A 72089-nucleotide genomic window follows, 5' to 3' on the forward strand; every position below is an offset into this window, starting at 1 on the left:
CGTGTTCCGGTTCAACATCTTATAATTGTGTTAAACGTATAGCGTGATTGTATTTATTTTTGTGAACGTATAGTGTGACATAGTTCCCAATGACCCGTGCCTAAATATAAGGTCTGACCCTGGAATCCCAACAACACTGGAGTAGGCGATGTCTAATCTCGAATTTATTAACAATTAGGCCACTTAACTTTACCATGAGATATACGAGGATTCTTCTTTAATCTTTACATAATCACACAAATAACACAAATATTTGATATTATTAGCTATTTGCGATAGATTGTTTGTTTGTGTGTGTGTGTGTGTGTGTGTGTGTGTGTGTGTGTGTGTGTGTGTGTGTGTGTGTGTGTGTGTGTGTGTGTGTGTGTGTGTGTGTGTGTTAAGTTAATTAATTTATTTATGCCATTTAAAGTTGAGTTGTTCAAAATTATTGGCTAACTATGTCAATTTTTCAGCAAATTATCTGCTGCTCAAATTAAACATGCATGCCTTGTTAACAAACTTACCACTAATTGTGGATAAACAAAACTGACTCAAATGGGCCTAAACATTGTGAAATTCACTTTTCTGGAAGTAAAATTGTTAATAAATACTTTACTGTAGTCCTGAAAACTCAAAAATCCATCTAATTCAATTTCTGGTAGCTAAATATTTTGTGAAAAATTATCTGTCAGATTTGTAAGAAATAAAATATATTTTTAAAATGTGTAAATTTATGTTAACAGGTACTGGGCGGTCACGAACGTGAATTACATACACAACCGCAACCGGAGCCGTATCGTGATTATGATCGTCATGATCTGGACGCTGGCGATCGTGGTATCCTTAGCACCGCAGTTCGGATGGAAGGACCCCGATCACCTGGAGCGGATCAATTTGCAGCAGCGCTGCCTCGTCTCCCAGGATCTCGGTTACCAGATCTTCGCCACATGCTCCACATTCTATGTACCACTCCTCGTCATTCTGGTCCTTTACTGGAAGATCTTCCAGACGGCCAGGAAACGGATAAGACGCCGAAGGACGCCAAAACAGCCGATTTCAGAGAAGGCGGGCAAGGCGGGTGGAAAATTTAACTTCTTTTCGAAAAAGAGGTAAAACCATATAAAAACACTATTTTTTAAAACATTTATAATTTTGAAATATTTCACTATATAAACAAAACCTCAATACTAAAAATGAACAAAATATAAAACTATTTATTTTACGTTCCCGGACTACGTCTCTACAACTCCTGCTGAACGAGCAGAGGGTCTCCAAACCTTCCCTCAGCCGTCAGAAGACCTCAAATAAAACCTTGACTCGTCCGAAAAGAAAATTTTAGTCCGATCTTACTCAAACCAATTGATGTGATTTCTTGTGAAACTTAACCGAGATATTCTGTGGTTTATCAGAAGGTCTGGACCAGGTGGCAGGCCTTCTCGCACGTAATCCTGCTTCTGAAAGTCTTAGCCTTACAGTGCGTAAACTGACATTAGCATTTCTAACTTCTTGAAATCGTTCCTTGTCCTTAACAGCGGTAGATGGTCGATTACGAACGACATTCGAAACTAAATTCGAAAATAAAGCGATCGTCTCTCTTTGAGATGTGAGATGATGGCAATCTGATCTATGCCTTCTTGAGTAACCTCCGGTATCATGGTAGCGATGATACGAAGATTCCCTTCGGACAGTCTGGGAATCTTAAGCACTCTGGCCGAATATGAAACATTTAAACCATCACTTAACCAAATTTGAAACTTAAAAATGGTAACTTAAAACAATTAACTACCGGAACATTAGCAAAAGCTTTACAGAAAAGAAGAGATTGACTATTCAAAGATTTATTTACAAACTCCAATTGTAAACACTAGTGGGAAATTTTATCTGTGTTTTATGTACCTCTATTACTTTTAAACGGATCAACTATTGTTGTAAAATAATCAATGGAGGATTTTGTAAGAGATAATTAATAATATTAAGGGCGGCCATTTTTTTGCCTTTCAGAGTATACAATGCAAAAGTAGTTTTATGCTATTTAGAATAATGTCATTATGAGTTGTCATTAACATATAAATATTATAAAATTTTCACAAAATAAGTTATTGTCTGCCTTTATTGTCATTCCTATGGCATTCTGACAAAACGTGAGAAGTTCAGTCGTGAAATGTGAGTCGATTTCATCCCCTTTCTTAATAATCCCTCTGAAAGATATCCTGTCAAAATATCACGGACGAGAGAAAGCGGGTTTCAATCCTAAACCATAAAGATAAACAAAAGTTTGGTGATAGGGCGTGTTTGCCAGAGTTGGATACGACACCATTGTCGACTTACGGAAGTATTTATCGGATTCGGCGGTATTTCAGGGAAAAACGTGACATAATTTCTTATTCCGTCGGCTCTTGTGTTAAAAGAAAAGTTACTCGGATTAAGACTGTGTTCATCTCGGAAAGAGGATTCCAAAAACAACCTGACCCGACCAGGTGGCCCGGCTCTTTTTACAAAACTTCCCAAATTCCATTTATTCTTTGCGTATGGATTATGTTTTATTTGTTTTTCCTCAAGTGAAATTTTTATTGTTGATATTGTTATTTTTATTCCTATGATAATAATAAAAATCGATTGGTTGAAAAATTATAAAATTTTTCAAAAAATCTATGAGAGTGATTCTTACAAGGGGCGCTACAGAGTGGGACCACCGATTTCAATTAAACTTCTTCTGGTGAAACTAATTAGAAAAATAGTAGGCACGTGTCTGACAGTTTTTCTCGATGACCATCAGGAATCGTAAGAAAATATTTTAACAATTTTTTTAATTATGTGTTTCGAAGTTATTCTATACCAGATTAGTTTTTTACCTAGGTTAATAAAATAATGTGCTGAATCGTATTAGGAAATATTTTAACCTATTTTATTACGTCGCTCGGTTACAAAATAATTATATATAATAGCTCACCCGCGGTTTGCATTTATCCAAACTAGGTTAAACTTTTTTTGCAAGAAACAAAGATAATATTCGCTTTCTGCCCTCCAAAAACACTTGAATAAAAATTTTTGCAAATAATTATTAAATTGTTCACCTTCGGTTCATTCGAAAATCACCCAACTGGTAATAAATTTGAAACAATTCCACCGAATCTACACGGAAATTAAGGGGTTGAGAGCCCTATAAACTACGCGTAAGTGCCTAAACCAGGCATCCGTAAATAAATTAAACTTAGAGATATAAAATAAAACATCTGATTGCTTTTTGTTAATTTCATTCTTATTTTTTTCATTACAATGGCATAAAATCAAAACCTTATTGGCAAAGTCCGAAAGAAGATAGATTAGCTTTTTAACGGCTGTAATATCGTCGAATTTGGATAAAATTCAGAAATGTCATGACTTTTTGAGTTCAGCACCGTTCATCAATTAGAATAAAATTACCACCGCAAATCCAACAAAAAATGCCTTACTTTTCGTTTTCGATGAAATTTCGCATTTACGGGTTTCAAAACAAATCTGAACGGTTTTTTCGGGAAAAATGTTTTTTGGCCTACTATACTGAAAGCGTCTTGTACATTTTTATACATCTTATTTGTCTTAATAATTAATACGAGCTTACATTTTATTTTAATATCTTATATTAAAAAAATCCAGTGATATATAAAAACCTTGAAATGCACAACAAAGACAGAAAACCACATTTCAAAATATTTATTTTTCGAGGTAAATGATAAAATGATTATTACCCCATGTTATCATTCAATTATAATGCCCCACTCTCCAGAATGGAAGAAGAATGTAACAAATTTAAGAACAAGGTTATGAATAAATAAATAAAAAATAATCTTTTACTAGTAAATCTAATGTATCTCGTTAAAATAAATAAACAAATCGTCTACTTTTTTCAGACAATTTAAAAAGTTTACTTATTTATATTGCAATAATGAGAAAAACAAAATCAGAATATCTGGAGATTTTGAATTGGTTTATTATCAATATCGGTTTTTTTTCTAATTGTGATATTTTTAAATTGATTAATATTTATAGCGTTTGAAAAATTTGTACAACGGTATTTTATAAAAACGTAATTTTATTTTTATATATTAATCGCCTAATTAGCTAGTTAGCTCGTATCTGTCATATACGTGTCTGTCTGTCTGAGAAAATGAGAAGTTACTTCAGATTTAGAACATTTGAATATGTAATTGGAAGTTCATTTCCGCCGATGTTCTAGGTTGATGGGAGAATGGGAGAGCAAGAAAGGTGAGGTGGCACTAGTGGAGGGTTCGGTCTGCGAGACTGACACAGAAAAAGGTGGAAGTGGCGAAGGAGCTACGACAGCTTTCACGATAACGACCAACCACGGCTCCGGTGCAGTGAGTCCTGATAGGTAAAATATCAAAATATTTAAGCATAATAAGCTACACTTAAAAAAACAGTGAAGTTTTTGAAGTTAAGACAACAAAGACATCTCGTTATCTAATTGAAAAACACACCTCGCTTATTCAAGTTTGTTGTCGAGTATCTTGTTATAATTGCACCCTTATGCAAATTGGTAAAGCACTGGTGCTGGTATGCTTTTATCTTTTAAGGATGTATATTTGTTCTTTACTGTCAATGCTGAGAGAACAATGTACTAGAATTTAAAGTAAAATACGTTTCTAACGACAGAGTGTGAACTGTTTACAAATTTCAAACAAGCTACGGTAATGAAAAATATTAAAATAGAAATTCATCAAATTGTACTAATCTAAATAGATCAATAAATGATCAAATAACGCTTAACCAAACAAAGCAAAGTAGATAATATGACAAAAATAAGTACTATTGTTGTACATTGGACTGTTGGTTTGTAGATGCAACTTCCGACATGAACAGGTGGAATTCCATCAGAAAAATTAAGAAAAGAGTTAATAGAAGATTTGGAGAACTACGAAGATATTTAGGGCGGAAATCTCTTATGAGTTATGCCAAGCCAAGCCAACCAGCATTCAATCAAACGCCCTAAAAGAAATTATCACAGCTTCATTACTACGTTACTGTCCAGATTGACCTGAACCTTCAGAACGAATTGATCCTTTCTCCCCTCCAGAAATTCAAAAATAATCATCCAATCGATCCAGCCTATTGACCAAGTCAAGGATTGTAGCTTAAGGTGGCCGCACCCGTCGGTAAATAACCATCTCGAAAATTGGCTATTTTAAGTCTGTTACGCCATTTTATTCAGAAATTGATCAACATTGTTTGAGGAACACCACGCCAACCACCCCCTACAGTGTGCCATTATAGGGGCCTGTTACGTCTGTGTAAAATTGTAATAATTCAGACTCACTTCCGACATAGAGCGATTACATACACATTTGTTTCTAAGTTGTTACACTTTTTCTGTGACACTGCATAGTCTTTCATTTTGTTTTAGTGTTTTATAGTAATGGTATGATTAGCAAGTCAGGAAATAAAATAAAAATGTAAAAATAAAAAATTTAAAAAATTCCAACCTATCCGCTCTGAACCTCAAAGGTATAATGTGCCTGGGCTATGCGGGCGATATTGTCCTGACTTCATCAAATGAATTGACTGAATCAAAAGACAATTCGATGAAACTCCATGTGACATAGTAATGTAGAGCTAAAAATCACAGGTTAATGGTGGAAAACCGCTCGATCAAGGGTTATCCCTAACAAAACAACCATAGCCGCTTTTATTCAGAAAAGAAACGGCAAATAAAACTTAATATAATGTGATAAAAATAAAGAAAGAAGCCTAAAGTTAAGGCGTCGCACTTGACAAAGCACTGGCTTTTAAGGAACATAGAGGTACCACTGTCAAGAAAGCGTCATGATCTTTAATGATGTGCACAAAAATAGCAAGAAAAACTGAGGATGCAAATCAGCACCCCTGCTCTGAATGTGTCATGATGGGGAAACACTTCTCACATACGGCGCATTACCTGTGTCGATAAAGTACAACAGATAACAAACGAGAGAAAACTCACTAAAATACAGAGTATCGTATGAGTTTGTTATTACAACAGACTGTGATATGCTCATTTTATCAACAGACTAAAATGAACGACTCGAATACCACAGAAAAAGTAGTAAAAACTTCACAAGTCATTTCCGACAATACTACTTTTTTGAGATGTTACAGTATTCCATGATAGTTACGATATTCGCGATATTGACGGCGTCAGTTCTCTTATTTACGAGTTGGCTGGTTTCCTCTGGGTGTAGTACTGGTGACACCGTCAAAGACCAGATGAAATTTATTTCATAAATTTAAAAACGATAATAATAATAAAAATGATAATTCACTTAGTTTTAACTTTACCAAAACTAAATTAATTTACTGGTCCAATTAATCATGCGGTTGTTTTTTTAAATTAGGATAGAAATCATTTCTAACAGTATCCGAATGTTTTCAGGTCCACTGCCGAAATGCCGGCCAACAACTCCAAGCCTGCTCCCGCCCTGCCGCAGAAGACGAAACGGGAGACGAAGAAGGAGACGATGGAGGCGAAAAGGGAGCGTAAAGCTGCCAAAACGCTTGCCATTATCACGGGGGCGTTCGTCGTATGCTGGTTGCCGTTTTTCATTATGGCCCTGCTCATGCCACTGTGCGAAACGTGTTACATCAACGATTACTTGGCCTCGCTTTTCCTGTGGCTAGGATACTTCAATTCCACCCTCAACCCCGTTATTTACACGATATTCAGCCCAGAGTTCAGGCAGGCGTTTAAGAGGATCCTCTGTGGAGTTAGTCACTCGAGACCGAGGAGATAGACTGAATTCTTCTTCTTGGGTATGCAGAATCAAGTATAGTTTCAACAATATCACTTGTTAAATTTATACAGAATTAAAATAGAGCACAAAATTGACAGAAGCTTAGTAAGAGGGCGAGAAAAATAGAGAAAAATTGAATTTTTTTACCGTTCATGCAAACAGAGTTCAGTCACGTTATTTGACGCCATCCGCGTCAATCTATTTTCTTTTCGTTTTAAAACAATCATTATACAAACTTTTACATAACAACGTATTTATAAAGTAGGTGATCAAAAGTAAAATCGTGATAATGCCACACATGTTGGGAAAGTAATAGATTTACAACCTAAGGAACTTGATGTTTAACTGTTTAGCGGACCCTCTTTTTCCCCATTTAAAAAAATAAATAAAAATGGAAAAGAAAATTGGAAAATTAGCGAAAGAAAGAGATTTCGGAATGAACGAAAATAATAGACAAGTACTGGAAAACATAATGCATATATTATAAATCAGAAGGTCAATTTTAAGTTAGCGATTCAATTTTCCATACTTGTATATAATGCATTTTGTAACTAAAATGCTTTAAACGAAATAACATTTCTCTTAACTTTTAAATCAAAGAAACATGATAACACAGTTGGATTTTTAAGAACCCATCATAACCCAATTTATATATTATGTTGCAGAAGCCGTTTGAAAACGAACTTACTAAAAAATATTGTTATAAATAATATAACATGTATAAAAAAGTACTCATTAATTTTGTAAATAACTATGAATTAATTCAAACGGTTTTGTCAAGTTTAAGATATTTGTTAAGATATAAATTTAAAATAATATATTTTGTGAATGCAATAAAGCATGTTCTAAATTTTTCTACCGAATATTCTTTAAAATGCTTTTTTAGCATGTGATCTATCTGTAGGTTTATTTATTTTGGTGTTGCTATATGTTTTTTTTTATTCGTATTGCTATATAAAATGACGATGATATACCAAAAACAACGTTTTTAATCCAAACTTTGAAGAAAAGAATATAGCCAGTAAGAAATCTGTACGTAGGAAGTTTGACAGTAACAGCAAAGCTCTAGTAGTCGGTATTCTAATGAAATATGTGTTAAATAGATTCTATTATTCAGCGTATCAGATGCTTTTTCAGAGGCCATTTCCATTCCGGCCAAGTTTTGCCAAGTTCCAACCAGAGGCCGAGTTTGGTTCTTTTCACCACAAACTTGGCACTAGGAGGAGGACTTAAGCCACTTGTGCTAAATGAAGGTGTAATTATTTTCTCTAATTAAAATATCTAGGCGTAATCTTTGACATTATTATCTTTTGACTTTCTTGAAATCAACAAATAACTGTCTTCACTTAAAGAGCGAAAATTGCCATTGGTAGAAGTAAACGCCGCTGTTGGGAAAAGTTGGAGACTAAATTCAAAGAGGAATTATCCAAATATAGTAACAAAAAAGCTCCTCAGATAATCTGCACAATCTACAAGATGAGTGCGTATTAAGAGTGAATGTATTTATTGGTGTGAATGTGTAGGGTAAGAGGGCCGATAGCGGAATATCGAGTACCCGTCGACCCTCGATTAGGTTAGCTATACAATCGATGAAAAGAGTGATGGAGGAATATTGAGAACTCCATCCCCCTTAATTGAATGAATGGTATGTAAATAGGAAAAAATGTTTTTAAGTGTGAGTGTGAATGAATTTAGGAATTGATTGCGTCGGGGGCTCAAATTACGTAACTGTTGATAGCCCGTGGCGGTCAAGACCGAGGTCTGAACCCGGAGTGCCAGTATCCGGGGTGGATGATTCTCGAGACTTGCCTGTAATTTATTGCAAATTACAAAAACTGGATTACCTGTGGACTGCAAGAAGTGAAAGGCTCAACTATGTACACGCGAATATGTATATATGCGTACGCAGACTTAAGCTTATATAAATCAGTGCTTTTTAAGTAAAGAATTTGCATGAAGTATGTTGCATTAAGTACAAAATGAATAAAACTTCCTCACATCTTTAAATTTAAAGATATCCCTACATACATGGTTGTTGGCACCCTTGATAACCTACGGATCGGTGATTAGGTCGACAAAGACATTATAAATGAGGGCGGTCCTCATTACTGCCTTACGTGCCTGAGCATTACTGAGGCAAAGAAAACGACTACCTTGGAATTCCTCCTGAATCGACCATCACTACATACCTTCAATCAGGGAGAGGCATTTTATGTTTAAACATATTAATTCGTAACATATAATTCTCTCATTTAGTAAAAAAACCCTCAGATGTTGCAATAACTATTTTTCCTCCCAGTAACCTGCCTTTAGTTTTTATTAACGTCATCAAAAATCCATTATAAAACAGTAAAGCAGATTTACTAGATTTAAATTGCTAAGGATAATCTAAGATTTATAATAGAAGAAAGAATTGTATGATACTCCGAACAGCCCTTAAGTGGCTGAGTCAATGTGGTGTAATTTGTGGTTCATTAATTATTTATCGTGTCGATACTAATTAAGATGTATTAAAAAATGCTTACTACATGATAAATACATTAAAGTTCCATTAACGTCAATTGTTTCAATAATAGCACTTCAGCATGTCTCTCAACACCATAATTCACTGAGCAAGAAATGATGTTTTTCAGTGGACGAAGGACAGGAGAATGGATGGGGGATGACAGTCAGAAAAGCCGAGAACAATAAGCCATCATCATTTTCCTTGCGCAACTTTCATCACTCAGGATGCCGTCAGTCCCCGGTGAGTCCCAAGGGGAGTGACGGGATCTGCCGATTACTCATTTTCCCCAATTGCCACATGAACATCATCATTAGAGATTTTTTTTCATTCTGTTTGCAAAGAATACATATCAATTTCCCGTTCAATTTCCATACCAGCATAATTCCAGAAAGTGCAAAAGAAGAAGAAAGCGAAAAGAGAAACGAGCGCTGAAGGTTTTCTATGTGATAAGTTGAATTTCGTACAATACTGCCATTACTAAATATCTTTAATTTTACTTTTTTTTTAGTAAGCGGAATTGTGATTGTTACGCTATTATGAAGTATTATTATATAGCATTATAATGAATTGTTATAACAGTATATCTTATACGTTTAGATGTTATTTTTCAACTCATTAAAAATCTATTTGTAGAGTTTAATAATATAGCTAAGCTACAAACACCACAATGTATAAATGTTTTTGTATTGATAATCTATGTTCTTATAGACGCTATAGATAAATATTGCATGTAAATATCGTATTGCCAGTACCCTCACCGTAATAAATTATTTTTTATACTTTAGGAGAAAGGTTCCGTATGAGTCATGTGCATTCGTGATCCCCTGAATTATCTTAATTTGTACTCTAATGTAAATAATAAAAAGAAAAGAGAGAAACACCTTGTACAGAGCATGTATATAGTACTAAAAAAGTCAGAAAAACATTTATTAACTCAGAAACATATATGAATGGTTATAATTTATATAATAAAATATATAATTAAATATGCATATATTTGTAATTTATCAAATGTATTAAACGCTATACAATTAGTTGTTATATTTATTAAAATTGTTCATATATATTTTTCAGATATATATGTCAATGATAACCCCAAGTTCGGAAGGAATATGGGTATATTTGTGAAATATGCTATGTATTATAAATTGTACTAATATTTACAATGTCATCAGCCAAGCCTAATGTAAAATCTCCCTCAAAATTTTGTACAAATATATCGTGTTGCAAGTTTAAAGGTAGAATAACGAAAAGTGTTATTGATAGAGCTATGTGTATAAACATTATAAAAAGTGCGTATTTAAAAACAGAAACATGAATATAAAAAAACCCATGCCCAACACGTATGGACAATAATAAATATGTTAAAATAGTTGATGTTATGTAAAAAAACACTAGTGTTTATCTTGTTCAGATGTATGTAATTAAATAGTAAAGAAAATTTTATCTAATTATATTATTGGGTTGTCCGGAAAATAATGCAGGATTTTGGTATTAAACAAAAAAAAAAGAAACTAGTTACTTTAAAGCAATGTTCTTTAATCAAAATAATTTCCCATACTCTCAATACATTTCTCCCAACGTGTTGGTAACTTATTAATTCCGTCTGAGTAGAATTCAGAATTTTTAGAATTGATAAAGTCAATAAATGCATTTTCCAGTTCCGTTTGATTTTTGAATATTATGTGTTGTAAGTAGTGGTCCAGGTGTCTAAAAAAATGGTAGTCAGTAGGCGAGAGGTCCGGAGAGTAGGGTGGGTGAGGCAAAGTTTCATAGCCAAGCTCCAATAATTTTTGTGACGTTACACGTGACACATGTGGTCGAGCGTTGTCATGCAACAAAATGGGCCCTTTCCGATTGACCAAAGAGGGCTTCATTACTGCCAATTTCTGATGCATGGTATTAATTTGGTTACAGTATGATTCAGCATTGATGGTTTCGCCAGGATTTAAGAAGCTGTAGTGTATTAAACCAAATGAAGCCCACCATACCGTAACCATTACCTTTTTTTGATGAGTTGGGGGCTTTGGAGCTTCTCCTTTGTCGAGCCACTGTCCAGAACGTCTAGTGTTATCGTAGAGAATCCACTTTTCGTCACATGTAACAATTCTGGCCAGAAATGGGTCATTTTTGTTTCGACAAAGAAGTGATGCACAAACATCAAAGCGCTGATTTTTTTGGCGATCGTTTAATGAGTGTGGAACCCAATTTTCGAGTTTTTTCACTTTTCCAATCGCCTTGAGGTGGTCAGCGACGGTCGTTTTACTGACTTTGAGTTGCTCTGCAAGTTCTCGAACAGTTGTTTTGGGGTTTTCTTCCACCACTGATCGCAGAACATCATCATTAAGAGAGGAAGGCCTTCCACGACCTTCTTCATCTTCAAGGCTGAAATCTCCCTCCCGAAATTTTTTAAACCACCTTTGCACAGTGCACTCATTAACACAACCCTCGCCCCAGACTTGGTTAATGTTTCTAGCCGTTTGGGCTCCGCTTCGGCCGAGTTTAAACTCGTAAAAGAAAATCGTACGAAATTCTCGCTTTGACATTATAAGGATGACTGAATTATTTCCAAGTAGCGGAATGCTACAGAGGTAAACAAACAATATCATTTGGAAGAGGATTAATAAGTGTTGACATTCATACAAATGAGTAATCCTGTAAACGTAAACAGAATATTTTATATAGATTTTTTTTAATGAAAACTTAAAATCCTGCATTATTTTCCGGACAACCCAATATTATAACTCGGCTATGTGTAAAATAAAATATAATATATAAAAATGTGTTTTGCTTTTTTGATAAGCTTTAAATTGGACTAAACATTTTAATTCTTCCCTTGTCTCCAATGGTTGTTATTAATTTCCGACGTTTGAAAGCGAGCCCATCTCTTTGGCATCAGTTTTTTATTATAAACTAATCATCGCTATTCGCTTAAATTTTTCAAAAAGCAAGAAGAAAAGATAAATATTAATAACTCGTTTGAAAAGAATAATTAAATTTATATCGATCCAACTCAAAATACGGTTTAATTAAAATGTTGAATAAATGAACTTCAAGTCTCGAGCCAAAACTGTACGCGGCTGGGGTGTTTTTTACATATTCCTCAGGCTTTTTTATAAAGTGTAATATGATTATTACATATTATATAATGTAAAATATGATAAATTAAAACTGTTTTTATCTCAGTCTTATTATTTGATTATATATTCACACCTTAAGGAGACATTTTTCGTAGTAAACCAAAGATCAGAGACCTCAGCGATGAGAGAAGTGCTTGCATGTGTGCCACAAGGGTCAATACTCGCTCCGCTGTTGTACACAAGTTTTAGTTCTGACGTACCCAACAATGTTCGAATCAACATCAGTTCGGAGAGTAAGGCAGCTATAAAAGCATTAGTTGTCTGTACTTTTATCTCCAAGCTACTCTAGGAGTGCCTAAATTGCCTAATGGCCCTAGCAGAACAAAACAAGGTTACCGTGATCTGAGTTGAAGGACATAAAGTGAGAAACTAAAACGCTGACCAACTAGCCAACGGAGGGACAGCTCGCTCACCCTTGAGACCGGTACCATAATTTAGCAAACAGTAAAACTTTCTACAGATGAAGCAGGAAAAATGGCTTGAAAAAAACTTAAATACAGAACAACACAAAGGTATGAGGCTTTATGAAGCTAAAATTAATTAATATTTCAAAAACGAAGACGAAAATGTTCCTCCCTCTCAGCAGGCAAGATATGGGGGAAATTATAGGCCTTTTTACCGACCGTTGCCTTTTTAACTACCACCTCAAGACAGGCAAAGCCTAGGCTGAAAGACTGAAACATACCCACCCTATGAAGAGAAACCAGAGACATAGGGGATATCTTTTGGAAATGTGAGGCATTAGTCCGTGTACGGTATAGCTACTTCGGTAAGGCAATTCTAGCACCAATAGAAGTGCGGGAAGAGGTACTGAGGAAATTGCTTAGCTTTGTGAGACAAGGGCACTTTTCAAGGTGTGGTCTTAATGATAGGTGTTCCAAATAGACCTTTATAGGTCTGGGTGAAGAAAAGTTTGAAATCCTTGCTTATACTCCTACCCCCAAAAACATTCAACTGTTGCATTAACATCACAGTAATATGGTATGTTATTTCGCAATAACATACCTCAAAGACAAAAACCGGACACTTAGCGCAGTTGACTTAAAACGTAACCACCACATTAATAATTTACAATTAGACTCTTTATATTAAAAATAAAGAAAATTAGTTTAATTTTATCCTTTCCAGAGCCAACTTGTTGAGAAAGTTAAATTATTTTTCAAATGGTTTTATTTGACAAAACAATAAATTTGAGAAAAAAAATTTCTCTTAAAAACCATGATTTTAAGTCAAAAAGATCTAGCCCGGACAGATGCTTTGGTCAACGACGTAGCGTCCGTTACATTTCCAAGTCCTGGATGTGCCGCGCTACCACCTAGAGCAACTGGAAGTCTCGATCGAAGAGAATGAGGAGACGATGCGATGTACGACGGCTAGAGTCGATCGTTTTATTGCTCTTACATTTAACGACTTCCTTGATAAGAAGGCAACTCCAAACGAGGTAAGATAAAAGTGACCTCTAAAACAGTCATCAGAAGGCATTGTGAGGATAGCTCCCTGCATGAGGCTCTCTACTGCTGAAGAAGCATCTTGTAGAAAGACGACTGTTGAAAAATCAGCATCACGCTTGGAAACTAGAAGAATGAGGGCCAATTCAAAGATGATTGCCAGTTTGCTTTATGGCAATCAGATGACCCGGATCGTTTGTGAAGGAGTACGCTTTGATTGTTGGGTCTATCACAGCGTTTCCAAAGACAGTAATTTATGGTATGGGGTGGGTTCAACCTCCGTACCCATGCCGAAATGATTATCACACAGGGTGGATCTTTAACTGCTGTACAGTGAGGAAGTTCTTCTGGAAGCTGTGGTCCTATTCGCTCCATTTATTGGGGACAATTTTGTGTTAATGCATGACAATGCTCGACCGCATGTAACTCAAGTTATTAATCTTGGAGGATAGGGATTGCACAATGAATTGGCCAGCTTGTTCTCCTGACATAAATATAGACACTTATGGGACATGTTGAAGAGACAGGTTAGAACATATGAATTGGCCATTGGAAGATTGGGGATGAGTTCTCTTTGCAGATGTGATGTAAGTAGTGCCATTTGCCCCGACATCGAAGTTAAATAAACGTTCGGAGAAGACTATTAAAAAAAGAAGAAACTTTATTGTCAAAACTCTACAATGTTTAAGTTTAAACCGACAGAGTGACGGGCAGAAGGCCCGTACCTTGTACGAGTAAGACAAGGATATGTGGGGATTAGAGTTTTTATTCTATGTATTTTAAAGAAATGCTGATTAAGATGATGGGCGGGCGTCTGAACCCGCCAGACTTTGCTGACGTGTTGGTCTGAGGAGCGTTTTGTTACTCCATAACTTTGATGGGAGATTTTTGCTAATAAAGGATAATGCCAGGCCCCATAGATCACGTATTGTTGATGACTACCTGAATGAGGTTGGAACTGAGTTCTTGGAGTGGTCAACACCCAATCAAACGAATTTGGGACCAATTAAGTGACGGGTACGACGGCGAACTCAGGTCCCTAACACCTTAGAAGAGTTGGATGTTCTGTTCTTGATGAAGGGGAAAGAATCCTCAGGTTTTTACTAGAAATCTTTTCCAAGGAATGCAAAGGCGATTAACGAACATGATTTATGCCAGGGATGGAAATACTCAGTACTAAAGGAGGCAACAATTTTGTTTTCATTTTTATTTGATTCTGAATTTTTTAATTTTTATTTATTATTTATTTATTTGTTCTTTACTCAATCAACAATTGTTTTTTAGAATTAGGTAAAAAAAAAAACATTTTCTTTTCAACTGTCTTATTTTTACAACCAAACCTATTTTTGGTACGCAAAATATGAATAAACAAACCTAAATTCATTAAAATTTAAGGGTGGTGCATTAATTTTGGGTACTTAAAAACGTGTTTTTAATGTTTCATCTTAATTTTTCTTTAGATTCTTGTTTATAATATTGTTCATCTCGTTTATTAATTTTGTTTGCACTTTTGTTCACCGTTCAATTATTATTTGTATTTAACTTATGTTTAGTGTTATCTATGAGTTTATATTCGAAACCTGATTAGTTTTGTTTTATTTCATTTATGTAAAAGGCTTAAGCCGTTACTTATTGTAAATAAAAATATATATCAACATTCGAGTCTCTTTTCTAGCCATGGCTTGTAAATCAGAGAGAGTAATTCGCCGCGGAATAAGAAACCACCTTAATTCAGACAGTTTCAGGTTTTCTTGTACACTGGTTTGTGATGAACTTTATAATCTGTCCTAATTGTCTTTTACAATGAAAACCGATCAGAAGTTGTTATTCGCTGCAACGTGAACTCTTAATTTTCATGATAAACCGTACATATTTTCGTTGGAAGCAGTGATAATTGAGCACCCCATAAAGTCATATGTTCTAAAATACTTAAGAAATTAAAAGAATGTTTTTAGAACAGTGATAATCACTCTTTGAACCAAAATGTTTCTTTTCTAGTACTCGAAGAATACCTCTATCTGTATTTCATAAACCAAAGCTGGTTTTCCATTCATAAACTGCTCAAACATGAAGGGGATATTGTGAAATTTGTAAAGTTTATTTTCCCTAGAATTTTTCTTTTTTTAATTATAAATTGCTTTAAAAGTTTTTGGAAATTATTATATTTTTACTGAAGAAAATTTAATTAAGGGGTTTTGAAAAAACAACAAAATAAAAGGTTTGAATTCCTTAATTTTGTAATTTTTTTTAAAACACCGTACACCTGTTAGGCATATTGTTAATAGGATTGTCACTTTCAGTACGAATTTCACTCCGTAAATGTTGCACCGCTGCACTTAGTTATGCAGGTCAACTGGCTGCGGATGGTGATCGAAAAGCCTTCTCCGCAAAGCATCTCACCTGTGCTCAATGGGATTGAGGTCTGGAGACAATGGGGGAAGAGGCAGATGGGAAATTCCCACGTTTTCTAACCATTGATGAACAACTTTTGCCTCATGAGGTCTGGCATTGCAATCCAGCAGTCGAAAATCCCTGCCAATGAAATCCCTGGTTTGAGAATGCATTCCTCGATAATTTATTGGATATAACGGACTGCGGTGAGGTTGCCTTTAACAATATGGAGTCGAGTTTGTCCTCCAGTGTAAATCACAGGCCAGACACCGCCTCCTCCAAACCGCACTGAAGGGAGCTCCAACTAGGGAATTGTGTGCATCCTCTGTTCTCGGTATACTCTTCGGCGCCTTCTACAGGCCTACATCTATTACAGATACAGACTATATATATTTTTTCATCAGTATTGAAATTGGTTTTCTCTTCTAGGCGCTCACTACACCATATTCTCCTGAGTTGCTGGTGGCGAGCTGTTGCTGCAAAGGGGTATACGACGTGAGGCCAACTGATATTTAAAGGTCTTGCCAAAACTTCTTGTGCTTCATTTAGGATCTGGTGGTCTCTATAGCTTTCCTTTGGTACTATCTTGCAGTAATGACAATATTTTTGTTCTCCCTAGCGTCAATGTGCAGAGATCCACTACCAGGCTCCTATTGCACTTCCAGTCTCTCGGAATCGGGCTAAAGTTTTTAAAACTGGCTAAAGTAAAACCCCCAACTGCCTCTACGATGTCCACTTGCCGGTGAACTCGATGACTCTTTCTCACAAAAATATTGCAAACTTCTCTCTCGTTCAAGATGATGTCTTTCCATGGTTAAAGTTAATACCACTGGATGAAAATGAAGAAAAGAGGAGAAAAAGTGTTTGTTTACAAAATGAGTAATCTTTATGTTTACTATTCTTAAGTAAATCTGTTATTAAAAATGGGGATTAACCTTTGTTTGTTTTTGGTTTATATTTTCTATTTTTTTAATCCAACTAACAATCTATCGATTAATTTAATTAAAATTAATAGAATAAGAATAAATTACAAATATCCTTTTTCATTTTTGAGCAGTTTAGTTCGTACAGATTCCCATGTTAAGTTCGAATGAAGCGCTCTTTTGACGTCATATCAAGCACAAATTTTCTGTACTTGGTATTATAATACTCATTACCATTGAGTCTAAATTCATCATTTCCTTAAGGAATACTTTTATTAATTTGGGTTTACAACTGTAAAATTGTCGAGAGCTCGTTACTCGAATTTCATCTTAAAGAAATTTATCGACTTTTACCTGCAGCGCTATCCGTGGCCCGTGTGCTACTTAGCTGTTGATGCTACAGGTTATCAGTTATCAGTTGAGTTATCGGCGTCATATTCTGCGTTGGAAATAAAGGAAAATGAAAGAGGTAGAATTGCACACGAGCTTTGAAGATGCTCAGGAGAAGGCTTTCAACGATGCCACCCTCCAACTAAACTTGGACTCGAAGAACGACAACGACTGTACACTGCAGCCAAACGGAAATGTCATCAACAGTTCGTCCTGCTACGATTTTTCAAAAGGTTATTTTTGTTGATTCTGTCATATTTGAGTTAACGTACATCAAAATGGGGTAAGAAAAATGAAAAATTCCTTGTGAAGTTTCCTAGTCACTGGTTCTATAAAGACCAAACCTCACTTGGAACAAATTGCAATATTATATTAATGTATTTAGTAGTCATAATTGACCGTATTAATTATTTAAATTCATTATACTTGGTATCCTTCCACTATTTTTGAAAGTTCTTATCCAAGGAGAAGCCAGAGCAGCGGCTTACAGGGTCATAAATGGTTAACCATCTGCAAGAACCATGTCAACAAACAAAAGAAAATGAGGATGGCGCAATTCTTCAAAAGGGCAAAAATATTAATAAAACTTTCAACGAAAGGAAGCACTAAGACAGACATGTACAATCTTGCAATTTTAGGTCAAAACTGGGTTTTGAATAAAGATTTGAGTACGACCTCCGATTTTGAGTAGGAATTGGGACAAATTTAAAAAAATCGGTGGGATGGATTTTATATTTGTTTTTATTGCGCTAGTTAGAAACAATTAGTTGGTGAAGGGGTAGTTGGCCAAAAGAATACCTCTGAAGGCCAATTCCTACTGGTATAGTAATGACTAAAAATGGATAGAGGAATGGGAATTGGATGCTTTGGGATGAATCTGAAGTCAGACATTAAACTTAGACAGATTAGACACAGTTTTGACAGTAAGAAACATTAGACAGTTTTCCAGTCTGAAATTATAGCAATTGAACACTAGCCAGAGAAATGAAAAAAGCTAGGAGTACTATTCCAGGAAGATAGCCATTTTTTCAAGACTTAAGGCGGCACTTATGGCTTTAGCCTGTAAAGGCAAAAAACAAATGGAGTTGTATGATATCCCTAGTAGAAGTTAGCGACATCAAGGGCCTGATCCTGGCATGGGTCCCTGGGCATTTGGGACATAGAGGCAATGTGAGGGCAGATATGTTGGCCAAAAAAAGGAGCCAATATGAATTCTCTAGACCCGAACTCTATGTTGCCTAGCACCTTGCTACAGAAAATAGCTCCTTAATGAGTCCAAAACATGATGGAACAATACCCGAGGCATGGGGCACATGAAGAGATTCATAGAAGGTCCATCCACAAGACTTAGAATGCAACAGAACCAGGATACTGGTTTTACTCCTGGCAACGCACTGCTGCTTGAGAAGGCACATGTACAAGAAAGGAGTGCAGATCTAAGAAAAACTGTGCAGATACTGCCAGAAAAAAGAGTATGTAACTAGTTAATGAGGAAAAGTCACAAGCAAGATCCTTCACTGAAGATTGATTAACAAACAACCTGAAGCTAGCTGGTGATTTATCAAATTAGAGGATTACAGTACATAAACTGAGGTTTAGGTGCAGAAGGCTTGTGGCAACTTCTTTTGTCCCGAACCCTATCCCTACGCATTCGTGTGGTTAAATTGCGTTCTCATGGATTGAGTTGAATGAAATTGCAAAAGGATAAGAGTAACCCATAAAGATGGGTTCCAGCCCTATGTACACGACGTTCTGAGTAGCCACAAGTTTTCTCAAATATATATATTTTAAAAAAATTCACAAAATGAGAGGCAAAATCAGTCTCTATTTTTTTATTCTACAAGATAACTATTCAACGTAAATCCCAGCCCTAATGCACCTTGCTGGACTTAAAGGTACAAAAAAATAAAATTTCTTCAAAGCATCAGCTATGTTATATTACAAGAATGGGATCAATTGGACCTGAAATAGCCCACAACAATCCTCGATGCAGCAAGACTTCAGGGCATAATAGATGTAAATAGTATGATAACAAAATATTAAAATGTAAATAATTTGTTTTTAATCTTCAACAACTACAATAAATAATAAAGATTATTAAAAATCAAATTAATTTGTGAGAAAAATAAGAATCGCTGTATTTTTCAGGTCAGGTGGCCCAAGTTCCATGGCCAGGAGACAAAGCTGAGGACTTTTTCTCATTCCGGGAAGGTTTGTTAATCAGGGCCATTGAAGAGACCAAAAAGGAGCTCATCTCTGACAGCGAAGATGGTGAATTCATTGGCTCATGGCTTCTCACTGAGTGAGCATACAACACTTCTTTCAAGAACAAGGATGGCATAAATTAATAATAATTTTAGGGTCAGCTCATGGGATAACGAAATGGAAAGAATCGTCATTCTTACGACGAAATGTATGATTTCTGTCAAATATGATTTCATCGCATTGAAAGTTTTAAAGCACAGAAAAATTCCTTTAGACATTATCGACACATTGGTCATAGGAGATCTTGACTATCCTCCGGTTTCTTTGATACCGTGAGTTTGACTTGATTTATTCTAGCTTGAAATCTCATAATTTAGTTTGATTTTTAGGCATATTGATGGTATAGCTACTGGTGTGTCCAATCTGATGAAAGGCTGCTTGGTAAAAGTACTAGAAAAAAAATGGCCTGTTGAGAAAGGTGCTTTACCCACTGATTCTGGCTTCTCACCAAGGTTCATAATACCTTAAAATAAATGTGATGGCTTTCTATCATTTAATTTTTTTAATTTTCAGGACCCGTAAAATTGCTGGTGTCAGAACAATGTGGAATGGCGGTCGACCTCTTCCTTTCGTCAAGAAATGGAACCCTTTTGAAAAAGACATTCCATTCAATACATTCACTTCACACCCTCTTTTATGGCATGCAGGTACTTGTTTTACACTATAATTTAATATAAAAGGTAACCTGTATTGAACTAAAGTTTATTTTTAAGATTCATCAAACAGTGGACGGGATATGTACAATGTAGAAGTGTTCACAGACCATCTGACGAAAGTCCTCGATGAGAAGATAAAAAAATCTCAATGCTTCGTTGAAAGCAATCCGATAATTCTAGAGAACTACATTGGCCTAGGGGCACTCATACACAACCGAAACTCGCTCGGCTTTTTCAAACTGAGGGGGAAAATAAGTTTCTAAAATTAGTAAAATATTATCCAAAATAACTGTCGTAAATCTTTCACTTATTACAAACTCATGCCTAATGTGAATAATAATTATATTTTTTCAAAATTGGGAACATTTACATGTAGATTAGTTCAAGTTGTTGTGTGCAGGAAACGCAAAATCTTTTATCTTCTTAATATTAAAACATAGTATTCTTGTCAAATTCAAATCTAAGATAAGAAAACTGTTTTTATAATATTTCATGGATGCTGTTTGCTTGTGCTTGTAAGTTTAAATATGAAATATGAATCTGAACTCAAATGTAAATTGTTTAATTTGTTGCATTTTTGTTCTGATTTATTTTGCTAAATTAATTTTAAAATAATGTTTTATTATTATTTATTAATTTAATAATATTGTAAAAACATTTTAACTAAAATTCAAATGAAGATAAATACGATTCAAAGAATTCAGTTGTGAATCTCATAAAAGAAATAATTGAAGAAAAATGTGCACTTCTTTTATGTATGTGAATGTACATTTTACAAAATTTAGATATATTCCTATTTATTTATTTTAAAAGATTAAATTAATTTTTAATCTTGAGATGGGAAGAGTGTGTTTACAAACATTTTAAAAATGTAAATGGGTGTAAATCCTGTAATTTGTACTGTTTTTGCATTCCATGCTGATTTTACAGCATTCATTTTTAATATTTCAATTAACAAAACACTCACATTTCATTACAAAACAATGAACTAAACGATACAAAATCTTCTGACCAAAAATACCAAAGAGACTGATTAGTATCAAACACCTTTCACTTTTTTTTTTTTGTAAACACACTGTGCTATTTTATGCCTGCAAATTGTAGCTAGTGTTTTTTTCCTGTGATAAAGTTGTATCTAATCTCTTTAAATGTTGTCAGAGCTATTTATTTTTAGAATTTTTAGATATTGTATGCAATCAAACAGAGACTGAATCTTTAAGCAACAATTAATAATGCATAATTAAAGTAATAAAAGATCCACTAACAAGTTGATAACTGATAATTCACTAGCATTTCATTGAGGCTTCTAATTGTCATTGAATTGTAACTAAATTGTAAATCCGACCTGGAATTTTTCTCAGTCTCTGCCAGTAGCTTTAGCACTTTTCCTATTTAAAGCTATGTAGTATTTGATCGGTGTTATTCTTATGTTGCAAAATTGTTATTCTTATATAAAAGTTTATGCATTGTTGTTTTTTAATACTTAAAGAATTTTTAAAGACTTCTTGTATCATGCATTTAAAATACCTAGTATTTATATGTCTAGAAATAATGTATTTTGTGATCTAAATGTGTAACACAGTATGATAATAAACGTATTGCAAATTATTTTTGAGCTTATCAATTTAATTCTTGTACTGTACTTTACTAAGGGGGTCACTATTTACATGGTTGCAAATTTTTTGAATTTTCTGTTCTCTTCCAAATATTGATTTTAGCTTCCTCATTTGATTAATAGAAGCAGAATTTAATTACAATTGAGAGAAAATGACAATAATAGTAGCTAAATGTTACATTAATTTGCTCGATCTTGGTAAAACTTTTCTTTTACTATTCTCACTTAAGTTCTCACTTAAAATAGCTCAAGGACTTTTGTTTGATTTAGCGTATTCAAAGAGAATTGATTCACGCTATATGCATAGTAATTCAGATATCGTGAGATGCGGTCGACCTCACCTCTTCACATTATATGCATAATCGGTTTCCCTCTTAAAACCATTGCTTAAAAATTGCCTTAGATTACACATACTTCATTGCAGCTAGATAGAGTGCTGATATAAATGTTGCATTAATGTTTTATATGTATAAAAAGCAGAACTGACTTCGGGTCAGTTTTTATGTCTTGACAATCGAGATGCACTTAGAAAGCATTGAATTATTTAGAAACAAGTGCTTGAGGCATTCTCTTGGTTTTCTTTCAGACACGTCAATCAATGTCATCAATTTTGAGTCCTGCGGAGCCTCCTTTGGAATTATGATTGAGAGTATGGCGAAGAATTTCCTGACAAAATTCTATCCAGCTTCTAACAAAAACTTCAAAAAATGGCATCTATATTAAAATTTAACAAAAAATTATTGGGGCAAGGAAAAAAGCCCTCCTCTCATTGACGCATATTTGTAGATAAACGGCTCCCATAAAAGCATCCGTAAAGCGGCATAATAGACTATGGATACTCTATAGATTATGGAATTGACAGCATATTAAAAAAATCTACTACTTAAAGGATTATCCTGAGATACCAGTTTGTGGAGTAAATGAAACCTTTTGGAGTGATATCAAGTCTTTATGCAATTCTCCGTATGTAATATTTATGGATGGATCAAAAAGTACTGACGGAATAGGATGTACATGGTATGATGTGCAAACAAAAGAAAATAAAAAATACAAATTAAAGAACAATCTTTCTATTTATTCAGCAGAACTAATCCAACCATTTTGGAAGGGAATATAGAAAAGAAAATTTTTTATTTTGACTGATTCTAAGAGCTTCCAAAAAAGCATCAAAAATTTTGTCAGAAGTCCAACTGTACATATCTAGTATTCAGGATTATGGAAATCGCACTAAATTGGCTGAAAAATTTTTTTAGTGTAGTTTCTACTAGGTACATGGCCACGGGGGCATAAAACGGAACAAATTAGTCGATAAAATGGCAAAAAAAAATCGGAAAGAGAAGGCAAAATTTGGAACATTAGGACACCCATCGAGGAAGTCAAAAATAAAGCAAAAAAAAGATATTATGAAAACAGGACCAAAAAATTAGTTTTTATTCAACAGGATTCTTTTATCTAGATATAAACACAACCATTAACACAAGACGGTTGTTTCATCAGTTCCAGCTAACCAAAGGAGAGTGTACTAAACTGCTAAAATGAATAGGGATATTTGTAATTTATTCTCATTCTATTAATTTTAATTAAATTAATCAATACATTCTTGTTAGGTGGATAAAACAAAATAGAAACTATTAACCAAAAACAAATAAATGTTAACCCTCATTTTTAATAACGGATTTACTTAAGAATAGTAAAATGAAGATGACTCATTTTGTAAATAAACACCTTTTCTCCATTTTAATCCAGCTTTATTACCATTAACCATGTTAAGACATCACCTTGAACCAGAAGTTCGCAACATTATTGTGAGATTCACTAGTTTTCGTGGTCCTCTTGACCATTTAATATCTTTCAATTAATTAAGGTTTTTAGTTGAGATAAAAAAGTTGGAGTCATGAGCGGGATTCGAACCCACGACCTTCGGCTTGATACGCCGCTGCTTTATCACTTGGGCTATCGTGATCTCAACAATCCAGTCGGACATCAACTTCCCATTTCAACCTACCATTCGAATTTTCCCTCCTTTTTTCAAATGTCGTGTAATCTATTTGATTCTCAGCGACAAATGAAATGGCCATGGAGAGCTTTAGGGAAGGTATACTTCATTTTAAATTTATTAAATTCACTAGTTTCGTGGTCCGCTTGACCAATTAATATGTTACAATTAATTAATGTTTTCAGTTGAAATAAAAAAGTCAATGGCACGAGCAGGATTTGAGCCCACGATCTTTGGCTTGATACGCCGCTGCTCTACCACTTGAGCTATCGTGACCTCAGTCCAGTCAGACACTAACTTCACGAGGTCATGATATCTCAGGTGGTAGAGCAGGGGCATATCTAGCCGAAGATCGTGGGTTCGAATCTTGCTCGTGACACTGCCTTTTTTATCTCAACTAAAAATCTTAATTAATTGAAAATTATTGTGAGAATGAGTCATCATGAGCAGAGCAGTTGGTGTTTCACAGAGCGTGGTCTCGCAGGCTTTAGCCCAATTCCGAGAGATTGGAAGTGCCAATAGGAGGCCTGGTAGAGAATCTCAGCTCATTACGACACTAAGGAGGACAAAAATCATTCCTGCAAGACAGAACTCTTTCCGTAGTGCCCACCAGATCTAAGTGAAGTACAAAATGTTTTGGCAAGGCTTTTCATCAAAACATATGATTCTTAATCATTACTGATGAGTCGCATTTCTGTCTGTGTAGTGATTGCAGACGCCAAAGAGTCCACCGAGAATAGGGGATGCATACAATGCCCCAATTCACAATACCTTCAGTGCAGTTTGGAGGAGGCGGTGTAATGGTCTGGGCTGGGAATTACACTGGAGGCAAAACTGGACTCCATACTTTTAATAGTATGGAATCCAGTATTTCATTCTACCTCATGTTATGCCCAAGAAATTATTGAGGAATACAAACCATGACACACAATCCTCAAACCAGAGATCTTGCAGGGATTTTCGATTTCTGGATGTCAATGCCTCATAGAGGCATAGTTGTTCATCATTGTTTAGAAAACCTGGGAATTACCCATCTCCCCCTTCCCACATTGTCACCAGACCTCAACCCCATTGAGCATATGTTGCAGAGAAGATCTTTTCGATCACCATTCGCAGCAGTTGATGTGCAACAACTAAGTGCAGTGTGTAACATGGAGTGAAATTCCTTATGAAATTAGTGACAACCTTAGTAACAGTATGCCTAACAGGTGCACAGAGGTTTTAGCTAACAGTGGTCATTATACAACTGTTCCAAAATATTACTTTGTTCAATAAACAAATTTACAGAATTAAAACATTAAAAAAAAATTTAATATATTTTTAATTTTAGTTTTAATTTTTATTGAAATGTGCGAATAAAATGGCTTATGTCACTTTCAACTTTTGTTAATCAACTAAAGATGAATAACAAAAGTTAACTTGTGCGAATGCTCCCGAGATCAGGAAAAAGTTAGCTGGGATACCAATTACATCACTTGGTTAGTACATAACATTTTATAAAGCACAAGTTGATAATTATGATGATTTATATTATATACAATTTTAATCATTGTATAATTTGAGTTATAATTAGAAAATAAATGTCAACATTTTTACCATACAAAGTCTTTTATAGTTAATGGATATTTTTCCTTGATTTCAGGAGTCATGTATTCCTGTTCTGATTTGACCCTTAGAGTTTTAATATTTTTTATCATTTCAACAATTGAATTATCTATAAATTGTTCACTGGTATCATTTTCATTTTCTTGTTCATTTTCTTTAGAAGCAAAATTTATCATTTTCATGTTGATATCTGTGTCATTTGTTTTGAAAGGGAATGGTGAATCCATTATGTGAACATCCGATTGATGAATTGGAAGAGAACTGTCTGAAAGTGACATTTCTTTTGTAAGAGTTTCTGTCAATTCTTCACATTCCATCGACAGTTTCAAAGTGATTGCCATCACTGAGCTAAAGCTTGTTCCAGCCAACTCGTCAGAATTTGAAAACCGTTTTAATAACTTTTCTTCTTTAAATATAACTTTATGACCTTCATTTCTATGAAAAGTAAGCATAATACTAAAGAGTTCTGTACATATATTAATGTTATGCAAATACATTAACCCATGTAGATTCCTGTTTTCATTGTATGAAGAATTTACAAAATCACCGTCTTTGTTATATACCTACAAAAGTGATTTAATTGTATACAACACATAAATGTTGTTCATGAAATGATTACCTTGTATTGAAGAAAACTAAATTCGTTTTCAACAGTTGATTTGGTATTTTTTATAAATTCAAATTTATCTTCATTTTGTTGATGAATTTTAAGAAAAGGTTGGTTTTGTATTATTGCTTCATTTAAAAAGACATTTTCTCTATCGCCATTATTATAACTGGAATTATTTTCCGGTAATTTATCTGAGTCCATTTCTAATGATTCAGTGCCATTTTGAACTTCATTTCTTTTTAAAACAATAGAATTTTCAATTTGCGAAAGTTCAGTGAAATTATCTTTCTGGGCATCTGTGTTTAAATTCAAAAACTGCTCATGTCCCCAGTTTTTTTCTGAATGCGTGATTATATCACTATGTATTTTTCTTCCAAAACCTGGTATCGGTATTATAACATTATGTTTACTTAAGTTACCTGGTAACATTTCTTTCAATGGATTAACCTGAGTTCTTTCACGTATTGTAATATTTCCTATGAATGAGTCTGAGTATGATGTCTGATTGTTAAAAAGGTTCGGTTTGCCAGTATGAAAAAATGTATCAGAGAATGATTTTATTGTCATGCCTTCTGAATATTTTATACGCTTTGGCACAAATTCACTATCCGGTTCTTCTAACAAACGTTTGTCTGTATGTTTTGAAGCTGGCGGAAAAAAAAAAATAAATAAATAAAATAATAACAATTATCCACTTGGCACAATTAAATTCCTATCAATCTTTTGCATATCAGACATTAGTATATTACTAGGAATATTTTCTTTTTAAATTGTCTAAAACAGAATATAAATGCATCAACTGTCCTAGAGCTATTTATATATAAAAAATGTTGAGGGGCGGGGCTAATCAGAAAGAAAACAGCCCTTTCATGGAATTTTTGAAGTGTACATCAGCAAAACATCAAATCAATCAAACAAATCATCAGGATTTTGAAACTTTATTTAAAAATTTGCGAGGTTAGCAAATATTAATAATATTTATGAACATATAAACAGTATAGCCAAGTGGTTTATTTTTCCCCCTTTGCCTTCTCCGCCTAGCAACGATAAGTATATCAAAATGATCAGTAATGACCAAATTACAGATTTTAAAAAAACGTATAAAATTTGTACATTTTTGCAGTTCACAAATATTATGTCTTGTTATTAAAAATACTGAAGAGAAACATCGGGACCACAATAGCTTAGTGATAAGCATGATAGACTCTCGGCTCATAGACTCTACGGTCATAGGTTTGATTCTCACCATCGCCCCTAGACCTTTTTCCATGATACCCTTTCTTCCCCCCAAATAAAAGAATACACATTGCATATGTATAAATGTATAATATGTATACATGTGTAATATGTATGTATATGTAAAAAAAGCCTTTTTCACATACAAAACTAAACTCCAATGACATTATCTAAGTTTTCAATTGGAAATGCTACAAGTACAGTCAAGTACCTTGGAATGGAATGGAGCCTAGAACAAAACTGGTGTGGGACAAATATATTGGGCAAACTGTACATCAATTACAGAACTGAATTTGACAGTGGCTCCATCTCTTGAATTCAAAGTATTTTATAAGTTAAAGATAATTTTAACCATATCAGTTATTTTAACTTATCAGAAATATTGGTACGGCCACTATTTGTTTGCTTTCTGTTCGTTGGGAATTCATCGAACGCCGCCATTATTTTAACAGTACAGGTTAGAAATGTTTCATTTTGCAAAATATCTATTATCCAATATTAAACATTGATTTCTTCTAATATTAACATAATGTACATGATTCAAAAGACAATTAACTTTTCTTATTATATGTACAAACATAATTATTCATGGTAATGGAGTGATGTGAGAAGAGGCCACTGGTTAGTACCAGATGGTGCTTATTTTCTAAAATTTAATTTAAAAAGATATTATTTAGTGGAACATACCTTCATTATTGCATTCTCCATACGCGTCCTGTGTCTGCTGGGATGGTATATCCTCGTTTTTCGGCAAATCCCACTTTATTAAAGGAAATGAATTTAAACTCATGGTGAGAAGGAATAAGTAAAAAAGCACTGCCTTTATAACATAGGTTCGGACAAAATTGAGACAAGCAACTGCTGCCATTTCATTCCAAAGAACATCATGAACATGTGTATTGCATTACAAAATGCAAATAACATGCAACTATTAAATTATCATATACAACATATTTAAAAGAATTAAATTCCTGAGATTAAAACTGCATTTGAACAAACTAACATGTAATTAAGTAAGTTGGCAATACTGTTACCTCCGGTCAGGCAACTAGAACCCAACTTGTGGCCTAGCGTATCCTGCATTATTGACCAAGATAATTCATTATCCTGTAAGACGTATAATTTACTTGTTTTATTTAGTTTATTGTGTTATTAATTATTTACTAATTATCTTTTACTTTCGTCTAACGGCCACACTACTACATTAAAATCTGGTATTCCCTAGCATCTCTTCTTCTAGCATCTCTCCCATCCTTTGGGCCTAACGACACTCATCAATTGGCTAATCATCCCCCAGCCTAACAAAATGTCTTATAACGTGTCTACTTCTATTTAAAAATCAATTTTCTATACTTTTATTTCCCTTGCAAGCAGGTTCTGGGTTCGAACCACAGCGTAGCCTTTGGAATTTTATTTGGGCATGATGTTAAAATGTAATGTAAAGTAGTCTGACCTCTCATCCACAACACCCAACAGGTTACTGGATGGGACATTAAGGGATGGGCTAGGGAAATTGTTTGCCTTACAATTTTATTTATATAATAATTATAATTTATTAAATGGTACAATTACAATTGATATAAAACATTAACATTCGTTAGCCAGAGAAGGCCAAAACTAATTAATAAGACAAACCAAAAATTATGCATTACAAAAAAATAAAAAGTAGAAAAAACTAACAATCATACTGTCAAATATAAAATTAGCTAACAACAAAAAATACAATGTTTATAACAAACAGTTGAAATAAATTTTCATCAGAAGAATAGTGCAGTATTGCAGTTATTTTACATTTTTTTTAAATATGAGCAAGAATATATTATATATATCTCCCTAAATTTTTTTATAGATTTAAAAAATTTATAGATCAATCAAATGTATTTATAAAATTTTTTCTATTTATCTATTAGCCTTTGCTAATTATTCAGAAAAAAATATAACCATATAAAATTGTGTGTTTATTCAAACAAATCTCCTGTTCAAAGGAAATTAAAAGCCAAATTTCATGGACAAATTAAAAACAAATAAAAGAAAAAAACATTTCTCCAATAGACCAGAGTCTAGAGTGAAGATGCTTTTTTTTTAAACAAACCACAACAGTTTTAGGAATTTTCCCTTTGGCACATTCAATGAGTTCGTCATGGTCTTCAGTTGCCAGCGGTATGAAACCGCCGTCTGGCAGTACTATTGAGAGACGCCAGGGTCTTGATTCAGAATTGACCCGTCCCCTGACGTAATTGTATGCGGTCCAACTATGTGGAGGACATTCATCTGAAAAGATTTTTTTTATTGAATAACGCGTAACTGATTGGGATTGAAATACTGGAGGTGATTAAACTCAACAATACCTGATTCGGAGAAATACAAGGAGCCATGTTAATAAACTTGCTAGGACTTAAAGATGGTGGCTCTGGAAGGTACAAGACCGGCTCATACTGAGATAAATCTTCAGTTTGGAAGTTTTCTAATGTTTCATTTTGTCCATTTAAAGTGTAATCTAAATGATCACTCATTAAAGGGGGGATATTCATTTGATTGTATGGGAGCATCGAACTTATGTCGTTGTTATTATCCTTTTTAGGAACAGATATTTGTGGTGCATTTTCTAATAACGACTCATTGAATGATAAAAACTCCTGGTTTGGAGTGTAATAAGGGTCCTGGCTAAATGTGTTCACCGGCTGAGGGCAGATCCAAGACGATTGTTGATGCAGTTCTTCATAATTGTTCTGCCATGAAATATGCTGCCCATTGCTTCCCGCTTTCATATCAATTGTCAAAACCTTGAGGTTGCTGTCTGGAGCCTGAGTAACAAGCTTGCTCGCATTCTCTACTGCGGCATTGATTATACTTCTTTTAAGTGACATGAACTGGGGAGCTTTCCTAATCCTGACTCCAGCCTTTGATACATAATTTATCCTCTTAGGAACCTTCGATACAGGCTCTGGTGCTTTTGGGGTACTAGTCATGCAATTGAACACTTTGAAATCTGGCTCAAAAATACCGTCCTCGAGGTTATTCCTTTCAAACTTCATAAACCGCCTGTCAAAAAACCGAGGTACACTCTTGCTCGGTTTGATTCTTTTGCTTCTTCTGATATTGCCATCTTCCCAGTCTGACACGCTCTCTTCAGATAGCTTTTCATCATTGGATGAACTTTCAACATCTTCTAATGAAAACTTTCGCTTAAGAATGCGCTTCCCTGAAGTGAAAACACAGTACATTATCAATCTTTATGAAATAAGGGGAAAAATTACAAGACTTACCCAAAACAGGTTCCCCTTGGTTCTCCAAATCATGAAATATCCCACTCATACTGTTCTGTGGGGTATTTTCTGGAGATGCCTCTTTGTTAATCCAATAGTTTATTGAATTTTCAATAAAAGTTGATGACCTAATACATAAATTAAATCATATAAAAACTTTACTGGCTTTATGTTATGGTTTCTAACCTTTTAACTGATTTCTGCCATTGGCTGAACATAGCTTTCAAACCTTTTATTGCAAATTTATTGCTTTGATCTTGAGCAAGAAGAGTATGAATGGCACTGTGCAATTTTTTCTTCTTGCTCATTACTTTCAGGAAGGATTCAAGACTTTCCCTGTCAGTTGCGACCAAATAAAACTTTTGCCTTTTTGAACAAACATTCTTCTGTGCAGCTTGTAAAGCTGAAAATTGTTAAACAAATAACGTTATAAATAATTTGAATTTATTATTCTTTTTACCTAAGGTTTTGGTTGAGATGAAAAAGCTAGTTTTACAAGCAGGATTCAATCCCATGACCTTTGGCACAATACGCTGCTGCCCTAACCACTTGAGCTATCATGACTCTGATCCACTCTGGCACCAACTCCTCATCTCAACCTACAACCGTGAGAATTTTTCCCTCTTTTTGCCAAATTTTCAAATATTGTGTAATCAGGATTCAATTCTCAGCGACTTACGAAATGGCCATGGGGAGCTGTTAGGGAATAAGTACGTCTGTAATTATTATATTAATCCATATATGTATTTAGTAGTCATAATTGACCATATTAATTATTCAAATTATACTTTTTATCTAAGGTCTTGGTTTGAAGTCACGATTGCTCAAGTGGTTAAAGCAGTGGCATATTGAGCCGAAGGTCATGTGTTCAAATTCCGCTTGTGAAGCTAGCTTTTTCATCTCAACCAAGACCTTAGATAAAAAGTGTAATTAATTTAAATAATTAATACAGCCAATTATGACAACTAAACACATATACGGGTTATAAATAATTATGAAAACATAACATTAATGTTTTATGTTGTAACAAATGGGTTTCTAAATATTGCAATATCATCAGTTATTATTGGATTTGGATTTATATAGGCTCAAATCTGCACATGCACATACATACACACATACAAATATGTGTCAAGTTGTGCCTATTGTCCTGCTTTTGCTATTTACAGTAAATTGTCAGCAGTCTCAAGAATCACCCACCCAGGGTGTTGGCAGTCCGAGGGCAGACTTCAGTCTTATCTGTCCAGCCACTGAGGTTGGGTTCTGGGGGCAAGGTACTGTCAACAGCTAGGTCAATTCAGCATGCAGCATAAGCAGTTATGAACCCATTTGTACTCACGTTCATTCTTAAATACATTCACTCCTATGTGCATACCATTCATTAATTAGGGTGTAATACTCGATATTCCGCTATCGACCCTCTCACATAACACACTCACGCTAATAAGGAGATTCATGCTAAAAAATAAATTCACTATCAACTCAAGGTAGGTATACCCAACTATTATGATTATATACAATAGAACAACCCTGTTCCTCCAACTATCAGAACAGGGTACCTAAATATTCGCTGCCATGTTCAAGCACAATTATCAAATGGTATGGCATTCCTGCGTGCTCTCTATATGGAGTGAAGGAATTGCACCTTCAGTTAGGTGAGATATATCAAGAAACGTGTCAACCTTGCATGGCTTACTGGGTGAGGATGACCCTTCTATGAGTTAGATCCTCCAAGGGCCACCCATCGACAGTACTCTAGATACATGAGAGCTTCTTTGTCAACCCAGCCCATTCTTAGCGTCAGAGGGATAGATCAAGGTGGTTAAGTCTGGAGGTTGGGACATTCCAGCCTTATCTGCCTTGCCCTCCTTTTCATTCCCCCCAGTACCCAAATAGCAACCACCATTTAACAAACATTAAGTGGACTCACTCACTCAATTCACGCCACACCTTTTTTTCAGTCTTAGACCTGTCTGCAAAGATGAATCGAAAACTTACCACCTACCTAAGTGTAACAAGCCATAAGCTCCGAAAACTTAGCTCGGTAAAGATACGGCGAAATAGATGAGATATTATTCGTTTTATTATTATTATTTTATTTATTATTATTGGTTTTGACTAAAATGCAAGTAGTTAAGTCTGAAAGTCAATATGAATTTCATAAATTGTTTTTATTTTTATTTTACTAGTATGTTGACTCCATATGTTGAGTAAGAAACTTGTAAAGCATAAAACCTAATGTGGTTTAAACTGCAATTTGGTGATTATTAGTCTCTACATGCTGAGATTTTTAAGGATAACCTAATAACTACGAATAATCACCTGAAGAATCAGTTAGATCTTCATTCACTGGGAAATTAGGTAAAACTGTTTCAATCATGTGTTCCTGAAAATAATATATACATACATTTATTTAAAATATTTTCCATTGATATTAAAATTTTGATAACTTACAATGCCAATTTGAGTTTTAGAAACACGGTAAATACGAATTTCAGGGCTGAATAGGCTGATGTATTCAAATTTAGAGTCTTCAAAAATTGTAATACCTCTTAGTGATGATTCTTCCACTGAATTAAAATAATCTTCTATTTTTTTATTAGAATGCTGCAAAAGAGTGAATTTTTAAAAAATAGTCAATCAAATATCTGGGCCCAATAGATACAAAACTTACAAACATTGTTGTACAAAGTGCCTTGAGAATGCAAGCCTTTTTAGTGAAACTCAGTGCATGGAATTCAGTATCTGTTAGGGGGTTTTGCTCTCCCACAATTTCCCAAAAATAGGGCTCAATACCATATTTAAGAAAAAGCTGATAACAAATTTATATCAATATTTTCGTTAGATAATATCTTCTTATCCTTACCTGTAACTTATTGTTTATTTTAGCATAAGCATTGTACCACCCTTCTAGCTTTCTATTCAGCAAGCTCTGCCATACGTCATAAATCATTATTGGCTTGAAATATAGACTACCACGCATAGCTGTAGGACTATAATAAAACCATATCCAATTATTTCTGAAATATGTTTCTTAAAAAGAAAATAACTACCATAGGAAACAAGTCATTATTGATGCTAGGGTGGTAGATTCCCTTGGCATCAACAGCATCCTTTCTATCTCATACTGTGTGATATCCTTTAGACACAGAATGTCCTGAGATAACCTCAAAAAATGTCCAATTTCTGCAAGCTGTGGGGAAAAGGGTTTTTATAACTAGTACCATAAAAATTGATACCATTTGAACATAAATTTACTTACCTCTGACATGAGAGAGATCTGCTTTGATTTCTGTTTGCTCATCAAGACCTCAGCCTCCCATTTCTGAAGATCAGGATCAGACACAAGGTCCTCTTTAGTTTCCTTTTGCTTTTTCTCAAGATTTTCAAGAATTTTTGAATGGTATTCTACCCAGTAGCATTAACAGAAAAACATTTAAAGTTTAAATTAAAATTTTATATTTTGATTTGTTTAAACAATTCACCTTCAGTAAGAACGGAGTCACTGTCAATATCAACCTTATTTACAATGGTACTTGTCTCGGGCTCACCGAGTGAGCAAAGTGTTCTTAATGGTCTATTATTAAGAATATATCAAAAAATAATCTTAAGTTAAAACAAACTAAAATCAATTGAAAATCATTACTTACTCTGGGAACTCGCTTATGTGTTTCTCAAGCATTTTTTCAACTCGATACGCCTGCTTGATAAATTTGTGTTTGTAGCCCCAAAATTTATAACAATTTTCCAGAACGAGTCTTATATCATCAATCACTGTTTTTAAGTCCTTGTACTCTTTGCAAGCGTATTTGCGAGAAACTAAAACAAAACTTATTTTGCAATATATACTTTAATATACAATAATTTGTTGAATTTGTGAGGAGCGGTCAAGAACGAGGTAATTTAGAAAAACACCTTTTTCATTTTTTTGCCAATATTTCGACCTTTATTTGGGTCATCTTCAGGACATAAAATGTGGTGCTATTCTTGTGGTGTCATGCTAGTTTTGTCTGAGTGTTGTTTTTCACACTTATTATACAATACAAAATTTGAAAAGATACTCACTTTCGTTGAACCATATTGGCTTTTCAATAATGCTGTAGTAGTCATGGAGGCCAAAACAGCTTTCATCTGGTTTGTCAAGCAGGGGCTTGATTTTAGGTATGTTGAGTATATCTTTCAAAATTCTAAATAGAAAAAGGTCAATATTATTAAAAATCAGAACTGTGAAAATCCAGAATAGTATAATAACCCATACAAGTTTTAAAAATATAAAATTAAAAGTTTATTAGTATTAAAATACTAATGAGGAAGCATAACATGAAAAATAAAGTAAATGCCAATGGCAGATGAATGAAAAATAAAAGAAGTATTATTGCTACAAATCTTAGAATGAAAGAAGTAGGACCTTTGAAACATTGCTAGATATTAAACAAATAACAAAATAAATATAAGGCCCAATGACAAATTGATAAACATTATAATGCTCATTAATAAAAATCCAGTTATTTAAATATAACTGGAGTTTTTTTAATTGGCTGATCAGATTGAAATAAAGTTTTTGAACCAAACTTGCAAAACGAGACCTCGATGTGAAATGGGAACCAATTCTTGAGTAATAAAATATATTTCTGCATATTGCGTATGAGGTACAGGCAAAAGAAAATCCTATGGTGTGGTGATTAGTGACCGTTAGTCGATGATTATTCACACACACAGAAATTGTGAGATGCAGTCTGGTGTGATGTAGGTTTCAGAAAAACATTTTCTTTATCATGCCAACATTTCGATCTTTATTGAGATCATCTTCATGGCCTGGGATTTACAAACATTGTTTAAATTTAACAAATACATGTAGGATGTGGAAAAAAGTGAATTTATATGATGTTAAATTTAAACAATGTTTGTAAATCCCAGGCCCTGAAGATGATCTCAATAAACATCGAAACATTGGCACGATAAAGAAAATTTTTTCTGAAACCTACATCACACCAGACTGCATCTCACGATTTCTGAATAATCATGAAAATCCTACTGTTTAATTATTTCAATAACTTATAATTACTGTGGTGTGGAATATAATTTTTATCATAAATTAATTGTAATTCCAGTATCAGGGTTGATTTCTAATGCGTTATGCGTTCATACTTTGTTGTCAGAGATTTGTAGTTCTGTAATTACCAAAAGTCAACTTATCAAATTGCTTAAATGTGATTTTTGAAATTTAATATGATAATGGTCGACAGGCCTGGCACTACTGACAAGAATTGGTAATGTAATTGAATTTCTAAAGAATTTTTATTTCTGTATTTATTAATGACTAGTGATGTATATATAAGCGCAAATCTGCAATGCATGTATACACATGTACAGAGCTGAGCCTTAGTTCTCACAATTCACCGTTAATTACAGCTTTTGTAATTTACAATAAATTTCTGGCAGGCCTTGAGAATGACCCACCTAGGGGGTGTTGGCAATTCAGGATTAAACCTCCGTCTTATCTGTCCTAGGTCATTTTAGCCCCCAATACAATCAGTTCTTTCAAACCAAAACCATTGAACTCTCACTCATCTTAGATATATTCTTTCCTATTTACATAAAATTCACTCAATTAGGGTGGTGGAGTATTCAATACTCCTCCATTGTATTATATAGTTAACCTAATCAAGGTAGATGTGGCACTCAATATTCCGCCATCGGCACTGTTGCACTACACACTCACACCAATAAATACATACACTCTCAACATTTGCTAGGTACCCAAAACTATCATTACTGTATACAATAAAACAATCTTTCCTCCAAGAATAGTCAGAAGGGACCAGTTACTCGCTGCCAAGCTCAACCACAAGTAGCCAAGCAATTACACCTTTCAATTAGGTAGGGACATCGAGAACCTTTCTCTGCATGTCAAAGATAATTTCTGTATTTATCTATATTACGAGCTTTTATATTTGATTTGATTTAAAAAAAAAATCAACAAAACCAACATTTCAGTTTGACTATTCAATGACCTCTAGCAATGTAAATAATAAAGTAACATTATTATTATTATATTATAAATTAATTGAAATGGTAAGATGTTTCAAATACATACTTGTATCCCAACTGGAGTTCTTTGCTTTCTTTCTCTGTCAAATGTGACGTTGGAAACTCCAAAACTGTGTTGAGAGTACTTGGAGTCTTGGGTGGACGTCCTCGCTTTCTTTTTGGAATTTCATCCCTTAAATAATTGGTTAATTTATTTTGGCAGTTCAAAGTAAGCTATACAAAAGTCCTTAAGCTTTTTTAAATTTAAAAAATTAACTGGGTAAATAATGGGGAAGGATGAAAGACTATTAAAAAAAGTATAGAAGTTCACATCGTCATTTCAGTCATTATTAGTTTAGATCATTAATTAGTTTCATTAAACACAAAATGGATCTACCCTAGTAAACATGATTTATTTTTCAATTTAAGTAATTAAGATCGGAAGAACAGTAATTTAAAACTAGACAGCAGAAATTATCTTGATTTGGGATAACCAACCAATAAGACCTATCTACTACTCTAATTGGATTTATTTAACTTTTTGAAAGGGAAGAAAAAATGTTAAATTGGATGGACACAATACTACGGATATTATAAATAAAGTCAGTAAGGGTGAGGAAATAAATACAAAAAAGAAATAGAAGCTACAGAAGGAAATTATCATTAAATAAATGCTAAGATAAATTATCTTACAACTTCAAACTCGAATAATCAGCCATTTCGGAAGAGTTCAGACTGAAAATTGCAGGCTCAAAGGGGACAAGGTCTATCACCGGTCGCTAGCAAGGTTGTAAGTCCCATCGATGAAATGTCTCAGTTGTTACAACAAATGGACAGGCGGATGAACATGCCAAAATGAGCTTTCGGTCAAAACAATTAAACTGAACATAGCATGTTGGAAATGTAAAGATCGAAAGCAGAACTCCTCCAGATTTAAGCCCATATTTTATTCCTTCGGGCAGGATTTTATTTCGGAAATACGGTGGCATTTTTAAAAAAATATTATAATACAAATTCTTTAAATATTTGGCAATTAAAACATGTGTTTAAAAGGGAAGATCAAGTCCGATCAGCTGTCAAGATTTTAAAGTTCTTTTAGGGTTAACGGCTAAACGTGATTTTTTTTATCTCTTTAAGTCGATGAACAGTGCAGTACTCAAAAGTTTTCAATTTTTTTCTACGGGGCAGACATGTATTTTAAAAGCACCTGAGCAAGCAACAAAACTAAGTCCGTTTGTCCATCAATACCAATTCACTCCTTTATTCAAGCTTCAAAATTCAGTGTTTTCAAGTGTTTTTATTTCTTGTTTAAATACAAATAGTGTCATCTACATGGTTAAAAATGTGAATAAATGTTCAAGTGCAGCTCATCTTGTTCGTGATTTTTTTCTCAGTTTGGAATAAATCGGTAAATCAAAATTTTAGTTATTAAAACTTATATTCTGTATATTTTCTAGGTTATTTCTACTGATATTTTACTGACAAGATAAAACTACATCTCTTTTATTGTGTAGAGATGACAAAATTTATTTTAGGTTTATTTGATTTTGATCGGAATTACATAAACAATAAAGTAACGTACTGTCCAAGTGTCTTAATGTTAGTGGTTCTGAGTTCAAACCCCAGCCCCTTGAAATTTTATTTGAGAATGATTTTAAAAAGTAATATAAAATACTCTATCCCCTCGTCCGCTAACACTCAACGGGTAGTTAAACGTTAAGCGACGGAGTTGGAGTAAGCTAGTATCGGATCGTCTTAACGTCTTCTTCTGTGAAAAATTTTGCAAAGAATTGACATTTTGCTGTTATGATAATACGTCTGATCCTTGGGTGACTCTTATGAGTAAGGTTTTGCTTGCTCATTGCTGAAATTTTTACGGTAAATACTTTCTAGCATTTTCTTTGTTCTCCATACAATCTCGCATTTTTTCAAATTAGGTAGATTATATGTGAAAACTTTGATACCCAGGTCCAATTGTTAAGCGACGGAATTGGATATACTAGTGTCGGAACGCCGAAGTCTTCTTCGGTGAGATATTGTCGCTATTTTGCGAAGTTGTCATTTAGGAGGCTGATATGGTAATACGGTTACAAGGATCTTGGGTATAAAGTCGGATAAAACTTAAACATAAGGTTTTGTTGGCCCATTGCTGAAATTTTTAGATTTAATGCTGTCTAGCATTTTCTTTGTTCTTCCTACAATCTTAATTTTTTCAAATTAGGTAGATTATTTGTGAAAAAATTGATTCCCCAGGTTCAGTCGTTGTTTATTTATTAGTTTTGTAGGGTGCCATTAACGGTGACATTAAGATTAGATTTATTTATTGTAATCTTTACAATAATGTACAACAAATAAAAGAAATAGTGTATAAAGACGGATAAAATCCGCCTACCGGAGGTCGTTATAAAAGAAAAGAAAAAATTAGAGAAAAGGATAGATATACTTCAACTTATTTAGTTATAGTTGAAGTATACCTATCCTTTTCTCCCATTTTTTCTTTTGACACATGAACATTGAATCTTAATGTGTGGTGATTACAGAACAGACACATCACACAAAACATATAACATATAAAATATTCATCAAATTCCACACATCAAACATTTTTACATAGTCTAATTTTTGAACAATTTAGCTTTCCTTTTCCTATTTATCCCCGTCTATGTAATCCTGAAAGGATAATCTGGCCGAACCATTACCATCGTCGGCTCTTTTTACCTCAAAGAAGCCGACTCCTTATACAAAAATGTCTTTCTATACCGACTTCCTTCCCCACCCCTTCAAAATCCAATGTATATAAACATAAAACAGCAATATTTCACTGGCACTCTCAACACGACACGCAAGAATGGCACAATTACGCAGAAAACAAACACTTTGAGTGAGTAGAAATACTTTGATTAAATATTTAAAAAAATCTATTTTAATTAAGGTTTTAGGTTCAGTGTCACGAGCCGGCTTAATTAATTGAATGATATTAATTGGTCAAGCGGTCCACGAAAAATAGTGAATGTAAAAACAAATATTTATTTGCATTATATAAATTCACTTTTTTCCATATCCTACATGTTTTTGTTAAATTTAAACAATGTAAATTTAAAATGTAATTTTAAATCCCAGGCCCTGAAGATGATCTCAATAAAGATCGAAACGTTGGAATGATAAAGAAACTGTTTTTCTGAAACCTACATCTCACCAGACCGCATCTCACGATTTCTGAATAATCATTGAATCTTAAAATATAAAAAAAAAAGAAAATTAACATAATACCCTTAAACATCACAAGAAAAAAAATGTCACGGCAGATACCTTGGAGAGATGTAAGCGTACGAGATTTGAAAACAAATGAAAAGTTCAATTCACTAATTTCGTGATCCGCTTCACCTTAGGTTCGAATCCCGCTCGTACCATTGACTTTTTTATCTCAACTAAAAACCTTAATTAATTGTAACAAATGAAAAGTGTAACGTCAAATAGTAAATAAAAAGAGGTTCACGTGAAATCTCTATATAAATCAAGTAATTAAGTGTGGCTGCTGGTTACATTGAAAGACTCTCCAAACAGAAAAGCATTGAACCTTTTTGATTATCAAATTGTTGACATCCCTAAACGTGACAGCAAGATAATACAAGATAATGCGACGAGCTGGGTACTCTAAACAATGAATAGTACCTTGTGATGTAAGCGGTTACCAGGGTTTATAAATAGACAGATTTTCAGAGGAGGCTTTCAATGCCAAATGTGGACCGAACGAAACCTGTGGTGACGGTTACACCCTCCTAAATATTTGTAATTATTTACCACCTCGATCTCTTTGCTTTAAATGTCCAATGCTCAGTTGATCCCCAAATAACTCGGTACCCAATTAAACAGGCAGATTAAAAAAATGTACGACGTACATTATCGTTGTCTTTGGTCAAGTACCATCAAAATTTTAGCAATGGGTAAACAAAACCGTAAGTTTAAGAGTAACTAAAGATCCCTGTAACTGTATTACCATATCAGCCTTCCAAATGTCAAATCTTAGCAAAATGACGACAATATTTCACCGAAGAAGGCGTTAAGACGTTCCGTCGCTTTTTTATCCAATTCCGTCCCTTAACAATTGAACCTGGGAATCAGTTTTTTCACGAATAAATTACCTAATTTGTAGAAATGATAGATTCTAGTAGAAGCAAAGAAAATGCTAGAAAATGTTTACTGTAAAAATTTCAGCAATGGGCAAAAAAACCTTATGCTTAAAAGTAACCCAAAGATCAGACGTATTATCACATAAGCCGCCCAAATGTCAATTGTTTGCAAAATGACCACAAAATTTTATCGAAGAAGACGTTATGATGTTCCGACATTAGTTTATCCAATTCAATTGAACACGTTTCCTATCTCTGTCACATCGAAAGTTAATCATTTTCGTGGATTTTGGACTCAGTTGACATTAGAAATTAGACCCCTGTGTTGGAGTAATTATCTAAAAGTTAATTCTTTTTCCGATAAAGAAACAAAATTTCACTCCAAAACGATAAAAAAATAAAATATCAACGCGCACACATAAATGGACCACATTCACATAAATAGGGAAATAATAAATTGACAAATCTATTTACCAAATTATAAGGAATTAATACAGCACTGCAGACACAATTGAAAAACTACTAAGACAAAACATTGACAAAAATGGCATATTCGCCATAATATGCGAATGTGAAGACAAATATATAGGACAGACAAGACGAAATATGAAAGACAGATACAAAGAACAATAAGCTCGTTTAGGGACAATGACGAAAAAGCATGAACTTTCAGTTCTACAGACAAGCATGAAACTACAACTCTACACGACGTAGGTAAAAGGACGAAAATGAACTTACCCGAAAACTTCAAAATATACACCATACATTAATTACTAAAAACCTAATAAACAGACAAATTAACAACAGTTTCCATCTTTTAATTTTACCCAATCCAAAACACTGTAATAACTAAAAAGAAAAAGGAGCGACGATCACAAAGACCGACCGGAAGAATAATTAAAAAAAGACTTAAATCACTAATGGCACCGATAAACAAAGAAACGCCGACACTCGCACCCCGCCCCAACGACTCCAAAAAGAGACTGTCGGAACCCGTCTTACAGATCTAGGTTGCGAGGATAGGCAGACAAAGATCGGTAAGGATCAATTTACCGATTCGTCACCTCGCAAACTCCAGAAGTAACTTCACATTGACTGCTTTGTTTATTAAATCAATCAGTACCAAGCATAGATTCATACAGTAAGCACGCACGAATTATGGGTTGTGAAGCCAAGAGAAAGAAAATATTTTATAATTTACAGTGAACTGTTCGAGACACTTTTTCTTTATGGACTAACACATTAACTACTTGGTATTGCGTGATGTAAACAACTAATTCTCCTATTTAAATAGAAATGCTAATTAACAGTATTAAACAATAACAAAAAAAACCCGCACTAACTTCTCTGGTTACCTTGTACTATCAAAATAATGTATCACAGTAGCATGTGCTAAAGTCGCTCGTGTTTGTATTTGCGATACTGGAGGTCATATCTTTTGAAATTAAATTTAAAAAATATAATAAATAATAATTAAATAAAAAATACTTTTTTACGTAATTAATTTAATTATTTATGTACACACTGGGACTAATTGAGCCGGAAAAGTTTTATCTTTATTTTGGCAAACTTGCATCTTGTTGTAATTAGATGCAGACATGTTGTGATGGGGGAAAGGAAGGTTGTTTATATATTCAACTAGGATTACCTACAAAACTGATAAAAATGTATAAATGTTTACATTAATAAAATTTATGAAACGAAAAAAGACTTTCAGTGTTTTACTATGTTATATTATTTAATCTGTAGGTAGTCTTATATGACAAGATTAATTAATATACGTTACATGTAGACATAATTTTTTCACTGGAAAAGTTGTGAAGAATAAAATGTGAAATTACTAAACTTGTTGACATTTATGACAAGTGACATTGATCAATTGTTGTACTGTATTATTGGGCTGGTGCAAAAATAATGCAGGTTTTGAAAATAGAGTCAAAACTATTTTTAATTTTTATAAAATAAATAAGTTTATTCGAAATATGCCCCATCACAATCTGTACATCTTTGCCAACATGTAATAGGAGCTTTTATTCCGCTGACATAAAAATCTTTATTTGGACTCATAATAAAGTATTGGAAGGCGTTTTCGGCTTCACCTTGTTCTCTTAAAAATGTATCCTTCAAGAAATGATCAAAATGACTAAAAAATTAAAGTCTTTAGGTGAGAGGTAGGAAGGAGGAGAGGAAGGTAGGGAACATGGAGAGTGCAGTAAGGTTTCACCTCATAAGTCCATAAGTTTCTGCTGGGTTGGCATTGCGACAAGTGGCCTGCCGTTATCGTAAGAAGAGTAGTTACGGTTTATCAATGCATTCAAAAAAGTTACAGTTTCCCGTGCATCTTGTCAATTTCTTGGAAATGTTCCTCTGCTATGATAGTTTTACGAAGTTACAGTGAACGACTCCAGCCGTCACCATAACCTTTTTTGGGTACAGATTTGGTTTCGGGAAGTTCCAACTACTGACCTGAATAACCCTCCTGTTATCGTTCAGAATCCGTTTTTCATTGCACGTGATGACTCGATCATTTTGGTGACTCAGCGGAAGAGATGTACAAATTCCGAGCGTCCATTTCCCTGGGCTTCGGCGATACCCAACTAGTCGAGTTTCTTTACTCTACCAATTTGCTCCAGATGGCGAACATGATTTAGTGGTCAACTGAAATTCCTTCAATCAACGTTTTAAAATTGATTGTCGTCCACAACGGAAGACCTACCGCGACCCTACCAGTCTTCGAGATCGAAATTTCCAGGACGAAATCTCTGAAATCATCGCTGCACCGTATATTCGCTAATGCTTCCCTCCCTTAAGCCGTATGTTACGCGCTGTTTGGACACTTCGCTCAAGCTTAAATTCGTACAAATAAATTTGACGAAAATCTTGTTTGGACATATTTAATTTCGCAAGCCTCACTCTTATAAAATTCAATATAAACTAAAATGTTTGGTATAATAGATAAACAGTTGATTTAGCTTTACATAACAAGCACCTGCAAAAATAAAATACATTTTCAAAACTGTATTAATTTTGCACTAACCCAATACTATAGACTGTGCTTAATATTAGCAATTATTTACTTTTTTACCCAGATTCAACACTTCTTCATAAGAAAGTTTTTTGCCTTACCTACCCCAACACCTAATTACATGTTATATATAGAGACCGAACTAGCCAGTTGTATTTGTTTACATTGCAGCTCCATTTCAAATACATATTAAAAATAATTAAACTTCCGTATTATCGCTTGCCAAAAATAGTTGCCCGTGAAATAATCGTGGTGTACTCTGGTTTAGGGGGTGGAACGACCTCTCTAATGAGCTATCATGTGAACTCTTCTCGCCACATAATGTAAACAGTTGGCCCGCTAGGAAATACTAGTTAATTTAAAATTAAAATTTATTTCTGCTCTCCAGGAAAAAGTCTCGTCTACTTCACATTTCTTATTTTACAGACAGTTAGATAGCAGCTCGGTATGTTTAGGTTAATTACAGATAATTCGCGAGGCTTGACTTTGGATGAACTTCACTGGATTTTCAAGATCAGAGGTGATCTTTTATATATGAATGGTGCCCCCTTTTCGGACTCTACGAAATGACGTGCTTATGTATCATGTTTTATGTAATTCAGGTGTTAGGGAAGACATTGTCCATTTTTTGGCTGAATCCACCATTTTGTCAGAGATCCGCCGTTTACACTTGAATTATTCTGTAATTGCAAAAGTCCAGTTTAATGTTCTAGTAGAACTTCATTGATTACGATATTGCCACTGCGCAAGGTTAAAAAGGTTTTTGGGGGTGTCGGTGGCCGCAACGGTTTAGGCGTTGACACGGCGCTCGTCACTGTAAGGCAAAGGTCCTGGGTTCGGATCCAGCGGCCCTGCATTCGAACCCGACATACTTATAAATGGGCTTTTTTCAAAAACGCCGGCACCCCGAGGGTTGATATAACCTCTGCTGTTGCGAACCCTCGTTAAAAAAAAAGTTCTAAATAAAATAAAGTAAGTATTAAGTAAGTAATTAAGTAAGTTAAGTTAAAGTAAAGTTCTTAATGTTCTATTTAAGTATAAGTTTAGGAATTTAATTAAATGTGCTCGACAGGCCTGGCACTACCGTCATGATTTAGTGGTGGAATTCAATTTCTAATTAATCATTTTTTAAAAAAAATTTTTTTCCTATAAAGTAGTTCTTACTTTTTCCTTTGCTTGTGAAAAAAGGCACTATCGCTCCTTTATATTATCCAGCGACCTCCGACAGACGGATTTTCTTTTTCCACTCTGTATAATACTTTTTTTTTCTTATTTAATTGTTATTACTATACAAATAATAAAGTATAGTATTATTATTTACTTTTTCATCCACCTTATTAAAATGAAAAAAATTGGCAAATATCATTTTTCAGACAGTAATGAATAAACTATGATTATATCTTAATTTAATGTTTTTCTTAAACCTATTAACGTAATTATTATTTGGAGGTCGTGAGGTGCAGTCTGGTGTGACGTAGGTTTTAGAAAAACATTTTATCATGCGAACGTTTCGATCTTTATTGAAATCATCTTCAGGGCTCAAAGTGTTTGTTTTCCGAGTAGATGTGTCATTCTTGTGGGTCGTGTTGAGGAAAAAACACACGGAAAACAAACACTTAGAGCCCTGAAGATGATCTCAATAAAGATCGAAACGTTGGCACGATAAAGAAATGCTTTTCTAAAACCTACGTCACACCAGACCGCTAACGGTCACTAAACACCATACATTTCTATTACCGTACTTCATGTAGAAGTTTTTATCATCTAGTTATAACTTTTGATTAATCTACCCAACGTATCGTACATAAAAAAATGTAGTTAAGCTGTAAATTTTGTTTCAGAAATGACGTCAAGGTGAGATGAAAAACAACTTACCTCTACCTGTATTCCACATGGATTTATTTAATATCACACATGTTACTCTCAACACCACATATTCAATCAAACCAAGTAAACAAATCAAGATTTTTCACTTCCCATTTATAACACGGCTAGCACCGTACCACTGTTATACATGAGTTAATGAAATGAATCTGGCTGAGTCGATAAATGGGGAACGCAAATAAAAACCTTTCAAAACGAACAATATCCAAGGACTCGTTTGCAGACATCAGCGGACGAGTAAGTCCAAATTTGAGCCACTGTTGATATCCTAGGCACCAAAAAATCATATTTTCGTTTTAAGACATTCCCCGGCGGGATGGGCGAACACAAAAGAGGTGCGGTCGACAGCAGGAACAGCTTCGCAGATGACGAGAACGGCTCGTCCGAGTGTCGCTTCAGCGAAGACCAGAACAAGTGCCTGCGCTGCAGTGCGCCACTCGCCACAAAGGCCAGATACTGCAGGAACTGCTACAATGTACGTATGCGTGTTGTATGCTTTGGATGACCTCTGACACCGTTTGTTTCCAGGCCAGAAGGACTTGGATGCCACGCAGGCCGAACAGAAGGCGACCTGCTCTGCGGAGGCCCCCGTCCGCCTCGCATACCGCGAGCACAGACAACGACGTACTTTTTGTCCCTGAGAGAAACTATCACAACATGAAAGGAGATGTGAGAGTCCCTAACCCGATGTACTCTAACTTGCCGAACCGACTGGGCAGCAGCAGCATGGACAGCACTTCCGATTCAGATTACGATCATGAAGAAGGTAAATCAATTTTTGTATCCTGAGCGTTTATTATATACAAACTATTAAAATAATTGAGAATTGATAGAAAATGTTTAAAAGTTTGAAAAAATATTGTTAGCTATTGTTTAAAACACATTATTTTTAAAAAGGAGGGGATAATTATAGACAATCTTTGTCTTTGTCAACATTTATGATCGAACAACTTTTTCTGACATACTATTATAACATAAATTATATATTTTTTAGTTTTGCAATAATTTTTGTTTGTATGTCATAATGTACTTCTATGTAGGTGTTATCCTACAGATGCAGAAAATTAGTCAAAACTGCAGATCTATATGCCCAATGAACATCAAACGATATGTAGCACTTTCTGGATCAAAGTTCTGTCTGGTATGTCTAAATAATACATTACTCTCCCTTTACATTTGGCCAATGTTTCGTTTGACCTTTACCATTCCATGGCAGATATTTAACTATTATTTTCTTGAATTATAAAATGTCTTTGTGTCCGCTTTTGATGGGTCTTTATATTTTGTTTTTTCTTTGTATGTTGTCTTGTAATTATTGGTGCTAGATAATAACAAACTGGTAATTTGAAAGTGAAATGCTTGAAATCGTGTTTGGTCATATGTAATACCTACACAGTTGATTGATTCTCTTCCCATGGAGAAACGCGTTTAATAAACAGTTGTTGACTACGCATTCTAATTATCTCTTTGATTACTGTTGATTCTATCTAGAATGTATTTTATGCTAGATCATTTTTTATTGTCTCTCTATGTTCATTATAGTAGAGATGCTTTTCGACTAAATATTTTTGGATCTTTAATTAATTGGCGGGACGTCTTAATCTGGTCTCATAGGCCAAGTATTGAAAGTTTGTCCTGTTGGCTCCTGGGGCTTAAAGTACACCACTTTCTGCTTGTCGTAAAAGGCGATTAGATCTCTGCCTTGTGGAAAGGTTGGAAACTTTAAAAGCAGATAGTTCGGCCTGAACAGTCCAAGCCTTGAGGAATTCCTTTACATCTTTGGCGGCGTCTTCAGGCCGCGGTGGGAAAGAGAGGCCCAAAAATCCCAAACAAAATCACTTCTTTTTCCTCCTTTTGGCGAACTAGGTCAACTAGTCAGCAAAGGACTAGGCCTTGAGGATTTCCTTCAGGATAATCCTCTCCTTTTGCGGGCGCAGGTTCGTTAGAGGAATTCCCCAAGGATATCCCGGTGGCTTTTCCTCGAGGATTTCCTGTACGTATATGGCGTATCTGATTAAGGGAGTCAATCCTGATGTAAAATACAATATATTCATTTTTCTGCTGAATAGTAGAGTGAGAATTTTGAACCCAAAGTGGTGGTCAGGAATAAGGCTATAGGAATGAAGGATGGGGAAGGTCGAAACCAGGAGCTTTCTTTAGGAGTGAGCTTGTGGATACTTAATTGGGTATGAATAGTTTCAGCGGAGGGGAGAGAGAGGTAGATGATATGTTAGGTCTTGATCAATGGTTGTATTGAAGTCGAGAACATTTATTTTGCAGTGTATGTTTCGATATGTTGCCAAGAAGTCTTTTGAGATTAGTTCTGTTCGTTTGAGTCGAGTGTGGGGGTTCCCAGTAAGTGTAGCGATGTAAAGTCCCAAATAGCGGAAGACACTGGATGCATGGTAAGGAACAGAGTTATGGTAGAAAGGACGAGAAGAGTGAAGATTATTTGCAGTTTTGTTGAGTCTGATTCTCCATTTATTGAACTATTTTTCCAAAAAGAAGAGATGGTCCTAGAGTTTTTTAAGCCACTACTGTGTCTGGGTTTGCTGAAAGAAAGACGGTATCATCTACATATCGTACACCCACAAGAAAAATGACATAACAAAAGAAAATTTTACATGATAGACAAATGGAAATTTACTTTTTTGACGGATGTATTAAGTACGAGCCATTACGATCGTGGACAATAATAACAGTCATGATCCATCAATATTGTGTTTCGTTTCTCCAAAACGTAAGCGAAAACACAAAACTTTAAAAATTCAGCTGTACTACCCCTTTCTGAGTTGTAACAGTTTTCTTGCATCTATTGGCTCACAGTAATTTAAGTTAGTTTGTTTGCTCGAACGATAATAGTGGTCAATGAATGACTGTAAGGGTTTAATTTGATGATAGTAACAGACAACATAAAACGGAATTGCAGGGAGCTTTCAAGGATGGGGTTTACCTTTTTTTTAAAGGATTTTACCGCTAATGGCAGTTAACGTATGGGGTGATGTGAAGGGATGTAGTAGGTCCGTAGCACCGGGTGCCAATTCAGTGTACCATGTTGTCCTTATACCTGCAATAACGATGCCATCCCAATGTTTCCATTACGTAAATTTAGAAGCCGCCACTCTAAAATTTTTTTTACTATTTTGCTAAGAACAATAAAAACAGTTGTCTTTTTATAAGTTATATAAACTTCAAAGCAGCCCTGTTTCCTCTTCACCATCCACAATCTTCATAATAATTCATGTGCGCCTATGAATAATAATTTAATTTAATAGCAAAAACTTTTAAATAAGAAATTGTTGCAGTTTTGTGAAATTTGAGGTATATTATTCTGTAAATTTTTACTATTTATTTTATAGTCGCACGAGTTCATTATCGAACAAAATACGTGCATAATTTATTGGGTTGTCCGGAAAATAATGCAGGATTTTGGTATTAAACAAAAAAAAAGAAACTAGTTACTTTAAAGCAATGTTCTTTAATCAAAATAATTTCCCATACTCTCAATACATTTCTCCCAACGTGTTGGTAACTTATTAATTCCGTCTGAGTAGAATTCAGAATTTTTAGAATTGATAAAGTCAATAAATGCATTTTCCAGTTCCGTTTGATTTTTGAATATTATGTGTTGTAAGTAGTGGTCCAGGTGTCTAAAAAAATGGTAGTCAGTAGGCGAGAGGTCCGGAGAGTAGGGTGGGTGAGGCAAAGTTTCATAGCCAAGCTCCAATAATTTTTGTGACGTTACACGTGACACATGTGGTCGAGCGTTGTCATGCAACAAAATGGGCCCTTTCCGATTGACCAAAGAGGGCTTCATTACTGCCAATTTCTGATGCATGGTATTAATTTGGTTACAGTATGATTCAGCATTGATGGTTTCGCCAGGATTTAAGAAGCTGTAGTGTATTAAACCAAATGAAGCCCACCATACCGTAACCATTACCTTTTTTTGATGAGTTGGGGGCTTTGGAAAATGTATTGGAGCTTCTCCTTTGTCGAGCCACTGTCCAGAACGTCTAGTGTTATCGTAGAGAATCCACTTTTCGTCACATGTAACAATTCTGGCCAGAAATGGGTCATTTTTGTTTCGACAAAGAAGTGATGCACAAACATCAAAGCGCTGATTTTTTTGGCGATCGTTTAATGAGTGTGGAACCCAATTTTCGAGTTTTTTCACTTTTCCAATCGCCTTGAGGTGGTCAGCGACGGTCGTTTTACTGACTTTGAGTTGCTCTGCAAGTTCTCGAACAGTTGTTTTGGGGTTTTCTTCCACCACTGATCGCAGAACATCATCATTAAGAGAGGAAGGCCTTCCACGACCTTCTTCATCTTCAAGGCTGAAATCTCCCTCCCGAAATTTTTTAAACCACCTTTGCACAGTGCACTCATTAACACAACCCTCGCCCCAGACTTGGTTAATGTTTCTAGCCGTTTGGGCTCCGCTTCGGCCGAGTTTAAACTCGTAAAAGAAAATCGTACGAAATTCTCGCTTTGACATTATAAGGATGACTGAATTATTTCCAAGTAGCGGAATGCTACAGAGGTAAACAAACAATATCATTTGGAAGAGGATTAATAAGTGTTGACATTCATACAAATGAGTAATCCTGTAAACGTAAACAGAATATTTTATATAGATTTTTTTTAATGAAAACTTAAAATCCTGCATTATTTTCCGGACAACCCAATACATATCCGCAGCCTCCAATTTGACTTTCAACTTTTATTTAAAATGTATGGTTGCATTATTTTATTTAGTTTTGTTTGTAAAAACATGATTTATTAGCTGCAATCTCTTAAATTAGTCAGCAAAAATAAGTACGTTGTAATATTTTTTATCAACTATTCTTGATATTTAGTATTTTGTGCATAAATTATATACAGTTTGTGATAGAGTTGATGAAGTTGTTCTGTCTATTATAATATTTAAAGCAATTATTAGAAGAGATAATATTCCTTTCAATTCCGCTGGAAGCCGCTTCCCCGGACCTATTAGTCTCGTTATTAAAAGGATTGTTGCCTGTAGGCTTTTACACAAATCATTAAAATATTAATAATTCCTCCAGTTATCATTTAGCAACACTGAGCTTTACGGCCTATGAATTTCGAAAATACTTGCTTGATTTTATATTTTATATTTGCTATGCATTCGGACTGGATGATTGAATTCGTATATGTGTTCATATGTGTTAGTCTGTATTATTACAAGCATTTTTTGCTGGCATATTTGCATTCAAATTCCACAATTTTTTGTTGTTATAAACTTACTTTACATTTAAAGGTTACATGTTACATTTAAAGGTAAACTTCCTAATGTGTTCTAAAAACTAAACGGAGGTTAAGCCCTGGTTCAATTTTCAAGTTTTTTTGCTTCAAGTTATGTTAGTGTTATGTAAAAACTAGGCGAAGGTTAGGTCACGGGTTCAAGATTTGTAGTAGTATCCGTACGACGGACAAAGGATGGGATGTTACGTTTTGGTTTTAAATTAAAATTAAATAAACTAGGCGGAGGTTATGCCTTGGTTACATTTAAAGATTAAATGGCTTCAATATTTGTAAAAGCTATGCGAAGGTTATGTCCGAGGAAGAAGTTTATATACAGCAATATACTTATATACACAGTTTTTAGTTGTTGCATGTAGGCTTTTACACAAATCATTAAAATATTAATAATTCCTCCAGTTATCATTTAGCAACACTGAGCTTTACGGCCTATGAATCTCGAAAATACTTGCTTGATTTTATATTTTATAGTACGCTATGCATTCGGACTGGATGATCGAATTCGAATGTATGAAGTCTTATTGTACATTATTATAAGCATTTTTGCCGGCATATTTCCATTCGAATTCCACAATTTTTAGCATCTATAGAGGCAGCTCAACTCTTGTTTTTTTGCCGGGCCTACTTAATATCCGAAAGGTGATGTAATCCGTTAATCAGTCTTCATACATAGAGCGTCCCATTTCATATGGACAACCCAGGTTGTTACCCCCTTTATTTTTTGTAAGGCATCACGTGTATTCGATGAACGTCTTCCACTTCGGTATGGGGGCCTCCAAGAAAAGTTGGCTCACGAAAAATGTGAATTTTCGAGAGGCCACGTCATCTAAAGTTTAAATGTTATGGATATGAAAGTAATACTGTCGTGAAGATCCATTCGGCGACTATTTAAAAGTAACTTATTCCCTCTCATTTCATCTTTGCATGAGCTAGCATTCACGATTGTCGCCGTGCTGCGGGGACTCCATTTACTCTTATGCGAGATAGCGAACTAGTCGATCGATTTGAACAAAATTAACTTAATTTAACAGGTTAGAGTATTAGTTAACATTTGATAGTAGAAACTGCATTTGAATTTTAATTATTTTTTTTACGACGCAAGAAAACCGAAAAAACTAAAGATCGGAAAAACTAAATTAAATTCAATTTGTGACCAATAAAAGGCACCAAGATCACGTCTCTATCGATTAAAAAAGAAAGAAGTAAAAGAAATATAACCATCTCGAACCATTAACTAAATTGATCAGGTCCAAATCACAAAATTTCACGGTGCCCTATACATCAGCGAGACTGAAGATAACATCACAAATGTGACTTCATGGATATAAACGACCCAGAATAGTCAAAAATATACATATTTCATATGCTAACACCAATTGTGTGGACAATACGGGCCCGTCATTGTCGTCAAGTTCGTGGCTCATCAACAACGCGAGATAAATGGCTCGAAAAAAACCTTCCTCGATAATGAATTTTGGTATTGCTTGTGATGTCTCCTGCAGGATTTTCTTTCAACGAGAGCCTTCATTTGGTAAAGAATTTTTCCCGGAATAAAATTATTTAAAAAAAATAGTATTTTGTCTTTTATCGTCCCCCATCCACAAGGATTGGGACTAGCTATGAGGAAGTTAAAAAAAAAGATACTGAGAAAAAATTAACAATATGTTGATACGAACATTTTGGATCAAGGTATGGTCTTGAAGAAGAAAGCAAATTCAGTTGTTACTGCCAAGCATTCGAACTATTTTAATGTCATCATCAGGGCAAAACAATCTTAAATATGTCTGTAAAATGACATATGTAAGTTTTATACAGTATGTACAAATATGTACTTTGGTCTGCATATGGGTTCCTGAGTGAAAAAGTGGTCGATATTTATATTACTGAAAATATAGATACAAACAAAATCTGAAAAAAATTGTCTAGTCGTGATTCTCGAACGTGACATGCGGTGTTTTCTCGCGCCGATGTACGGACTTATAATATTGTCGGTATCCCATTATTTGTGAACTTAGATTTATCCGTCCTTAAATAAGACAACATAACGTCAATAAAAGTGTGAGACGTCGTTCTTCTGGACGTTAGGCTAATTTTTTGGGAGCGTGTCTTGACCCTATTTCACGATTAGGTTTTTGTTGGGATATCATACTTTTTTGTTCAGCATCGTGGACGTCGTCTTGGTTTTTTCTAGGCACAGGAGCGATTATGCATGTCGTAGATTTTCTCTTACAAGATCGTTTCGACCACTGTTGAGGAGCTTAGAGATGGCCCCTTGGGCGTTATCAACATACGTCGATATTTTTTTAGTAATACTGGACATAAAGTCTGGCCTATACAATGATCCTAGACGGTTATAAACAACAATCGCACTATCCTTGGCCTTCCTGAGAGAGATCAAAGTTAACCAGGGAAACTCCCTGGAGGCTTATCAACCTGGACAGACCCAGGTACGCTTGGCGGTACGAGAATATTGAGTTACCAATGTCAATAAAGAATTTGACAAATTTAATCCGTTTATAAAGTTTTATAAATCATAATGGCGTAAACCAAGCAAATGGGAAATTGATACCGGTGCAACTTAAGATCGGCTGATGACTTCAAACTAGGTCGAAATCCGTTCTATGTCATCACTAAGCCATGCGAGAACTTTATCTTCAGTTTATGTATAACGGAGCGCTCGTCAATGACCCATATGACTTGTTCAATAGTGCCAATGGATACCTTGACCAATCTAAACTTGACGTCATATTTCTCCGCAACATCACACGAGCCCCGACCTTAAAGCTTAGTTAACTAGGGTCAAAGTTGCGCGTCTGTTTGTGGGCTGCCCTGCAACAATAAGTCATGTCCACACTACAGAGGCAGTTCCCTAGAAAATGTCTCAGGAGTTAGGCCTCGCGGGTGTTTCTCATTGTTATTATTAATTAAAAATAGAAATAAAAGAAATCAAAGAAGATGGTGGGTCCGAAAATTCTTTAGTAAGAACCGCAATATTTTGTACACATCAAGGCTAGAAGATGGAATGAGATTTATCAACTTTTTAAAAATGAATCTAAGATTTTGAAAATCTTTTAGGAATGGTTGCGCCGAAGTTGTTTAAAGAAAACAAAAAATTTAAAAATTCAATTTCCCCTACTGTTAATCTCGCAACCACGCTGCCCCAGGAACACGCGTCCACACTTGCTATGTTGCAACGTTGTATCACTGATTCCCGTTTCGATGGGACTCAAAATCCTGAATCATGTAGACCCGCAATACAGTCCAGACACAAGAGTCATGTTGCGGGGCTGAATCTCAACACTCCTAGCTCAAACGAATTCAGCCCTGCAACAATAACGCGCAACTTTGGAGTGCAAGTGTGCACTAGCCTTAAGGACCAGCTTAGGGCGATGACACACGGAGCGGTTTTGACCGAAGCGTTTATCGCGAGAAAAATCGAGGCGGTGAGTCGTTCATTGCTGTTGCATTAACCTGACAGACGTAGCGGTCGTAACCGCCTGTCGGTTTTCAAACCGAGTCGGTCGGTGGCGGAGACGACCCAACGCGTCGGTTTTGAAAACGCCAGGCGGTGAGTGGTACCCAAGTATTGCATTAGCCCTGACACACGTGGCGTTTATTTGAGCTGTTCGTACCCCACTTTCTTGAAGGGTTGTTTGTTTGTCAGTCTTCTAATTTACTTTTAAGATGCAAAAAATAGACGTGGAGAAAAAAAATTGTAATGCGGCATTTTATTTTACTATGTAACTCGTCAAAACTGCCCATTTACATCCTGGTAAAGTTAAAACATTCTTCAGGGTGTTTCCTCATCTCTGAAAACAAATTCTTAAAATGCCCTCTTTCGCTTCTCTTCTCGACAATTGGATGAACCCACATTCTCCTGTGTTTTTTCTCCATTCTCTTCTTCCAACGATAGTACAACAGAGACACCAGAAGTATCTCTTCATCCATGGGAACTCCATGGGGAATGGGCCAATGCCAGTTCAATAAGATTAATAAATAATAGAATTTTAGCTAATTCTCAACTTCCTGACGCCTAAGCTTTACATATTGATACTTAACCACCACTAAAAATGGGGGGGAAAATCTAAGTATTTACAGATTGTACGGTGCTGTACAGTAACACAACCGTTTTTAAAACGAACTCACCTTCCTCCAGGGCCTCTTTTAACTTTACAACTACTTGAAAGTACATCACCTTATAATTAAATGATTTCTACAGCTTTACGGGTACAAAGTATGCGTATGACTGTCGGTGATACATGGTAGTAACTAGTTTAATAAAGATTTTGTTTTGAATATTATCTGGAGGAGGAAGGGGACCTCGTTCAAATCCCAGCTCTGTGCCTTTTAAATTATAGTATGAAAAATTAAAAGTAGTTTAGCAAAACCGAAGCGGTAAACGCTTCGGTCAAAACCGCTCCGTGTGTCACAACGTAGCAAAACCGCTCCGTCTGTCAGCGCCCTTACAGTCCAGACCGGTCATCATATTTGATAAAGACTCGGTTTTGTAAATAACGAAGACAGTCGAACTCATCCTTAGCGAGAATGTTCAGCTCGGGCTGGGGAATTGTTTTTAGCATTTCTTTATTAAGTTTCTCTCTGTTTTATGGAGATTAAGCATACACTATAAAAACCTATATAAATAGCAAATTGACGTGAAAATGTTGATTTTATTTACAGAAAGAAGGCTTGCGAGGCTTGAAAGAAGGGAGTACCTTCGGGCGTACATGGAATCGGCGAGGACGGACTCGAGCGATGAATCGACGGACACGTCCGACGAGGAAGACCGTGTGTGCGGTGAGTGCGGCGAAGGGCGGCCAAACGCGTTCTTGGTGCACGACAGGACCGCCCATTGCTCCCTCTGCTACAAGTGCGCCCGAGATCTGTTCCGGAAGAATGGCCCTTGCCCAGAATGCGGCAAAACTATAGATCACATTATTAGGAGGAATTTGTGCTAATAAACCTTCCCGTTCTTGCCTGTAAATTGATTATTTTGACAAAATACGATAAAAAGCTGTCATGTGATGCATTTTATTAAAAAACAACTCGACAAATAAACGCAACATTTTTTCGATGTGTTTCATCAATATTTACATATATTTTTTGGCAAATTACTTGAAATCGTCTATATCTTCGACTAAAGAACAGCATCCAACTCTTAAATATTAACCTTAATCACCAATGCGTTTTTCGCGGCTACCACTCGACTGTTCGGCAAGCCCACCGTGTTGTCGCACCATCGAAACCTCATTCTAGCTTTAACAATACTGCCTTGGTATTTTCCTTGACATATCTTCTTGGCACGAGGGCTTGTGGTGGAACCTAAAGGGCATCCTTTCATTTAAATACTTTCTAATCTTCCAAACCTTCCTAAGAAACCGATACTTCCTAGTAACCCAAGGTGCCACCTCTTCCTCTTTTATCGGATTGACCGGAAAATAATGCAGGCTTTCATGTTTCCTTTCCATAACCCCTCTATATAATAAACTATTTACGTTTGATAGATTATTCTTTTGTACGAATATCAACACTTTTTAATTATTTTCCAATCTTGGGTTGTCCTTGCGGGTTCCGGGTAGGGCACTTCTCTCGACAGCGTCGTCCCTTTTCTTCAGTGTCTGTCCGAAAAACTTGCAAAGGAATTACTGGAAGGCAACCACAACCGAACCAGGATTCTGGTTGGACTCCGGTCAGGGCACGGCCACTCAAGTAGGTACATGCACTGGATAGGAGTACAGACAGAAGAAACTGTGCAGATACTGCCAGGAAGAGGAGAAGACCGCAGAACATTCTATGTTTCTGCGAAGGTCTTTGTAGGTGCAGGTTCTTGCAGCTAGGACAAGAAAAACCACAACCATGAACCTACACTAAGGAGCCGCTGGCAAAGCTGTGAAGGCTGATTAATAATCTGAAGCTGGCCAGTGAGTTATAAATAACAGGGGAGCACAATAGGTCTATTCAGGTCGAGGTGCAGTAGGCCTTGTGGCCGCCTCTTTTATCCCTATCCTATTTCCATGTTCTTTTGCATACATCAGCATGTATGGGAAGCTGGCGGTTCTTTCCGAGAATCCACTACAGGTCATAAAAACCTGGAGAGCATTCGTCACTTTCCAAATCTCACATCCATATAATAGGACGGACTTGACATTTGTGTTCAAGAGTCTAAGTCTGGTTCAATTGGAGTTGGCTCAATATCTCCAAGTCGGATATAATTGTATAAATACGCAATTAGCTTTCTAATTCTACTCTTCACATCGTCCTCAGTACCTCTAAATTTTGAAACGCTTCCTAGGTAGGTAAGGGCTATGACACACGTAGCGGTTTTGACCGAACCGTTTACCGAGAGGAAAACCAAGTCAGTGGGTTGTTTCCTTCTTGAGAGTGAGACGTGACAGACGGTTTGGTGCGTATCGCCTGGCGGTTTTGAAACCGAGTAGGTGAGTCGAGTCGGTTTTGGCCATATTTCATGGCCAACTTTTTGCGTTCTTTCTTTTCCAATGGTAATATAGCAGGGACAGCAGAAGTACTTGTTTTTCATCCATTGCACTAATAAACAATGTAAAAACAACTATAATAATTGTCAATATAGGAAAACGACATGAACGAGACGTTGACTTCTTTGAAATAACCGTCACGATACTGCTAATGAAACCGCAGCGAGTGTCAGGTACGAAAAAACCTGCCTTGTGTCATAGTCCTAATTGAATGAACTACTTCAACGTTTTCGTCTTCCAACTTCGGCGGGTTATAATATGTTTCATTTATGTTTTGTGTATCGTTTTACATAGGATGCTATTCATATTATAATGGCGAATTCTTAAGTTTTATAGTAGGAAATTAACTTTTCACGTTTTTGCAAACAACATAAAATAACCAATAGTTGAGACGGTTCGAATAAATTTATTATGTACAAAATGGGCAAATAATTTTCACTCCTTTGACCGGGTTCAATTGAAATAAACTAATTGAACTATTTACCTAATAGCTCTTCTTAATTAAAAATTAACCAAAATTGACTAAGCTTGTTCGCATGTTTTTGAATTATTTCTGGTTCCAAAACAGATTCATATTATTTTCGATTGTTCTGCCTCATCTATATTTTATTTGGCAATGATTCAAACTTAAATGTTTATTTGCGGTTAGGCCGACCAAATACTAATTATACAGCCCGTATAATTAGTAAAACCCGAAAAAACAAATAACTTTTTATTGTTGTTAGTAAAGATAATTGATGAAAAAGGGAATATGTGACCTCTGCTGATAAAATTATATGTAATTCATTTTTGATCCCATCACATAAAAATAAGGCTTATTTAAATAAATAATTTTTTTTTCTTTTTCGTTTGGTGCCTCTATTCTCTATTTCATTATGGATTTCTTGTTTAATTTTAACCCTTGCCATTCTTTACACATCTGGTAATAGATTAAAGCTGATACTTTCTGTTACGACGTTTGGCATCCTGTGCGATAGGACGTATGACGTACAGGGTGTTCGGCTACTCGTGTTAAAAACTTTGCCCGTACATTCTACATTCAAAATGGAACCAAAAAGTCCTCATTAACTATGGTCCGAATTAAGTTTCGGAGTTATTCCACTTTTTCTGATTTTGTACGATTTCACCACCTTGCTTCAAATAAATCAATGATAACTCCAAAATTAAAAGGTGTTGGACAAATCCGTTGAGACCATTGAAAAGTACGTTAAATTTTCAATATGATGTGATCAATATTAAACTTGTAAACGTTCGTGAAATAAGCGTTTTATTAGCGAGAACTTTGGAAAATATTTTCTTTTTCAGCTTGAAAAGCCTGCTATGGTCTTTCTAAACTACTATTTCCAAACTTAGAGATCAGCAAATTTCGTAAAACGTACTCCAATTAATATCCATTTTAGGGGTGTAAATCCTTTTTGAATTATTTTTTCAAAGTTGAAAAGTAATTCAAAAAAAGGAAAGGAAAAAAGTGTTGGTAAGGTGAAAAATTAGAAAAAACTTAAGGAAATTTTGAATGAATTTATTAAATGTTTTTTTATTTTGGGTTCGAAACCGAAATAGTGCAATTGTTCCTCTATTTACCAACACGACTGCAACTTTGATTAAAGGATTATTGTATTATTATTCCCTAGAATGAACGTTTTAAGATTCTAAACATTTTTTGTTATCTATGTTATATGTTGTTAACACTGGGTACTTTTTATAATGAAGAATTGGCCGATATACATCTTATGTATCAGTTTTTGTATGTATACCCTGTATGTATCAGGGTTTGAGCATCGGTAGCGCATCGAAAATTCATTGCGGAGAGTGGAGAGCATTTAGAATCGAAATTGAAAAACGTTTAATAAATTCATTCAAAATTTTAAACAAAATTTAAATTTTATTATTTATTATTATTAATCTTTCCACCTTACCAATCCTTCAACCGCGGTTGTTTCTTTTCCTTCATCAATTTCTTCATCTTTGAAAAAAGTAATTAACAAAGCAATTGCACCACTAAAAAGGATATTAAATGGAGTTCGTTTCCAAAATTTGCTGGTCTCTAGGTTTGGAAATAGTAGTTTAGAATCATCATAGCAGACTTTTAAATTTAAAAAAAAATTCAAAGTTCTCGTAACTAAAACGCTTATTTCACAGACGTTTACAAGGTTAGTATTAATCTTAATGGAAATTTAACGTAGTTTTCAATGGTATCAACAGATTTGTCAAAAACCTTTTAATTTTGGAGTTATCATTGTTTATTTGAAGCAAGGTCGTGAAATCTTAAAAAATAAGAAAAAGTGAAATAACTCCCAAACTGAAGACATTCGGGCCATAGTTAATTAGGACTTTTTTGTTCCATTTTGAATGTAAAATCTACTGTGAAAGTTTGTAACACGAGTAGCCGATCACCCTGTGTATTGAAGCTTCGGACGAAGTCCAATCTCTTTGCTACCTTGTTTGAGTAAAATAGTTGTGACGGTCCTTCTTACAAGAATTCAGTTACATTTAATGAAAAAAAAAAAATAAAATAACCAAAAACCAATTCCGATCATGTATTACATTACTTCTCAACTGGTCAAGTTAACTATCGTAAAAACGTACAACTTTAACTTAAACATACATATTAGATTTTGAAAAAACCTTCGACTGTGTGTACCACTACTTTCTCCTCAATTTCTTCAACTTATTGATACAATTTATCCATTTAAATAAATTTTATTTATATTTTTATGCTACTAATAGTGAGCTCTGAAGAGGGACCAGGGACGTGGCCAGAAATGCATTAACAATTAATAATATACGGCATAAAAATAAATGGTGTGTTTAGTTAAAAAAACACTTTTTAGATTATTTTTATAATTTTATTAGGTCATTAGGAAGACCCAGCCTTCCTAACTTTCTGTTGGCCGTGATATGGGGGAAGGGGTTCCGGTTCGGTGTCCTCGCCTCTTTGGGGTCCTTCCGAGGATTTGCCTGAAAAAATAAGGGGCATCTTCCTCTATTAAGCACCTCAAATAAAAGGCAAAATCACGCGAGAGCCTCTTCGTCCTTCCTTGGCCTGGATAAGCCGGCGCAGCCCCCAACGAAGGGGCGATATAGTAGATATACCATTATTATACTACTGACATTCTCACACGTCCCCACACCATCATTACTACCAATGCAGACGACCAATTCTGTCTTCTAACCCAAATCCTATCCAATCAACCCCCAACCCCCAAGAATACCTTGAGTTTATCACAGAATGATACAAACCAGGAGGATAAGAACGAATGAGTAAAAATATTCCCGGTGTACATTTACATTAAAAAAAACAGTCATGCCCTCCACTGTACATCAACAAACAGGAGTTATCGACTTCCAATCAAGTCAAATACTTAAGCTATACCTAGACAGCAGACTGGCGTGCAATCTCCACAAAAGAGTGTCAACAATATAACATAAGAATTTTAGTGCACAAATCTGTTTTGATCAGCAAAACTCAACTAACTTAATACAATACATTTTTGCGATCACTTCGGAGTGAAACCGTAGTGTTCCGCCAAGCCATACGATATCCAATGCATCCAATCCTAATCAAAAATTATCGGATGTAATGTTAAAGCTCTTTTGTAGGTCATAAACTTCACTTTCCGCAACGACTTCAACAATCCTTTTGTCAACAAACTGTTCTATCCTGCTTACAACAACAATAGCCTCAAGACCTCGTCGCCCCTTAATCGCATATATTGAGTGCTCTTAACCTCTCTCCTGTCGTAGTTCTAGCCATAATTTACTGAGAGGAAAAAGTATACGACCTTAATTGTAATATGTATTTTGATGTAATACAACGTACAAATAAATTATTTAATTTTTTCACAAAATGAGGGATGATAAATTTTATTTTGCAAATTTTCCATTTTGAAAGGTAATTTTATTATTCCATTCTAGCAATTAGCTGTTTTTAATTGGGATTTAACGGAAATATTTTACTAATAGAAAACAGTTTATTGTGTCATAGCCAAAAGTGGTTACTGTTTTGTCAGGAGAAACTCACCCTCCAATGTGGTTACCGTGAATTTCCCCCCTTAATCGCAGCTCAATTGTTACACTCTGACACTAATGGGGTTTATGAACCAATATACGTTCTCTTAAGGAGTGTGGAAATGAACACATCCAAGTTTCTGTATATGACAAAGTGCACTTATGTCTGTTGAGCGAGAATCTCCATTCCACTTCCCCCCACAGTCATTGTCTTCGTGAGAAAGATTTCTACTCGACTCTCAGCCACACCCATTGTACTAACAGCATCCTATAAAATGTCACAAATATTTTTGTCTTGTAAAGATGGTTCAAATATTTGGTGCATTTTATTTCAAACCTAGAAAAGCATGATTTATTCTCTATTCTGCATTTTTTACTTGCTTCAGTAACCGTGAAGTAAGGGAGTTAATTAGTTCCATAATTTATATATAATGGATAGTTCCATATATTACATTATTGAATAGATTAACTTTGTTTATAAAATCAAGAAATTTTATATATATATATTTTTTTAAAATTTTATTAGTTAATACCCTATACATATTGGTACATATTACATTAATTAATCTTTATGTAAGGTATTGGTTGAGATAAAAAAGTCAGCGTCACGAGCGGGATTCGAACCCACGACCTTCGGCTAAATACGCCGCTGCTCTACCACTTGGGCTATCGTGACTTCGTTCCACTCAGACACCAACTTCCCACTCAACCCACCTTTTGAATTTTCCCTCCTTTTTGCCATTTTTCAAATGTGGCGTAATCTATTCGATTCTCGGCGACAAATGAAAATATACTTCATTTTGCTCATTAAATCCATTAGATTTCGTGGTCCGACTGGCCAAATAACCTCTTTCAAAACCAAATTAACCTCAACGCACCTTTTTGGAAGGGAAAATTCAAAAGGTGGATTGAGGTGGGAAGTTGGTGTCCGAGTGGATCGAAGTCTCAAGTGGTAGAGCAGCGGCGTATTAGCCGAAGGCCGTGGGTTCGAACCCCGCTCGTGACACTGACTTTTTTATCTCATCCAATACATTACATTAAGATTAATTAATTGGAAGATGTTATTTGGTCAATCGGACCACGATCTAATGATTATAGACAGTATTGCTTGTTACAGCTTCCTTACTGCGGCTGCACGTCGTTGGCGGTAGCTCAGTGGAGAAGGGGGGGAACGTGTTGAAGGGAGAGACAAGTGATGGTCGGTGGTTATTTATAGGTGTTATGTTGAGCGCCACGGTATTTTTGGGGAAGGATAAATACCGAAACCAGGGAATAAAAAGGAAAAGAGGAGTATAACAATAGGAAGAAAGGGAAAAGGAAGGGTAGCGATGCAGCGCTTCTGGCTCTCTTCTTTCTGATGGCGCTTCCAACCAGGGTTATGATGGGAGCTAAATGATGAAGTTCTTCCTGCTTCCATCTGAGTTAATTCATTAACACAAGCAAGTTATCTTAAGGTATTATCTTACTTAGGGTTTAAAACTACGATTGAGAAAAAAATGAATACTAATCACAACTATTCTATTTACAAGTACATAGACAAATCCTTTTAAATTAAAAGCTGACAAAAGGCCGAAACTTACAGCTAATGTCTCTAGTCCAGAATTATCAGGCCTGATAAGAAATTGGAAATGTACGAACTGACGGGACTCCTCACTTGCCGGGATCAGCTCCTTCCTCTTCGTAGGAACTCTTCGATCAGCCCGACTAGGTTCACAAACCACACACACACATACACTTTTTAAAAAGCAATATTTTCTTTTCCTCGCGGAGACCACCTTTTCCTCGGCACGTCTATATCCAACTGACTCTCCTTGCTTTTTTCCTTTGTTTTTTCAGTCTCGGAACCAGTGCCCTCCCGATCAGGATCTTGCAGGCCGCGTATTCCTTCCTGCTTCTCGCGCTTCTCTTCTCGGTTCGTCCCGCCACTATTTAAGCTTTATTAATTTTTTTCCCGAGAAGAAAGAAAAAAATGTAATATGCTGAAGGAGGATAGTATTACTTGTTCTGCGATCAAGACTAGGTCCTCCGCGTAAAGTACCATCACTTCTGCCCGACTAAATCGCGGTCCAATGTTCAGATTTTTCTCGATTAATAAAAGAAATCGGACTGAGTGAGAAACCTTGTTTAACTCCACATGCAACGTCAAACTCAACCGTTAACCTCGAGCCGATCCCAATCGACGCTCTCACCTCAGGACAACAGTTTTATAATGTCGACAAATTTTGTAGATAATGAACAATTTAACCATATCACTAATATGTAGATCAAATTTACAAAACATAAATATACATAAGACATTTTGAACTTTTAATCTATGACAGTGCAATTCATAAGGGCCGCCCAAAGCCCTTCCACAAGCGACTAGAAGAAGGAGGAAGGGGTCTTCAACAAGAAGAGGCCTGTTGGTTTTGAGCTGAACGAGAGACGAGACGTGGCAATTCCTTCTTTTTGGGTAAAAAAGCAGCAAGGATCAACCATCTTCACACAAGCGAGAATCGGGACTGCAATTATAAAGGCCGCCCTAAGTCCTTACATCAAGCGAGAATCGGAATGCAATTATTAAGGCCGCCTTAAGTCCTTACACAAGCGAGAATCGTGACGCAAGTTTTTTTTTAAATTTTAATTTGTTTTTTCGTAAAAAAAAGGGATTTTTTTTTATCATTTAGTTTACAACGAAGAGTAATTTTGTTTGTTTGTTTAAACTTCACAAAGTCGGTATTGCAACTTGTTTATTTCATTTTATTGATAATCATAATAATAATTAGTCTTGTAAGAATTGCTTCTGTTTTTTTTAATTTAAAATAAGATTATAATAATCAGTCAGTTTCCTTTAATAAAAAAAAAAAAAATTGTTAATTCCAACTTAGACCTTAATTTCAAATTTTTGTAAATTGCTCAATATAAGAATTGTTTCTCTTTTAATATTCTTTTGTTTATTATTCATTCATTTGTCTAAACTAGGAAAGATCCACTCCCTCGGGGAAGGTCCAAATAGTAACGCTATAAATAGTGGTAGCAGAGCGTGGTTTCGATCCACGGACCTCTGGGTTATGGGCCCAGCACGCTTCCACTCTCTGTTATGATTATTAATAAAATATTTCATCTTAAGGACGTTTTCTCATTAAAGAGGAAAATACGTGACACCGTCTACTAAAGTAGAAATTCTTTTTTTTTCCCGTCCCTAAAAGAGGATTTTTGGGACGTTTTAATACCCACTCCAAACGCTGGGAACGTGAAACGGCATTAATCTCGAGGTGTGATGCGTGGGATGTGCGGACGAGGGGTAGGAATGTGAGCCCTCTTCGTTTTCATGGCGGAAACTCAACTCGCCCTTCGGATCAATTCAGAGGTGGTATATTTACGTTACTTTTTTTCTCTTCTATACAGCTAGGCTGGAATTTCGTACATAAGCATAAACAGCTCTTTACCAACGGGCGATGTCACAGGGATGGAAATTTCCCGGGTAAATTCACGTTTGAAGAAGTTTCCCTTGCAAAACGAGCACTGATAGCACAACAAAAAATCACCCACTCCGCGAATGTTTGATTCTTGGCGTTCATCATTTTTTATATACTACAGGCAAGAATGATGCTAAAAATATATATAATATTGTTTAAAAAATATCCATGTTATAATCAAATTATTATCATAATTAACATAATTGCTAGCATATTTTTTCACAATCCTCTTCATCTTACGAACTAAAATATTTGTACTTTCTCAAAATTATATGTATTGTACAATAATATAAAAGCCTATTTTGTTTACATCCAGGCACATTATAAAACAACAGTGAACCTCAGTTAGTATGAGGTTTCTACCTTGACTTCACCTTTGACTTACCTAAGTTTGTCTGACACTGTGCAATGTACTGAGTAGGAGAACCGTCATCATCATCCGATTAAGGAAAGGCTTTGCGAGGATGACACACGGACACTTACTTTTGGGCCCAATCCCCGCGTGTGTATGTGGGATGCAGAGAAACGTTGCTCGATGTGTCCCACATAGTTGGGGAGAACATTCCTTTGCTTCATATTGCGAGTAGGAGAACCGTGCTTGAGACTTTTTTGGAAGGAAAAGGGTTGTTTTATTGCATATAGTACCAATAGTTTTATTACCTAGCGAGGGTTAATTGTGAATGTATTTATTAGCGAGAATGTTTAGTGTAAGAGAGATGATGGCGGAATATTGAGTACCCCAGCGACCATCAATTAGGTAAGATATATAGTTGGTGTAAAGGTGATGGAGGATGAACCTCGAAAATTTTGATGTAAGTCATTGCACGGGCCACAATATTTCCAAAAAAACATGGTTTTTACCATTTGTTATTCTTTGAGCGGCGTATTCGGAAAAGGGAATTTTTCAATCTTGTGAAAAATGTCATGTAGTTTGCGACATAAAGGTGATATTAGTATTTTATTTTAATGACACTAAAGCTGAGTAATTACGTTTTATGTAAAAAAAAAGACTTTAGACAAGACGACATGCAATAAGGCACCTCGTACGATTCATTTAGTGAATCCACCATGGATGGCAGTATTGACATTTAACCTGTAACACCCTGTAAATATTTATGTATATATACATACGTTTATAGTAAACAAATATTTTTTTAAACTATAAACACTTTGGACAGATTAATTTTTATTTCTATTTCACACATTTATCAAAATTTTATCTATCGTACTAAAAAAATGTTTGATTTTGGCCAAAAATTTATTTTCATTTTAAAGAACGGATAAGCATATGGACTATGGTCAACGTTTCAATTCAAGTAAAGGTGAACATATGTTCAACATAATAATTCAATGCAGAAAAGTTAAAGTTTTCTTTTAAGGTCATAATTTGTAGATAGGATCCTCCCAGTTAAAGAAATAAAAATGGAATGTTTAAAGTGTCAAAAGAAAGTCGACCATACAGACGTTTCAACCACTTGCTGCGACTGCAAGCGGGTGTCACATTCGTCGTGCACCAAATTGACAAACGACGAGGTGAAACTTCACAGAGAAAGAGGCGTTCCATGGCGGTGCAGAGCCTGTACGAAGCAGAAGGTGTTGAATAAGGACGAGACGAAAAGAAAGAGTACCGCCAAGGAAAAAGGGATGGGTGACACCAAGACGGAAGATTCGAAAAACGATTCTGACCCCATGGTGAACAATATTGGCAAAAGTTTAAGAGAAGGGGACTCGGAACTGGCAATCGTCAAAGTAGACGACGCTTCGGCTGCATCTGAATCTCTTAGAGATCTTAAGATGAAAAACGCAAAATTAGCCAAAGAAATCGAAACTTTAGCCTACAGGCTTGACATGACCGAGCAGAACCTAAAGAGAAACACACTGGAAATTTGTGGGATTCACGATAAAAAAAATGAGAACCTTTTAACCGTCATGAAACAGATCGGTTCGGCCATCGACTTTCCCCTGAGGGACGAAATGATCGACGCTTGCTATAGAATAAACCGGCAGAGCAAAAACGGCAGCCACAATATTGTATTGACCTTTGTGAGGCGATTTGACAAAGAAGGGTTCTTAAAATGCTACAGACAGAAGAAAAACCTCAACACGAAAGATTTGGGCAAGAAAGAAGATTCTCTCATAATAATTAGGGAGAGCCTCTCTCTCAGCAAACAGCACATCCTCCTTGAGACGAGGAAAGTAGTAAAACAACTAAATTACCAAGGCGTTGGTGTTGTGAATGGAGAAGTGTTCGTAAAAAAGTCAGAAAGCATACCTGCAATTCTTATCAGGGATTTAAAGGACTTGGAGAAACTAGTCAATCCTAATAAATTTGATTATGACACATGAAGCCATTATTTACTTTTCTCTTAATAAAATGTTATTTGTTATGCAATCGCTTTCACATTTTCGTGTCTCTTTACCATAACACTGTAATTGTTATAAAAAATTTTAAAATTATATTACACATTTGTATATTTGTTAACTAAAAAGTTACCCAGAAAAACTTAAAGTGAATTGTTAATATTATGAAAAATGGTACGGTAATCACATCTAAACCCTGACGTTGAATAATGGAATATTATTTCAGACTTGAAAACTGTCTATCACAGGGTGGTGAGCTACGGATGACATTTAATTTAAGCTAAAGGACCTTTTTTCAAATTAAACAGGGAAAATATATACAAAAGATAATACACTATTATGGATTGCTTGATTGAATACAAATATATTTACTTCGGGGGGCTACTTCCGTAATAACAATTTACCACGGAAATAACCAATAAAACTAATATAATTATTAATTAATTGTCAATAATTATATTAGTTTTATTGGTTATTAGGTTTTTGGTTGAGATGAAAAAAAGTTAATGGCACGAGAGGGATTCGAACCCACGACCTTCGGCTAGATACGCCGCTGCTCTACCACCTGAGCTATCGTGACCTCGATCCACTCGGACATCAACTCCCCATCTCAACCCCACCTTTTGAGTTTTTTTTTTCATCTCAATCAAAAACCTTAATTAATTGTCAGTTATTAATTGGTCAAGCGGACCACGAAAGTAGTGAATTAATAATATAATTATATTAAAATTAAATTCCATAATACATTATTAAGGTACGAAATTAATTGTAATGAACATTTTTAACTACTTTATAACCCCACTATATTTGACACATGTTTGTTAACAACAATATTAATATAATTCGTTATCGCCATATATATAATATATATTATGCAGGGTGGGCGACCAAGAGGTTAAATGCCTGGGTAGACTCGTCCGACTAAAAGGTCCGGGACTTGGTCGGCTCACGTGTCCTGCATAAACCTCTTGGACCTGTTCACAAACCCCAAGATTTTTGACCTTTTAATCTCGGGGAGTGATTTGGTGATGTCCTCTCCTTCAAAGGTTTCAAATCTAGACCTAGCATACCTACCACACTCTGCGAGGTAGTGCCTTGCCGTTTCTTCTTTTATCTCGCAAAAACGGCAAAAGGGATCTGGTAGGATACCCATTACGAAGAGGTGTCTTCTCAGTGGGCAGTGGCCCGTCAGAATACCTATCAGCCTCCTAATTCCCTTCCTTGGGATAGAGAATAGCCATTTCGATTCTGCTGGTTTGATCGCCTTAACAAACTCTTTCGATTGCCTGTGACCGGGGGATAAATTCCACTCCCTAAGGAATTGTTTCATGCCCCAGTTATTAATACTCTCTTTCGCTGTGCTCATAGAGTGAGGTAATACCGGTTGTGGCCCGACAAACGCAGTATTAGAACCTTCTTTGGCTAGGCCATCCGCCTCTTCATTGCCATGGTGTCCTGTATGTGCTCCAAATAAGGGTTACCTTGTTCTCAAACCTGAAAGAGATCCTATTGATAAGATATATAGTTTCCTCCACCAGTCGTGAGGTTGACAAATATTTTTGTAATGTCCTAAGATTAGCATTCGTTATTCCCCATATTAAGACGATTACTGTACGTCGACGACCTCTACCTTCTGCTTTTAACATTCGGGTGAAGACCTGGCAACGGTGATGATGATGATGTTGTATAATATGAAGCGGGGGCTTTTGTTCCATGTTGTTGGACCTGTTGTTGCAGTGGTCGGAGTCGGCGATAAACTTTGTGGCTGGAAGACCCAGAGAAACCCGATGTGTCAACTTTTGCAGGCTGGGGCAGGACCTTTGTCCTCCGTACCTCTGTCTACTTAAAGAGAGATAGAGTCGCCTTCTCTATCTAGGGAGTACGCGAGGGGGGGGACGGGCTGATGTATTTCGGCCCGTTAGCCCCTCGCGTGCGGCGTACGACCTGACGCACAATGCGGGCCCGACCATTCGGAGTGGACAAGCGGAGAGCGTGGCTACTGACCCTTAGGGGCCGGGACACCACTACACCAATGCTGCGGCGGTAACACCTTCCGTCGTATGCAGAAGTGCGTCAGCTCTCATCTTGAGAATCAAAACGTCCGATAAGGCCGAATAGGCCAGGTGCGGACGTTAAAGATCCTCTTGTCTTGTTGACGATGAGTAACTCGGGAACAAAATGTCTACTTAAAGGCGGGGTGTTTCCTCGGCCTCATATTTAACCAAAACTTATGATGGCAGCCACACATTGGCACTAACGACGTGAAAGCACATTTTGTCACTTCAGTTGGGGGATCTTGAAAATGTAATTGTTGCTGTGATCAACCTTATAGTTTTGGATGCATGGCCAATTCTTCAACCCGGAAACACGCTTGGAGAGCTAGGATAAACTCCATAAACTAATACCAGGACCTTTGAACGATCTCCGGCCCATTTAGAACAAGCCTTTTACTGCGGGCTGGATGAGCTGCCGCCTGAACTTCGGAGAGAGCAGCTTACCTCCGAGCATGCGGTGTGGTTCCTTGCCAAACCGGGATATCCGCTTTTGGTAGGGATTCTTAGATGACAGAACAAATGTCTACAAAACCCGTTCCCACCCTTGAAAATAAGCTTCGGCGAAGCCTTAGGAAGGGATGGGATGACAATAGGAACAATATTCGAGGTAGGCAATCGGCCGACTTCAACCTGGGACTTTCCTGCCATACTCGTCCGGAACGATCTCACCGTGTTAGCCAAGCTGTATACATCGCCATACCTTTGTCTAGCTAAGTTCTAGCTATAGTAAGACCCTTCCATCGTGTTTTTTTGTGATATCCCATGAACTGGAGTATCAGGAAAAACGGTTGTTATCTGGGTATGAGGGCACAGTGTGAAGGGTAATGGAAATGTGAACCAGGCGGTTAAAGACGAGTTGTCTTAACTTCTGGACTTAACGACCTCGATCTGGCCCTGTAACTCTAAAATACCATAGAACACATGATTAAAAAAAGTGACAGCTTCGGTGGGCTGGATCGGCAGAGAAGCTCTGGCATTTCAGGAGCACGGTCGATAGGTGGCCCTTGAAGGATCTGAATCGAAGAAGATGAATCGTACTCACTCCACTAAGAATAGGTCATGCCCAGTTTGCGCACTGACATTAATTTTTAAGACAAATGTGTACCTACCCACAGAGAAAGGTTGCTAGACCGTGTGTAGGCATGCCACATGATATGAGAATTGTGCTTGACCAGCAAAATGGAATAGGGCCGTTTTATTGTAGTACTTGGTACATCTCGTTTTCTTTTTCCATTTTTGTGTATTAAGATATTATGTATTTATTAGAGTGAATGTGTACTCCGAGAGGGCAGCTGGTGGAATATTGAGTATCTAATCAACCCTAAATTAGTAGTAGGTTAGTAATATCGCGTATGTAAAGGGTCATGAAGGAATATTGTGTACTCCACCACCCTAATTGAGTAAATATATTTAAGAATGGATGAGAATGTGAGTGCGTCTGTGTTTAAAACTGCATACGTTAAGGCAATAACAAGCTTCCTACATCTCCTAGAGTCTAACTACGGCCGATGAATGGATAAGATCGAGTTCATAAGCTCACTTCTGTACATATGGATAAGTATGAACTTGCTACCTAGTACTAGTCTGATTCAGAGTGAGGTGCAACAAATACTCAGATATCAGACAAATACTAGCCGGCGTCGCAGAAGGGAGCAGTCTTTGTATTTATTTATTTATACTGCTGACTCTCCTACTCATCCCAACACCATCTTTACTACCTAAGTGGACGACACCGCAATTCTATTTTCCAACCCGAATCCTGGAAAACACAAGACTGAATGAGGAAAAATATAACCAGTGTCATTGTAAAAACAATCTTTCCCTCACCTGTACAACACCAAGAAGCCTTCCGGTCGTCAGGACCGCAGACTGACGTTATCTCTACCCAAAATTTAAGAAATAATTTAACAGAAGACTTGGACAACTACGAATAATTTTATGACTGTAATCTATTTTGACCGACAAAACTCAATTAACTGTATACAAGACATTATTGCGACTTCTTTGGACGCACTGAGTAACACGACAAGCCAATCAATATCCACGCATACAAACCTTCCAATCAAAAGTTTTCAGACAAATTGCCAAAGCTCGTTACTACGTCGCAAACATCACTATACACAACGACCTGATCATTACTAAAATTTGTCAACGAACTGACCGGTTTTCGCTTCCAAAAGTTCCAAACCATGCTTTCAATCTTAGCTCAACTGCCCAAGCGATCTCAAAATTGTCTCATGCTGAGAACCTGCCAAATTGCCTTAAACGACGATGAGCCGGGGACCTCCTCTTCCTATAATCCATCACATTGAATGCCAGCGTTGGCTTTTAACTTTTACTTTTTAAATTGATGGAACTGTGGTTTAACTAATTTCATACATTTGTATTTTAGTTACCCATTTTAGGTTTTTAAATTTTAAATTATGAAATATTTTCTTCTATGGGTAGAGATTAGTGACCGTTAATCGATAGTTATTCAGATATCGTGAGATGCGGTCGGGTGTGATGTAGGTTTCAGAAAAACATTTTCTTTATCGTGCCAACGTTTCGATCTTTTATTGAGATCATC

At 35.6% G+C, this 72089-nt stretch overlaps 5 protein-coding genes across 7 annotated transcripts in view; 3 read left to right on the top strand and 2 right to left on the bottom strand.

The window, feature by feature from the left end:
- Window positions 1–10228, top strand: part of LOC106668446 (5-hydroxytryptamine receptor-like) — a 335670-nt gene extending 325442 nt beyond the window's left edge. For both annotated transcript variants that reach the window (XM_014397223.2, XM_024228775.1), the window contains 4 exons: window positions 726–1091; window positions 4199–4354; window positions 6389–6765; window positions 9380–10228. In XM_014397223.2, the coding sequence (XP_014252709.1) occupies window positions 726–1091; window positions 4199–4354; window positions 6389–6746 (880 nt within the window). In that variant the 3' untranslated portion in view covers window positions 6747–6765; window positions 9380–10228. The remainder of the gene's footprint in view (window positions 1–725; window positions 1092–4198; window positions 4355–6388; window positions 6766–9379) is intronic.
- A 7310-nt stretch (window positions 10229–17538) lies between these two features.
- On the top strand, window positions 17539–21040 carry LOC106668514 (tumor protein p63-regulated gene 1-like protein). The gene is made up of 6 exons (XM_014397356.2): window positions 17539–17777; window positions 19693–19846; window positions 19905–20081; window positions 20139–20261; window positions 20323–20456; window positions 20523–21040. Exons 1-6 carry the CDS (start codon window positions 17615–17617, stop codon window positions 20726–20728), a joined length of 957 nt encoding a protein of 318 aa, XP_014252842.1. The 5' UTR covers window positions 17539–17614; the 3' UTR covers window positions 20729–21040.
- Window positions 21041–25668: 4628 nt separating this feature from the next.
- On the bottom strand, window positions 25669–28317 carry LOC112127601. Its single transcript, XM_024228777.1, has 3 exons — window positions 28215–28317; window positions 26301–26938; window positions 25669–26244 (listed from the first exon to the last, which is right to left on the bottom strand). Exons 1-3 carry the CDS (start codon window positions 28315–28317, stop codon window positions 25669–25671), a joined length of 1317 nt encoding a protein of 438 aa, XP_024084545.1.
- A 1147-nt stretch (window positions 28318–29464) lies between these two features.
- Window positions 29465–37846, bottom strand: LOC106668520. Its single transcript, XM_014397366.1, has 15 exons — window positions 37517–37846; window positions 36891–37016; window positions 34859–34980; window positions 34444–34612; window positions 34279–34370; window positions 34056–34201; window positions 33847–33986; window positions 33660–33786; window positions 33468–33605; window positions 33248–33400; window positions 33116–33179; window positions 30980–31196; window positions 30794–30921; window positions 29876–30729; window positions 29465–29798 (listed from the first exon to the last, which is right to left on the bottom strand). The coding sequence occupies exons 1-15, from the start codon at window positions 37540–37542 to the stop codon at window positions 29712–29714; spliced, it is 2589 nt and encodes an 862-aa protein (XP_014252852.1). The 5' UTR covers window positions 37543–37846; the 3' UTR covers window positions 29465–29711.
- Window positions 37847–37917: 71 nt separating this feature from the next.
- LOC106668529 (E3 ubiquitin-protein ligase Mdm2-like) lies at window positions 37918–56219 on the top strand. Of its 2 annotated transcripts, XM_014397378.2 has the most exons (6): window positions 37918–38231; window positions 45820–46099; window positions 46164–46337; window positions 46391–46628; window positions 46903–47003; window positions 55826–56219. In XM_014397378.2, exons 2-6 carry the CDS (start codon window positions 46028–46030, stop codon window positions 56072–56074), a joined length of 834 nt encoding a protein of 277 aa, XP_014252864.1. In that variant the 5' UTR covers window positions 37918–38231; window positions 45820–46027; the 3' UTR covers window positions 56075–56219. The 2 variants fall into 2 exon arrangements, with proteins under 2 accessions (XP_014252864.1, XP_014252865.1); XM_014397379.2 differs by lacking the exon at window positions 46903–47003 and having other exon boundaries at window positions 37923–38231.
- Window positions 56220–72089: the final 15870 nt, after the last annotated feature.

The sequence above is a fragment of the Cimex lectularius genome, unplaced genomic scaffold, assembly GCF_000648675.2.
Source record: "Cimex lectularius strain Harlan isolate CLEC.00 unplaced genomic scaffold, Clec_2.1 scaffold273, whole genome shotgun sequence".
Taxonomy (NCBI): Eukaryota; Metazoa; Arthropoda; class Insecta; order Hemiptera; family Cimicidae; genus Cimex; species Cimex lectularius.

Bases quoted from the DNA above. Each gene is read 5' to 3' on its own strand.
- LOC106668514 (XM_014397356.2), top strand. From the start codon at position 17,615: ATGAAAGAGGTAGAATTGCACACGAGCTTTGAAGATGCTCAGGAGAAG. The intron at 20,262-20,322 runs GTTCATAATACC...TTTAATTTTCAG, and splicing joins GATTCTGGCTTCTCACCAAG to GACCCGTAAAATTGCTGGTG. The intron at 20,457-20,522 runs GTACTTGTTTTA...TTTATTTTTAAG, and splicing joins CCCTCTTTTATGGCATGCAG to ATTCATCAAACAGTGGACGG.
- LOC112127601 (XM_024228777.1), bottom strand. From the start codon at position 28,317: ATGAGTTTAAATTCATTTCCTTTAATAAAGTGGGATTTGCCGAAAAAC. The intron at 26,939-28,214 runs GTATGTTCCACT...TTTTTCCGCCAG, and splicing joins TGGAGAATGCAATAATGAAG to CTTCAAAACATACAGACAAA. The intron at 26,245-26,300 runs GTAATCATTTCA...TCACTTTTGTAG, and splicing joins TTAGTTTTCTTCAATACAAG to GTATATAACAAAGACGGTGA.
- LOC106668520 (XM_014397366.1), bottom strand. From the start codon at position 37,542: ATGGCTGATTATTCGAGTTTGAAGTT. The intron at 34,613-34,858 runs GTGAGTATCTTT...GTTTTGTTTTAG, and splicing joins GCCAATATGGTTCAACGAAA to TTTCTCGCAAATACGCTTGC. The intron at 30,730-30,793 runs GTAAGTCTTGTA...TTTTCACTTCAG, and splicing joins CCAAGGGGAACCTGTTTTGG to GGAAGCGCATTCTTAAGCGA.
- LOC106668529 (XM_014397378.2), top strand. From the start codon at position 46,028: ATGGGGAACGCAAATAAAAACCTTTCAAAACGAACAATATCCAAGGAC. The intron at 46,338-46,390 runs GTACGTATGCGT...GTTTGTTTCCAG, and splicing joins ACTGCAGGAACTGCTACAAT to GCCAGAAGGACTTGGATGCC. The intron at 47,004-55,825 runs GTATGTCTAAAT...TTTTATTTACAG, and splicing joins CTGGATCAAAGTTCTGTCTG to AAAGAAGGCTTGCGAGGCTT.